The sequence below is a fragment of the Copidosoma floridanum genome, unplaced genomic scaffold (genome assembly GCF_036245765.1).
Source record: "Copidosoma floridanum isolate Cflo_tuat_1 unplaced genomic scaffold, Cflo_Japanese_pri ptg000046l, whole genome shotgun sequence".
In the NCBI taxonomy this organism is placed as follows: Eukaryota; Metazoa; Arthropoda; class Insecta; order Hymenoptera; family Encyrtidae; genus Copidosoma; species Copidosoma floridanum.
In genome coordinates, this window is record NW_028321923.1 from 13,553 (window position 1) to 74,500 (window position 60,948).

The window sequence follows — 60,948 nt, forward strand, 5'->3', positions numbered from 1 at the left end:
TTCTAAGATACTAAAATATTTAAAAACAAGTACAGATATTTTTAAAATTTCATCTAACAATCCAATTGACGAATTCCAGTGAGTTATAATTTAAATATACAAAAATAGTCTTATTTTAAAAAGATTACCATATTTTTCAGTCACACTCACCAACCCGAAACGTTTTAAACTACATTAGTTTCTCAAATCACATAGACAAAATCATATTAGACTAATGGTGTTGCTTATGAATGCTCTTTCTTACAAAAGTATTAAGAAATTAATTAAACAGCCTTAAACTAACGTACCCTACGCCGTCCTTAGCCCATCCTTATAGTACCTTCATTCCGCACTCGATCACACGACGACGCTGTTTACATCCAAGCCTCCGAGATTACTAACGCTCTTTCTACCATGAATCTTGCGGACTTTACATACCACTTTTAAATCCATGCTCCATGACACCCTATTTCAGCGTGTTCCACACGAGTGGAAAGAGTGTGTGTATTGAGAGGGCATAGTAATTACGCAGCACATCACTGAAGGCCCTGTGCTTTGCCACTTGGCGGCGCAGGCAGCTTGGTGATAAGGTTCTACCATTTAATCATTCTTATTACCACCATTCCGTCCCTCAGTAGCTATTCATACTGCACTTTCTGTATTCCATAAACTCTGTCAAGCGTCATCCACTTTCTCCTTCCCTTTATTTCCGACTTTCGTTCCAACTCACCAAACGTCATTACTAGCAGTATTCACCAACTTTGTCACGCGTCATTTCCAATCTCATAAGCACCTGTCCCACGCCTCTTTCTCTTTTTTTGACCTTTCCACCACCCTTTTCATCTCATCTTATTAGCCTCTAATTCTTTCTTAATCTTTTACCCAGCCCCTCTTTTTTAACTTATATTTTAGTATTATATTAGCCTTTCTTGTTTACATTTGCCTTATCATTACTGTTCTGGCATTTTCAATTTTATTTGTCAACTTTGTTTTAATTTTTGTACTCTTAGCATTAGATCTAAGTATTTTCATACAACCGTTAATCTTAAGCTTTAGTTATAAGTTTTCCACCAATTATGTACCAGATGAGGATCTTCCCCAAGGCATGCTAAAATTCTAAAGACTCTAAACACTCTGCCCTGCTTGCTCTTGCTCTCTACACTTCCGCCCACTGTCTCTCTCTCCCTCTCTCTCTCTCCCTCTCTGGTCTATTTGAAAAAGCTGCTCTCCCTCTCTTGCTCTTAATTCTGCTATCTACTCTCATACACAACAAAACGCGCGAATAATGGCGGCACTTCCAAGCATGCACCTCGTGGTCTTTCATTCACCTCATCGAAGCGGATCGTCCGTCCCACGGCTTCGCCTTTTTTCTTACCCTCTTTCTCTGATCTGAGCTGCTTCCGTAGTCCTCTACCTGGAGACCTCGTCATCCTGGGAGAACACAGCAGCTGCTAGACTTTCGCTCACACTTCTCTCTCTTCTCTCAACATTCTACGCGCCTTCTCGACAACTCTTTCTCTCAACTCTTGCTACAAGAACGCGTAAACCGCAAAAACTCTCGCTGCTCGCACCCAGGCGTATACAGCTCAAGAGTCTACTCTAGACTAACTCGCGATGTTTCGCTTAAGCAATGGCCATATCGTTGCTGCTGCTGCTGCCACTTACTTATCTCCCCTTGCAGTCACTCTCGTCATAGCAGGTGCTGTGTGTCCCAATAGTCGCGTTCGCATTTTTTTGTCCATTCCTGCTGGTGCTGCTGTGTTTTTGTATCTCAGTCTCAGCTCGTTGTCTGTTGGCAATGTTGGCATCCCAAAATCTTTATGAAAGCGTAGGGGTCATTATGATTATAAACTTTTTTTTTTTTTAATATTAAAGTGCTCTACGTCCGGCTCCTTTGTTAAGGGCACTACTATAGGCACTTAGAACTTGGAAGAGGGACAAAGAAAGGGATGGGAGGCCTCCCATTACAGGAGGGGAGTAGGAGGAAGTGAGGCAATCATGCTGCAAGGAAGTCGCCTAAGCCCTCCTCGAGGAGCATTGCGTGGTGAAAAAGAACGTGTGAAAAATCACAGAGGTACTTGCCCGAAAGTCGCACTGGCCGGGAATCGAACCACGGTCTTCCGCGTGTTAATCCACGACCTAACCGACTGAGCCACCGCGCGCTCCCGTACATATATATAGCTCCCCAAAAACCAACAAATTTGAAGAAGCTTTGACTTTCAGCTCCTTGTACGTACGTTGCATCAGCGAAAGCATTTCGAGAAGAATCGGACTCATCTTCCGAGATGTTAGCGCTTAACAGTGCAAGTGATCGTGCAAGTGCCAGTGCAAGTGCCAGTGCAAGTGACACAAGTGCACAGCTCCCCTCAATGTCAGCCCTGACACATAGCCGGCCAGTGGACCAGCAATCCCTCGAGCTTGGTAGCCGAGATCCCCGCGTCAACCGACGCAGCCTCCAGCGGAAGCGCAGCCCGCTCTCTCGGGCCACAACAATACCACCCGAAATCGCCAAGGAACTCGCGAGCCAAAAAGAATGGATCGAGTACTTGGAGAAAATAGTGAGTGAGTACTCAGTTCAGCTGGAAAATTCCATCCAGCTAATTAATTCTTTAAAACTCTCTAACGAGGAGAAAAACGCGACTATTGTAGCACTCTCTGCAAAGTCACCCTGCACAGAGAAAACCCCGCTACCAAAAGGCCCGGGTCTTGTTGTACCGTCACCTCTAAATCATGACCCCTTAAATCTTCTTAACTCTTTCTCTCTGAAAGCCCAGAAATTCCCCCCGCTACCAAATAAGGTAAAAAACAATTCGGTCGATTCTCCGAATGTAAAACCACCCCCCAAAAAACGGCGCACGCTCGACCTCAACGCGGACGATTCCGCAGCCAATTTCTCTGATATGGAGATAGAATCTTCCCCAACCCACGTTTTACTACTCAGCTTTTCCCAGGCAGGGAAAAACGCCTTCGACGGTCATCTTGAGGACCAAGCTCAACATGACTCGGAGGAAACCAACAGCGCCCCCAAAAAAAAGGCACCTCCACCGATCACAATCCTGGACCAAAAATTATGGCCCAGGATTATCAAAGCCCTCATAGCAGAGAACATCCCTGTCCGCCGCGCCATTACGACCTCTAAAGGCACTCGCGTATACCCCGAGAACGTTGACAGCTTTCGACGAATCGTCCACGACCTTGACGAGAAAAAGGTCGAGTTCACCACCCATCAACTTTACGAGGATCGTGAAATGATAGTTATCATCCGTGAAGTCAAAATCAGCTATATGGAAGCAGGAATCCTGGAGATGATCCAGGAAAAAGTACCATCCGCCCGTTGGGTCCATCGTATGACCAAGGGTGAACGGACCTGGTCCCTGGTTACCGTGTACCTGGATGCGTTGGATGCCAAATCCAACGACATCTATAACCACAGGTCATTCGGGGGCACTTCTGTCAGAGTGGAGCAGAAGCGAAAATCGAGTGATGTACCTCAATGCCGTCGCTGCCAAAAGTTCAACCACACGGCAGCCTACTGCCGCGCCGCCTTCGTCTGTGGTTTCTACAGTTTAAACCGCGCTACCGCAACCTGTCCAAAAAAGGACAAGGACCAAGTCACCCCTCGCTGTGCTAACTGCCATGGTGAGCACTGTACCTTCTACCGGGGTTGTCCGAAAATCCCCCAAAAATAAGTTCACGCTCCAAAAAAAGAACTACTCCACCTCCTCTTCCTTTTGGGAGAGGCACCCCTCGGACAACAGCCCAAGGCTCGAACATTATTCGCCCGGGGATGTCATACGTGGATGTGACATCCTCTCAACAACACTGAACAGGAGCTCCTCCCCCGACTCCTCTACTCAACACACCCCCGACCACCGAGACAATTCTCCACTCAATCATGACCCTGCTGACTTGCCTCGACCAAAGAGTGTCCGGTTTCGAGGGCAACAGAACAGCAGCACACTAGACAGAGACTTTACGCTACTCAACTAGAACGCGAACACCATCGCACACAAAACGACTAAACTCACACACATACTCCAGACAAAAGACATCGACATTGCATGCATCACTGAAACACACCTAGACAACACAAAAACACTTTACATACCAAACTACACGGTACAGAGACGTGACAGATGCGAAAAATCCCATGGCGGAGTGGCTATCCTTGTACGCAAGGGCATCCGCCATCGAGTCATAAGTACAGACGCTGCCAACTGCAAAGCATTGAATTACACACCACCTTATCTGCCTCCATCAGGATCATCTCCCTATATTCTCCTCTAACGGATGATCCAAACCTCCAATGCATAATCCCGCTGTTTGACTCCAACATACCTACGATAGTTGCTGGTGATCTAAACGCCAAGCACAAATCGTGGGGATGCAAACACGAAAATCCTAAGGGTCGTTCCCTCCTTAAACACTTGCGCAACCTCAACATCAACATTGAGATTCCGAGTGAACCGACTCACTATCCCAGCTCACCAGACCTAGACCCAGACATCTTAGACATATTCCTGACGAAAAACTTGACCATCCCTACGGAACCATGAACATCCCCAGACCTCCCTTGCAACCATAACCCAGTCTACCAAGAGATCCTAAGATCCCTTCTCACCATACCCGTCACCACCAGCCACATAGACTGGGTCCACCTTGCGTATAACCTCGAATCCTCCCCATTTAAATGTCGTCCCATAAAGTCCCAAACGGTACTCGACATAGCAGTAGACGAATTCACTGACAAACTCCACAGATGCACACAAGAAGCCACCACAACAACCACAGCTCCACCAACATACACTTAAACTCCCCCTCGACCTCCTGCACCTCATCAAGGAGAAGAAAAGAGTCCAGAAACTCTGGCAAAAAAGGAGAACCCCCGAACTTGAAGTTCACCTTAACTCCCTTGAAAGGGAAGTCAAATCCCAAGTCTTCGAATTCCGAAACAAGGAATTTAACAAGTTCATAGCCCAGGCAGAGTCCCACCCAAGAAATGATTGGAAGGTCGTTAAAAACTCCGTAACAAACGGCCTTCCCTCCCCCCCCCCCTTCAACAAGGGAACAAACTCTACTCGCTAGATTCGGACAAAGCAGAGATCTTTGCAGAGTCGCTGCAAAATCAATGCTCTCTCAACCTTAGCGCTAAAGAACTAGCGCAGAAACACGCGAGGATCACCCACACGGTTCAGCAACAGGTCCTTGACAATCCAGATTTCGAACACTGCACACCCTTCGAAATCAGAGGCATCATCCGCTCTCTAAAAACTCGAAAATGCAACATCACCAACGCCGTGATGCGCCTTCGTTATTTCCCAATTGCGTGGAAGGTGGCTACGGTCATCTGCCTCCCGAAGCCAGGAAAACCCCTCAGCAACCCCGCAAGCCACAGACCCATTAGCCTACTCTCATCGCCCAGTAAAATCACTGAAAGCGTCATTCTTACCCGCCTAAACAAGCACGCCACGGAAAATAACATCCTTCCAGACGGGCAGTATGGTTTCAGAGCCAGACATTCGGCAGTTCACCAGCTTCTGAGAGTCACCGAAGACCTCTCCGATAGCCTCATCCACAAAAACTTCACCATGATAGCTTTTCTAGATGTACAGCAGGCCTTTGACAGAGTTTGGCACGAAGGCCTCCTGTATAAGCTTATTTAGTTAGGTTTTCCGCACTACCTCATCGGCACCGTCGAATCTTACCTCTCGGACAGATTTATCCGCGTTAAAGTAGGCGACTCCCTCTCCAACCCCCGTCCAATAACCTCCGGAGTCCCTCAAGGCTCCAAACTTTCAACCACCCTTTTCAACATTTTTTGCCACGACCTGCCCCAGCGCAAAAATATCAACACGTACGTCTATGCAGACCAAGTCACGGTCAGCTGCACGTCAAAACAACACTCTCGGTGTACCACCTTTCTAAACGAGCACATCGTCACTCTCCATAACTGGTATAGTCTTTGTCTTCTAAGGGAGTGGTCCTCACGAACCTGTCCCATGCAGGGAGGTTATTTTTTAGTCGGTAGGCACACCGGGTGAATCCGAAACTACTACCAGATTAGCTGGGGTGTCTATGAAGATTTTTCCCTCCCCGCTCCATCAAAAAAAAAAAAAAAAAAAAAAAAAAAAATAAGCTTTTCGAAACATGGAGGCCATTTTTGTCTTGTTACAAAGTAAATAACTAATCTACAGAAGAAACATTTAATACACAAAAAGACGAATGGTACATTCTTAAATTCATTCACGCAAATGAATCAATTATTCTACAAACGACAAAATTTTATGTGGCCTAGTGAATTAATATATTTATGAAAATTTGGTTTCAAGAATCGTTTGATACAATAAAATCTTTTTTGCTGAATTTAGATCATTAACCGATATAGCTTTTGTTTAAATGAAAAATAAGGGCTGAATTGTCATTAAGTTTTAAAGAACTGTATAATAACTTTTACATTTGACGTTTCACTTACCTGTATATTCGACTTCATGACAAGTTTTGATCAAATGGGAAAAATTAGCATGGAAGCGTTTGATAAGCTGTACTTCATGAGTAAAAATTGACTATTTTTTGAATCCTCCTACCAATTTCGATTCAACAATGCTTATTAATTACTGTAAGAATAAAGCTTCCTACAGAAAATCTAGTTTTAAGGTAAATACACTTGAAATAAAAGTGTCTACTTGGCGTCTAAAGAGCTTGGACAAGAGTCGCTTGGTCTGACGAGGTAAAATACATGATCTTGTTTTCAATCTGATTACATAAACCGTAACATGATAAGTCTACCTATTGAGCTATTTTGATTTATATTTTTTTAAACTACTTAAAATCAAACTACTAAAAAATACTTAATAGTTATTAAGAACTATAAATTGACTTTTTCTATATTTTTTACAAAATTTTTAGATATTCCATTGAGCCCTCTTTCACTGAAGATTGCAAAACTGTCGTTGTATCTGACATCATTTATCATAATTTCAATGTATGCTGGTTGTTTCACTAGCTTTGTTACGGTGTCAATACCCACGATCCCATTCAATGATACGACTGGTCTCCTCAAAGATGGAACTTATGAGTTGATCGCTACAAAAGAATTTAACCTTTCAAAATATTAATTGCTAATTTTAGAACCTTAGCTAATTATTATTTATTTAGAAAATATAAGACAACTTTTTTTTATAAAATCTTAATAGGAGTCGAAGATGATGTACGCAAAAACTTGAGCTTGTTTGTACGAAAAGACGGTAATTTACCAAGAAATATGAAAGAAGCTTTACATCAGGTAACTATTTTATGGATTTTTTGTCTGATAATTAAAAAAAAAATGTATTAAACAGTACATTGTCGATAATACTCATATGTAAAACGTTTTCAACTACTGTATATTTTCAAAAGTTTTAGTTATTTTGTATCGTAGATAAAACTGTGGGACTAACAAACATTTTTAGCCCAGTCCTGCTGTAAAATAATTAGGTTTTGGCTTACTGTAATTAAGTTTGATACTAAAGTTATCCTGGAGTAACATTGAAAAAAAAAAACAACACAGTTTTGTGTAAAAAATTTGTTGGAATTGAGAAACTGCAAAATTTCCCACAAATGCCGTGTTTTTTGACATATTTTAACGAACATCTATTTGGAACTTGTAGGGAAGATATTGCATGGGATGTTTTTTTTAACGTTTAATCAGCTTTAAGATGAAATTTATAAAAATTAAAAAAACTTAATTTTTTATGCCAAAATAAGATAACTGCAAAAAAATACTAATGCTTTAACGTTCTTGGAAATATAAAAGATGTTCTTTATTTTTGAAATTAATAAAAGAATAAGTAACCCATGGTACGTTAAACTTACGACACTAACAAACTAATTCAATTTATTATGCAATTAACAAATTTAAAAAAATCAAATTTAACGTTATAGCTTTCAATGTAATATCTCCATGGTCCCAATTTCTTTTTATAAGTTACATAACCTGTGTAGTATTTTGATATAACTTAAATCATTTATTCAATTTTTAAATATTTCTTCTATTTTTTAAAATTAATGGCTTAGTTGGAAACTATATAACTTGATGTAATAAAGTAAAAATTTTATCTAATTTTACATGTGCGTAGAGCTTGAATTTTTATAGAATACTATTGATGATGTTGAAAAGTCAGATGTAGAATTTGAGACCATTTCACAACTTATTGCTCTTTATATATTTAATGTTGATAATACTTAAATTTATTAGGTAACCTTATGGAGGAGTCACATGAAAATGGAATTCATAAGAAAATGGTCTGAAGAATTTGTCCAATTTTTTTTGCAGTAGGTAATTGAAAATATGGATAATTTCTATATTTTGCAATACTATAAACACACACTCTTGGCAAAAACTTACAAACTTTGGAGGTCGATAACTTTGTTTGTAGTAAAGATATTTTTTTTTATTGTAACTGTGAGCGCTATGCTCAAACAAAATTTGGTAAAATTATTACTTAAATGCACTGAGTTATAAGTTTTGCAATGAAGCCATAAATAAAAAAAAAGATAAAACCAATGTCTGAAATTCAAATAAAAGTTTTCATTTATACAAAAAGATTACAAGGTTAGGGAAAAAATGTCAATCAGGACCTATGTAGAGATATGTTGAAAGCTGTAACGTTAAATAAAATTTGTATGAGAATGTTATTTACAGTTTTATCTTACTTTAGCATGGGTAGTTTTATTTTTTTTTATTTTCATGAGTATCACGTTAAAGCTTATTAAACGATGAAAACATACACAAACTCCTGTTTTAAACTTAGTTAAAGACTTATTATTATTACAAATCACTTTAAAAAGTACTACTGGTGTAATGCGAAAGATTTAAGCACTTGTTGGCCCGATTGTAAGGGTACTACATTTTTCTGAAACTCTTTTTTCTGCTGTTAGTCATTAACTCTTCTTTAAAATTTACTTTAGTCATATCTTAAATTTTGAGCTCATAAATAAATCTAATATCATATCTGTACGTTAATTTTGACGGTGGTTTGGGGGTGTGTGCTTTTGGTATAATGGCAAGGGTAATTCTATAGCAGTATTATTTTGGTAGACAATCATAAAATGGAAAAAAATTAGTTCAAAAAACATCTTTCCCCTCACTTGAAAACCAAATTTTTATTTTTCTACTCACCTCTGACTTCCACCATGTTTCTTTTATCAAGAAATTCATAGCCGAGATAGGGGAACAGGCTATCTCTACATAGTAGCAAAAAATAGTCGAAAATTTGAAGGCTCATCTTAATATGTTCTTTAAATCATGTTAAAATGAAAAGTGATATTGAACTGCTTATTGATTAACTGGCAATATAACAAACCATCAGTATACTATCCAGTCACGATGTACGATATATAGATGTCATTAAAATCATCGTAACGAGGACAACCGTTTGTAGTTTTCCTTCTCAAAAGATTTATGAGCTACGTTATCAAGACCGTTTATGCCAAGTTTTGCTTATGCTGCAGATAACGTGATTTGATACCAGTGGAAAAGTTCAGAAGTATAAATTTTCTTTACCATAGATAATAATTTTACCTTAAGATAGAGTTAAAACACAAATGATTTAATTTTCTAATCATATTTTTAAATATTACAATAATAATAATAATAATAATAATAATATTCAAGTAAACTCTATGGGAGTAGCACGTGGAGGCTCAAGAGACCCCTTTATTTCTATAAGGATAAAATGCATTGTCTATATTTTAGAGAAAATCAAGAGATTGAACAAAAAGAATGAAGTCGTTACTGTTGAAATTTTCATGTAATTGAACTATTTCCGGCTCACTTTAAAAAAATGTGAATTCCTCAACATTTCTCGTCTATGTATTTAACCTATTTGCTTCATGTTCTTACATTTTTCCATAAGCTTAAAAAAAATGCAACCAAAATACTTTTGAATCCACAATACTCAAAAATTTGCTCTTTACGGAATCACAAGGGTGAGAAAATCCTACTGTTAGAGCGAACTAGCCTTATCTGAAACATTATGCCCCAGTTCTGTCACTCATTGTTTTCAGTTTTAGTAAGAAAGTATAATGTTATAAGAGTACTTTTTATTAATACTAGAGAGATCAAGTTTATATTGACTAATTACGAGGTCGTGGGGTTATGGTTTACTCTTGTACACGTGCATACAACACTCTGCTTTGTTTAAAGCATAGTTTTGGACAATAATTTGCCACCCTTCTAATATCTCGCATAAATGTGACAAGGTAAAAAGTCATAAGAGGCTTGGGTGTATGTTATTACTAAATATTACGATTTATTCAAACGACCCAGGAAAAAGTTATGGGATTCCTTACCCTAAGTCTTGGAATTACCTCCTTAAAGCATAATAGCCGTAGTATCACAAAGGATGGCACCGTATTCATGAAGTAAATGAATTCATTGAATACATAAATAATACACATGGATGACAATTACATACTCTATTTTTTAATATACAAAAGAGCGCATGGGCTCGTAATCATAAAAACATCACGTAAGATGCTTGTTCGTATAAAGGTTTATAATAGAATACTTTAATAATCGTCGTGTTACGCGGTACAATTGTTAAAGTAACGACAGAAAATGATAATTACTAAATAATATTCACGAATAAATAACTTGAATTCTTATTAGTAATTTTACGAACAAAATACACGTCCTAGCATAATGCGTGCGTGAAAGGTTCTGACACAATGCTTTACAAAGCACGTCGCTATGGACCAGTAGTAAAAGTATAAGTATAGTCTACAGGTCTGAGAAGCAAGGTATCTTTGATGTGCTAGGCAAAAGATCTAGAGCTAGAATCTGTAGCGTTGCTGCTACTTGCCAGTACAGCAGACCTCGGTTTTTCGGCGGCTCGATAATTGCTTCGTGTGGAGGCGATTCGCAGATTATCATCATTGGTTAAAACCAATGGTAACACAGCCCCTTTGTATTTTGTGGAATAATAATAGAAAGATTTTGAAATAAAATAACTAAAAAAAAACATGAACAAAAAGAAAGGGAATGAACAATCTACTGAAAAATTTGTGGCTCTTACAATTGATACCATCGTTATGTGGACGAATGAGTAGAAAAATAATTAAAAAATTCAATAAGTTATAACTAAAGCCAACTTTATTTATGCCCCTTTTAGTACTAATCTAGTACTTTACTTAATGACTTAATTATAAATAAAGGGTTAATCCTTCCATGTTTGAATATGAAATAATGCCCGTTTTGGCTTTTCAGGCAATCTTTTCAAAAAATTATTAAAATCAAAACATTTTTAATCTTAAAAAATAGTTTATTAAAACTTTATGAAAATCTATTTCTTTCGTGTTTATATTAAATAATGTAGCCACGAAAGATGTTCCAGTGTACGATATTTCCAAACAAAAAAGGAAATAGATAAATTGATAAAGGTTATCGCCTATGATTAATATGTACAAACTTATAGTAACTTTAAAAATTCTTGCTGAATAGGACATTGTGTTTATTTTACTATTACTGTAAGTGTTGGGCTTTTTTCTGGAAAAATAGCATTCATAATGTACATAAATAAAAAAGAAAAAAAAAAAATTTATTTTTAGAGGAAATAAATAAAAAAATCAATTACTTTTTCTTGATATTGTACTTACGCAAAAAAACTAATATTTTTTTAGATTTATATAGAAAATTTCTTATGGCTGTTCTTAAAATATAAATAGTCCACAGTACTTGTGTAAAATTACTAATTGAAAGATAATTTGTAACAAGTCCAATAAATGATAAAAACCTCACTCACAACCATACAGATTTGATTATTCAACAAATTAGGACTATCCTGTCTATTTAACTTAAAATCAAAGTCGAAAATTGTACCTTGTTTTTGCTGTAATTCAAAGTTTAATTCGTCGATTTACTCATAATTTCTCTTTGTTTCGTTTTTATATTCGTTATTTTGCGCCGTTAACATTTGCATGCACACTTTATGCGAATCGAGTGTACGACGTACCAAATAAAGAGTAAAATCTCACGCTCTTCGTATTTTAGCATTCATTGCATATCTAATCTTTCACTCGATTATCGTTTTTACAAAATGTTATTATACGTAGTGTACAAGTATATGACTCATGCCCTGAAGTCAAGTCCCAGAAAATTTTGTAAAAGTTTGAAGCTCTGAATCGTCTGCCTAGCAAATCAAAGGTACCTTGCTCCTCAGCCCTCGATACTAAGTAATCGTGTATTTTTACTACTGGCCTGTAGCGACGTGTTTGGTGAAGCATTGTGTCTGGACTCTTCGCGCACGCATTACGCTAGTACGTATATTTTGTTCGTAGAATTGCTATTAAGAATTTAAGGAATTCATTAGTGAATATACTTTAATACTTATTATTTTTACCGTTTATTTTAGTAGTTTATAAAAACTTTTGAAGATACTACGTTATCTCTTCTGATAATACAGTTATGAATGTGCGATAAAGAGGTCATTTTCAAGTTTGGGTAAGAAATTGTCACCTTTTCTTGAGCCCCTTGATGTACTTGTAATATTAAGTACTGACAAATACCTAAACCTTTTATAGTCTCCTACCTGGGTCATCTTCACATTGGATATTTTTCTCGGTAATTAGCCGCATATAAATACAAGAAAACGTAACATACGAAATTTTCTGGCTGAATAGTTTTACAAATATTATATAAGAATCAAACATGAAATTTTCTCACCATGCAATGTATTTATTTTTATTTTGCTGAAAAAAACTGTGTAACAAATTTTACCTATACGTTGTAGCGTTACTAACATTTACACTTAACATGTTCTTTTTCGTCGAACAGTCTTAAATAACGACAGTTCACTTTAATTTTGTAGCAAAGTAATTTTATCACTGACAATGAAAGTACTTTTAAGATTTAGATTATAGACAATTGAGTGACATACCCTTATTACCAAAATTTCTTTTTCAAGTACTAATAAGCTATATCCACTTACACTGCTTTATAAAAATGCTTTTACCTATGCCACTAATTCAACGTCTTCACCATAATTTCACCTGTCACAAGTATTAAAATTTCTAAATCTATCTGGTAAACCTGTTGTCAACTTAATTTTTATTATATATTATCTTTATGAAATGTATTTGTGTTGAAAACAAATATGTATAATTTGTTGCGTATGAACCACTAAAAAATGTTTTCTGCTCCAGGTTTGCAACGAAAAAGTGGTTTTCTACACAACTGCTTTTATTAAGAAACCAATTACTTACCAATACCCCTGGTAACTCTTAGCATTTCCACTTGGTACATCCAGGAAAATGGTTTTCACTTTAAAAAAAGAAGATCCGCTCCTTAAATTTTTAAACAATCAGTAAGTATCTTTAAATAAAAATTGATTAATTAGAAGTCATACAAAATATATTTTTACCAGTATTCAGAAATACAGAGAAAGTGGTTTACTATCTTGAAAAAAAAAACTACATCTTGTAAAAAAAGAATCTATAAATGATATGCCATTGTGTATTACTGACGTCACCCCGATGCTGGAATTATTAATTAGTGGATTTGTCTTGAGCTTAATAATATTTGTATTCGAAAAGTATCATAAGCACTTAAAATTGTATTATGTAAGAAAACCGTGCAAGAAAATAAAAAAAATTAGAAAAACTAAAAAAACCAATACTTTATATAACAATGGAAAAAAATTTCTAGTTAACTCTCAATACAGGAATCAGCAATCACGCCGCCCTCCGTGACGTTATACCCCATAAGAACAGCATTTGCTCCAATGGTTAAAAGTACAAACTGCGTAAATAAGACATTAATCTGACACGCTTATTATTTATGGCAACAAAAGGAGTGTGATATTTATTGTATAATGATTGTCATATTTTATAAGGTAATTAATCTGGTCAAAACGTAGCTAATAAAAAGACAAATTTACTTAATAAATAGAAAAAGCTGAGAACCCAGAGGTTGTCTTATTGATGTACGATGATTTAATATATTTTGATTTTAAGTGTAAATGAAATAGTTGTGATTCTTAGTGTCAATTTTAATAAGAAATACTTTGTTCTAGAAATGTATTAGACTATTATGTCATCATAAAATAAAATTTTGAAGTATAAGTCAGACTTTCATTTATGACAATTAAGTCAGTATTTTTGTTTGTGGCAACTTTGTGTAGATTACGGAACTCCAGAACTTACATGAGCTCTTATAGCAAGAAAGAGTAATAAGATCCATGTTTCCTCTATACTATTCAACAAATCTGCCATTAACTTATATAAACATATAGACAGCTTACAAAGGCTTCTCACTGTCATTTGTTTATTTTTTATTCTCATGAATAAGGTCAGCATTACAAAGGCTCTAACATATTGTGCTCATACTTGTGGATAAAATAAGATTTTTAAATAAAGTGCAATCTCTTTATGCTTTTATTTTTTATTATTTTTTCATTTAGGTATAATATTATTAAAATTTTTTGACATTTTTAATTGTCTATACTTTAACATCCGGCTCATTCCTTAAAGAAAAACAAATATATAAGACGTCGTCGGAGTGAAATCCTGCCTCGATTCTTTCCAAATCACACTAATCTGGAATGTCATACGTCAAGATGGTTTCGTCTAGTTGATATTTTTTAGTACCCTGAACTTATATCGATTTACCTTGGATCTAAAAGATATTAACATTGTTTTAACTGACAAGTATAGATAGGTGGATGAAGAATAAGATTATTGGGTTTCTGTTAATTGCCATGAAACTTGTTAAAATTGCTTCGTATTATAATTAGATTATATAGAAAAATAGTTTTGGGGCATTATCATAATTATTCTTAAATCTTAATCATAATATTTTATAAAATAAATGTGCAACACAAGAAATTGTTCTAAATTTGACGCCGTACATTTTACTGTGTGGCAACGAACTTTTCTTGATTGAGTGTATTGTCACGTACGATATCATAGCTACACGTACGTGCGCCCCCTCTTTTTGTGGCCTACTACAGATGATTGTAGTGGAAGGGAGCAAAGCGATAAGCAGATAAGATGCTGAAAGGAGCGCTCTCTCTGGCTGGAACCATCAAGGACGAAGATCTTACACACGCGACGCGTTTTTTTCTCGTTTTTGCATTAATAAAGACGTTGATACTAGTTTCTCGACTATCTACTTCATGCGCACCCCAAGACCATAGAATTTTACGCAACAGTTTTGGTGTCAGAAGTGGGATTCGAACCCACGCCCTCATTGAGGACCATAACGCCCAGTAATACTCGGTACAAGAGCCGATAAGGAATACGTCCTTGAGTCTGGCGCCCTAATGAGGGCGTTGGTTTGAATCCTACTTCTGATTAAGGTAAATGTACTAATACTTGACCTCCAGAAAAAATTTGGTCCCAAGAATGACCACAATCACAATTTTACGATTCGCACAAATTTTTGCAGCGGCAAAAAAAAAAAAATCCTTATTAACATTCACGCTTAAAAATTATATCAATTTATATATGTATACGGGAAGACGCGGGGGAATGCAGAAAGGTAAAACAATACTCACGAGTCGTTTATTTTACTACAATTTTGTTTTATTTTTACATGTGTGAATACAAGAATTATTTTTATTATTGGGGTGATTTAAAAAAAAAAATTTTTTTTTCTCTCCTTCTCTGTCTTTTGTGGATCACGCCTTAAGTACGCTCCCTCCTGCGTTCCCGTTCTCGTCCCCAAAGAAGACGATCAACAGCCAAGTCCCGGAACCCATCCACCAGCGAGAATACATTCAGATTAGGCGGTGCGGGCCGATTGCTGGAAGTACAATTACAGCTTGTGCAAACCGCAGGCGGATTATGCGTTGCGATGGTAAACAGTCCGTTATTCCGCCGTTCGACCTGCAAAAGGAAAAAGAAAAATTAATACAATCATAAAATTTTTCTTACAAGTATAACTAATAAGAGAGGCCTTACACGTATAACGGGCCGCCCCTCCAGCGGAAAACCGTCTTGGTCGGAGGTCAGAGGTTGATATCTCAACCACCACCACGATAAACGTACCGTGGCACGTACAACCGACAGCTACGACATACGAGGCTCCAGGCTCCGAAACGTTGCAGTGGGTTCGCAGTACGGAACCCGTCGACGGAAAAGAAGCAGTCCAGCGGCAGTCCTGGAACAGGACAGTGAACGATCGTCTGGAAGGGCAGTAGACATCGCAGCATGCGACGCCACCCCGGTACTTATACCTTTGCACAGGCAAAGGCACGGCGCCTGTGGGCCAGTCCGGCTCGCAAAGAAGGAGGGGAAGAGAGAAGAACCTGTGAGGGTTCACGACCAATCTCGTTCCCAGCTAAAAAAAAAAAAAAAAAAAAAAAAAGGATAATACTCACATGCGAGCAGCTGCAGCACCTTAGAAGATCTTCCATCACAGAACCTTCGAGGATGGAACAGACACTACCGTTGACCGCTGTAAACCCGGTAACACGAGTGTTATCGTACGGTAGGTTTGCGAAATCACGCAGCCGGCGCACACAATCAACCGGATTCACAAAAGAAAACGCCATTTTGCGGGGTAGTACAATAATAACAAGGTAATAAAAAAAGTAGAGAAAATAACGCCAAATCCAACACGTATTGAGAACACAAGAGAAAAGGGCAAAAGTCACTGGAATTCAAGTAGCGAAGTTGACACTACAAAGTCAAAGTAATCACTGACGAAATATAGCCAAACTATCCAAAAATCCTTACTACCCGCTCCTCTCTATAAAATAGAAAAGGGGAAAATTAGCATGGAAATAATAAACGAGGGAAACTTGCAGGGGCAGCATGTATGACAATTGCCGATCTGTAGTACCACATGCGTCTTCCTGTTGTAAATGACTTACAGTGCCGAACGTGCCGATAGACAGACAGAATACAATAATTTTGTCGCATAGCGATAGGTTGTTATATATATACACATACGTACACCTCGGTCAAGCACACCTTAAATATAAGTTAAATGTAGAGAATAAGGAAATACAAAAAAAAACATGTACAAGTAGAGCCACATTCCTGACTTGACTTGCAAAAGTTCGATCTTATCCGTCCTTAAGAATCATTGTTTCGGGGATTAACATTGCTGGTACGAAATATTAGGATTTAGAAAGAGTTATTGGAAGCCGTACAATAGTGACATTCCGAGGAATTTTTTTAGAACGAAGTTCTTTATGTCGCGTTACTCGGGGGGCTGGAATTTTAAAACCGACAGATTTTTTTTTTTTGAATCAGAAATCTCTTCCTTTCAAGTTTTTCCCCTCACCCCGTCCCCCTCACCAAGTGTTCTCTACACACTTCCCCTCTCCTAACTATATATGTATATCTGTCAACCGTGCCGTGTTACTCTTCTGCACACCTTTGCCCACCATTCTCCCTCACACTCCCAATTTTATTTTCTCACAATAATTTTTATTTCACTTTGAATTTCTTTCTTTTACAATTCTAAAAAAAAAAAAAAAAAAAAAAAAAAAAACATTTTCCAATAAAGAGTTTTGAACCCTCGACCTCCTGCATGTGAGTCCAGTACCTTACCCACTCTGCTACAAGCGCTGCCGTATATAGGAATTTGATTTCTTGTACTTATCGTGTAATTCGTAACTATAACATTCCATTTTTAAATGTATTCACTGATAATACATTTAATTATGAATTCGTTTTATGAATTGTGTATTTGTTTTCTAAATAATACATCTAAAAATAAAATAATAAAAAATTTAATTAGCATAAATATGGTTATGTAGATTAAATATAATAAGGCGTGTTATTACGCATTAAATATTTGTATTTTCATTAAACCTGAGGTTTTTTTGGCATTGCAGTATTGCTAATAATTACTGTTATATATGAAAAAAGATAATGAATTAAAATATGAAAAAAAAAGAAACGAAATATGAAAAAATAAAATATGAAAAAAAAATAATAATGAAATTAAATAAAATTTGAACAAATAAAATAATATATTAAAAAATAATGAAATGAAATATGAAAAAAGAAATAAAATAAAGGAAATACAAAAGAATGAATATAAATAGAAAAATATAAAAAAAAGAAATAAAGGAAATACAAAAGAATGAAAAAAAAGTAATAAAGTTAAATATAAAAAAAAAGAATAATTCATGAAAAAAAAGAGAATAAAAAAAAAAGATTTAATATGAAAATAAGAAAGAAATTAAATAAAGGAAATACAAAAAAATGAAAAAAATGTAATAAAATGAAATATGAAAAAAAATAAAACAAGAAATGAAAAAAAAAATAAATAAAAACAGTAATAAAGACAAAAAAAAAAAAAAAAAAATTAAAAAAAAAAACAACAACAAACCAGGGGGGATAAATGGGTCATGGGACCCACGGTAAGAACGAAGTTCTTTGAACATGACGAGTATAAAAACACAATTTCTCAGGTAACAAGGAGGTCGCCAGACCCATTGAAAGAACAAAGCTCTATAAACGTTAATACTGCATTCATGTAGTTCACTAAACAAAAACTTGAAAAACAAATAAAAAAAAAAATAAAAAAAATAGTTCGGTACTCACGATGGTTGAACTTCGTGAGTACTGTATTCATGCACGACGTTCTCACGAAGTTCAACCATCGTGAGTACCGAACTATTTTTTTTATTTTTTTTTTTTTATTCGTTTTTCAAGTTTTTGTTTAGTGAACTACATGAATGCAGTATTAACGTTTATAGAGCTTCGTTCTTTCAATGGGTCTGGCGACCCCCTTGTTACCTGAGAAATTGTGTTTTTATACTCGTCATGTTCAAAGAACTTCGTTCTTACCGTGGGTCCCATGACCCATTTATCCCCCCTGGTTTTCTTTGTTCTACTCCTTTTCTCCTTTTCTCTCAAATAATCTGAGAATTAATTTACAAAAAGAGAAATGTAGGTATCAAAAAAAAAGTATCTATTCTATGTTTTAGGGGGAAAGCCACTCCGATAGGAAAGCAACAAGGAGAAGTAGAGCTATTCGAGAAGAATCCGGGGATATTAGTGGAAAATCTGGGGCAGGCCCAATCAGTTGCGTCTACTTGGAAAATAATATGGTATGTAGATTGGGATCAAAGAATCAGAGAAACGGATGCATTTGGGAGATCAAGCAATCAAGTGAAACGGAAATGCAGAGTAACAATAAGCAAAGAAGATGCCTGCAGAAATCGCATAAGAATAGCTACTCACAAGACCATAAAAGCGCTGCAAGGTGTCGAAACAGCGTACAGGGCAGGGCAGTAGTAGGACAAAACTTTAATAAGCTTATCAAACAACTCGTGGAAAGAATGTTACCGTACAGCGTTTCAGCTCTTTCCATCCATTGATTTGTGGTCTAGTATTTTTTCTACTCCCTATTAAATTTAAAGGGCTTTAAAATAAGATGGTGGCCAGTAAAGCTTTTGATTACTAGGATTGTGTGTTCACTTTCTGAAGGAGTCAGAAATACTGTAAAGGTGAATAACATTTTTTCGACGAATTGACAGTAATTTTTACAAAAAAAAAAAAAAAAAAAATACATGTACACTTTTGAATTTGATGTTTACATCAGGTAAATAATAATACTACAACTTTGATAAAGCTCAAAAATATAACTGAAAATGCTCGCCCTAAATTTAATTTTTAAGTTGAGCAATCACTATTACAAAGGTAGTAGCGATGTAAGGAAGAAAATAATGTACGATAGACTAATAAACAATTTTTTTTTGAATTCATAGAAAATTGTCTTTAATACTTTGATTGCCTCATTATTATTTTTAAAGTTTTACTAAAACGAAGTTTTAAACAATAGAAAGAGGTATCAAGAGAGACAGTGTATCAACTCGTTGATTACTTAATTGTACAATATAAATAAAAAATTCTCAAAATAATCGTAAAGCTTTAGTTAAACTATTTAATTTTTGTACAAATACGTGTTAACTGCAAAAAAAAGATATGACTCGCTTCTAATATTCTTATCATAGAAATCAGAAATATCAGTTCAATACATAGTTAGATAATGTAAGAATCTGAAAGTTATGTTATCAATCAGGTGCCGATTGCAGTTGTGTTACAGTGTTTTTAAACTATTTAATTATTTAGAAAACTTTAAGTATTTCTGATAGTTTAATAAGACAGTAGTTTGTGTACATGCAACTCTGTACACAATCACATTTTTACAGCACAAAAAGTTTAATAAACAATGTAATCGTAACAGAGAATATTTTTTCCAACTTTAGCCAATGTGTATCATGCATCAAGTACATGTGTTTTACTACTTATTTAAAGTTTGTAATAAATATAAAATTTTAATTTATGTTGTTTTTCGTTGCCCGAGAAACGGCCTCGTATTTGTTCAAACATGGCAATATTACTATCAAATAATAAAATGCATATACACCTCCAAATCACTTGTGATTTCTACTTTCCAATATAAACCCAAAAACTGCGTTCGATCAATAAAATGATATACTAACCAACGGGGCAGTGCCTGATTCAGAGGACAGATTATAGGGAAAATAAGGGTGAAACAAAAACACCTGCAGGACACGTACCTCGCACGTACCGATAATCGTAAATATATTATAAGCAGAGCTGCGTAGTAGAAGGTGGTAAAAGTAAATTGTCATGCTTCTTGTAAGCATCAGTACTGACACATGATATTTAAGGGGATCGAGTGTTTTTCCTTGGCTCAACAGCTAAGCAGCTACTTTGTCAAATGCCAGAAAATTGAGATGAGCTATCAAGAATTTTAGACAGAGAAAGGAAAAAGCTTTAGAAAACAGAAGAAGGGACGAATACAATTAGATACGTCCTTAACGATAGGAAAAATAAGGTGGGTGTATTGAAGGAAAGTCATGCATATTAAAATGTTGAATGAAGCCTTATTTTTGCATTTGTTAATATTTTTTAGAATCGGCTGCTAATGGCACGTTTTTCAAGTTCTAAGGTTGCAGCTTGAAAAATGTATGCAATAATTAAGTTCACATTAACAGATGTGTAAATATATTAGAAGTGACCACTTCATGCGGTTTACAGACACCGATTGAAAATCCTAATTTTGTACCTAAAAACTCCTACTAAAAAATTAAGCTCCTGTACCATGTCCTCGCACCAACATTTTAAAATATAGACGTCATCTGTCATATTCATAATATAATTATATTAATTTAAAACTTATAAGCAAAATCTTGTACTGAATGCCAAATATCTCAAACATATAAGAAAAAATTATTTTGGGGTACTACTTACTGACGACAGATGTTTTTTAAGCAACAAATCGTTTACATCAAGTCTACGAGCAGTAATAGTACTCCATATCTCAGAATGTCACTTCTGTACCTGTCACTTCAATACCCCTTAGTGATAAAAGAATCTATTTTTCTAGCTTTCGTGCATTGGAACTTTTTTTTTTGTTACGTTTGGCTAAAACATAAGACATGTGTTTTGGCGTTTGGTCTAATTCGCTCTTTTTAAGAGATATGTCGATAAATATCAATTAGGATTACAACACTAATAGCTAAGGAGAACACTTTTTTAGGTTGCCCAAAATAGGTTTAAATAGCTGCTGAAACAAAGTTTTATCGGTTAAAGAAAATTTTTTTTTAATTTAATGCCACGATTCAAACGTTCTCAGAGTACTCAATTGCATTTTTAGCGGTTTCTATCGCTTGTCCTTAAACAGCTATTACTTTGAATGGAGACACTAAATGGAACGAAAGTTTTTTTTCTACTGAAAAAATTTAGTCGTAGCTTTTATTTAATGTGAGTTAAAACGCTATAACTCCACAAGCAGCTTAGCTACGCGTTTCTAAAGCAGACGTATTTTTTTCAAAAATTGACTAAAATCGACTTACACAAAATACTGTACATCTTTCGACCTAAAAACTTTGTAGTAGAATTGTTTTAGATATTTGTAATAATTTATGAAACCAACTTATTTTTGTATGATTCTTTAATGCATTTTGAGCAACTAAGGGCAGAATCACCCTATGAATCACAGGAGAAAAATAAGAAATTCCTCAGATTACGGGCATTTGACACCTGAGGTGAAGCAAAAACCACGGGTAGCATAGAGAGCTACGCATTTGGATACGTAAAGTTTCTCATAATTTAATGTGGGCTCTTTAAGGCCACCTTTTAATAACCTTTTTGTTCAATAGTTTTTAGACCCAACATCTGATCAGAAAACACGTCCGCTAAACGGCGAGCATTTATATAAATGGTGGGAGGTGACGGTCAAGGAAAAAAAAAAATTAGTTTGTCAATTACGTTGAATACAACCATTTAATTTATATTTTCATGCTTGCTTTTAGTTCTCACTTTCTTCGATTTTAGTTAAAGATATTTGTCATTCAACATTATCACAGTCCTCGACAAAATTAACAAAACAATTTTTTTTGTCTCCTAGACGCTTCGGCGTGTGAAGCAGTCAGTCATGGCATCTGAGAAAAATCTCTGCTTCAATTTACTTTATCATTACGTGTACTATTTTTATCCTAGAAAGTCTAAGTGGGTCATCCAACAAAGGTACATAAAGCTCTGGACGTATTCAAATATTATTAATAAAAAAAATTCAGGAATTTCATGTAGGTGTTCATGAAATTGCTTCAAACAGTAAGTATCAGAACTAACATTGTCCTATTAAAGGATTTTTTTTACTAATAATATTGTAATACGTCCAGAGCTTCATATACCTTTTTTAGATGACCCACTTAATATATTCCTTAGGTCCATGTTTTTTTGGAAAATTTTAAATTAGTATAATATTTAAAATTTTCAAAATTAAAAAAAATTTAGTACTGTATAAATACAATAATTAATTTTTATTGCGTTTTTTTCTTTCACAATTTTTCCTTGTTGATTGAGGTGATTTTTTGACTTAAGGTAGTTCTTTCATCAGATGATCATAAATAGAATGGCATTAAATCTTGAGAAATCATTTATTAACATTTTGGAGTAGGCTGACAAAAATAAATGCAAGAAAATGAAAAATGGAAATTAAATTCTAAACATATACTCTTATGGCAACTGAGCATTGCTTCACTAAAAGTTTTAGCCTAGTAATTTAATTACTGAACGTTATTAAGTCAAAAACTAACGCAATAAAGCTTAAGTAATACAAAACATACTGTTACTTCAAAATACATATGTTCACCGACTTCATTAAAAAACATTAAATTAAACACAGTCATGTATCTTCGTTTTTTGTATTGAAAGCATAGGCAAGCATCAAGTGCTGATATTTCAAGGTTGATCTCAAATTTTACTTAACCAAACTTCAATAAGCAAAATATGAGAAAAACATACTTTTTACTAATTCTAGACCGACCAAGTTCGCTTCACACTTTTATTAAAAACATTCGTAACTTAATAGTTTTTTGAATGTAATAACAGTATTTACTAATTAAACATTAAACTTTTCTGCATTGCAATAAATTTACTGTTATTTAAAAAACTGTCTCACGTATATAACCTTGACACTCTAGCGTTACTAAAGTCATTTAAACTTTATATGTTATTTTTGTTCAAGCCGAGGATAAAAACTGACAGAAAACTTTTCTCTGTATGTAAAAAGTAATTATATTACTGACAATAAAAATACTTTCCAACTTTCGATACAAGACAATTAAAAGAAACACCATTAATACCGAATGTTTTTTTTTTTTTTTAATAACTCCGTCCTAATTTCATGAGTTACATACACTTATTTGATTTTTGAAGAATGCTTTTACCTCTGAGTTGCTTATAAATATGAAAATTAGTAAATCTATATGATAAATTGATTTTGAACTGAAATTTTATTCTATAAAATGTCTGTTAATTGTGTCTGGGTTGAATAATATATATTATTATTATTTTGGTATTAATTATGTTTCAGGTTTGCAACAAAAAAGTAGTTTTCTACACATCTGGCTTTATTAAAAAACCAACTACTCACGTGTTCCCTTGCAAACTCTTAGCTTTTCCACTTGGTGCATCCAGAAAAATAGCTATAAGTTTAATAAAAGATCCCCTTCTTCAATTTTTAAACCATTAGTAAGTATGTACCAACAAAAATTTGTTCATCAGAAGTCATAAGAGTATTTTTTTCAGCATTTAAAAATACAGAGAAAATGGTATACTATCTTGGAAAAAAAAATTAGATATTCCTAAAAAAGATGCTATTAAAGAAATTTTACATACATCATTAAGTATTACCAAAGCCACTCCATTCCGTAATGCTTCTGACGAAGAAACGTACTCTTAAAATTATCTGACGGAAACCCATACATGTTGTTATTTTCTGACGAAAAACCGTACGAGTTACTACTTTCCAACGAAGAACCGTACACATTACTACTGCCAGACGAATAATCGTACACTTAACTACTTTTTAAAGAAGAATTGTACATGCTACTACTTTTAGATGAAGAATCGTACATTCGACTACTTCCCAACGAATAATCGTATACCCAACTACTTTCCAACGAAGAATCATACACTTAATTATTTTCCGACGAAGAATGGTACACTTAACTACTTTTAGATGAAAAATCGTGCACTTGACTACTTCCCTACGAATAATCGTATACCCAACTACTTTTCCACGAAGAATCGTACACTCGACTACTTTCTGACGAAGAATTGTACACTCAACTACTGTCCGACGAAGAACCGTACACTCAACTACTTTCCAATCGTACACTCACCTACTGTCCGACGAAGAACCGTACACTCAACTACTTTCCAATCGTACACTCACCTACTGTCCGACGAAGAACCGTACACTCAACTACTTTCCGACGGAGAATCGTACACTCAACTACGTTCTGATGATTGATAATAATAACAAAATTAATAAAGTTACATTACTAGGCTTCATTTTTTACTGAGAAGTATGAAGTGTTTTTTTCAAGAGCAGAAAAGACAGGCGTAAAAAACTACGAGTTTTCCGCCGACTCGGGTATACAAGTAATTGAAAAAATTGATAAACTCATTTCTTTTAAAATCTGAATTGTGCCAGCTTCAAAATAATAAGGCTCAGTTTCTACAACTTTTACATAATTATAAAGTCAATGTTTGGAAAGAAATGAATTTTTTATCGATTTTCTTAGTTTCTCGTATACCTAAATCAGCGGAAAACTTGTGGTTTTTCACGCCTGGCGGGTTTTTTTGCGATTGTAAAGACAATGACTCATTTCTCTATTTGCTCGTACATTATAATCGGCGGAAAACTTTTGATGTTTCATGCTTGAGGATGCTTTAAATAAGTCTTAAAGACTTTAAGAGACTTTTAACAATTGTGAATACAAATAACGTTTATTAAATTTTTTTAGGGAGGCCCTGGAGGAGCGGTTCTCCTCTGGTTAGACTGATTTGGCGTGAGATTAATTTTTGCTTCATTCTTTACTTCGTGCCTTATAATAAAATACAAAACCATTTTGTAAGAATAATAAATCATGAAGTATATTTGTATGAACAAAATTTTATTCTTTATTGATTTTCATTCAAACCTTAAATCATTAAATTACAAAAATACTTTTTTTTAAAATAAATTTTAGAGCGAAATACATAACATTTTTAAACAATAATGGTTTTAATAATATTTATCGAATATACTTAATATCAATTAAAAATAGTGGCAAATACGTTTACCATACAATCCATCGCAAAATAACGTTTGAGTACGTGAGGTTTTATTTTTCGAATCGTATAAGATATTCGACATATGATTGGTACTTCATAACGTTATTACATAGGAAACTTTTGTTGATATACCTTCATTGGTATAACTAATTTAGGACATATACCATATTATATTAAAACATATGTATTATTATTTGGTTTTTGATTGGGGTGTTTGAGGGAGGGAAGGCAATTGACATCCTACATCCACTCGGTTACTTGAAATATAGTAAAAAACGTTTAACAAATGATCGTAATACTTATAAGATAATGTAAAATAGATTATTATGTAATTTATAAAAAGAAAATAACATTTTCCTGCAACAAACTATCCACGATTAGTGTTGTCATTCAAAAGGATTTTTTCAAAGTCTGAAATACATATGGGTGGGACTATTTTTTTTTTAACATTAAATTTAAATCAGTCATTTTTTTTACTGATAATGGTAATTTTGTTTTATAAGCAACCTTTCAGCAGTGATTTTTTACGTCTTCAACAAGTGTTTTGGTTTTAAAAACGTTGACTTTCTTAGGTGCATCAAATAAATCATACTTCACCTGAATTAAAGTTGTCCCTGGAGCAACTGAAATTTCACGAAGGCGAGAAATCTTTACATTTTTCCAAATGAATTTTTCGGATAAGTCCTCAAACGAGTAAATACTACTTTGTTGGACTTGATTTAATGCGTACTTGGGATCATGGACTTTACATTCTTCTATATGTTATGCCCACTCATTTTGAGTAAATATGGTTTTATATTCACAATATTTCTCAACTTGAGCATGAATCGAGTCATTTTCATTTTGGGTATGCCTAACCTCCAAGTACCTGCGTTAGAAAATGAATTTTTCATTAACAAATTTTAAACGCTTTAACGAATCAAAAATGAAAAAAAAAAGATTTCATGCATGCACAATACAAGACTGCTATTCATCATTATAGGTAAATGGATGATACTTAAAGCTTGCTTGGTCAAAAAAAAAAAAAAAAAAAAATACCGTATTTAACTTTTGCTAACTGCAAAATAGATCTTTTTTTATCAATATAATACATTGATTGTACTTTTTATACTGCAATAATTTTAATACTTATGTTAGATAAAAAAAAAATACAATAAATTAAATGTAAGGAATGTGTCATCTTGTACGATACATTAAAATATTACATCATTCCACACGTTACTGCACACTTTAAAATTAGTAAATAAAAAACGTTTTGTGAGAACGCTTTCTAAAATGTGATCAGGGCACTTATAAGTTTTTATTTATTTTATTAATATGAATTCTCCAAAAACATTTATAATCCTTAGACGCAATAATAAATGAAAAAGTTTTTGAGTATAGCACATCTCTAAGACACGAAAATCTGTGTGCCGCGGGTAGTCATTTACATATTTTTTTCCAAATCACGTATATTGTTTTTCTTACCGAGGGCGTAAGGAGCCAAAACTTTTCTGCCCGCGGAAAAAAGAAAAGTAACCAGAGCTCTTAACTTATGGTTTGAAATAATTGAAAATTAAGTTTTTGTACATGAGTTTTGTAGCGGTATTAAAGTAGTCACAACCAAACATATCTTAATCTAGAGCTGTTCTACAACAAATTAAGTGAAACAATATTTTTTTCGAAATATCGTGCTACTTAAGTATTTCATCACCGTTGGGCTAAAAATATAGTAGCAGTATTTGTATCTACTATTATCTAAAGAGCTTCAACAGAGCTGCTGCAGTGAAGTCTTAAATGATATTCAGGTCAACAGTCTTAAACTTTTTAAAATTACGATTGAAAAAATACAATTTCATCAATTGCGAGGTTTTGTATACAAAAATTGTATTGCCCGTAATTTGAGCAACCATTGAATAGTATTTAAACTCAAAGAGTGTTTTTATTTAAGTTTTTTTAAAGCACGATCAGGTAGTTTTGAAAAAAATATTGTAACTACATGTTTAGCAAAGTTATGGCCACAAGAGTACAGTTAAGTTTTAAGACAATTTTGACTATTTGAATTCCTTTACTATGTATGGTGTAGCTCTTTCCACGATACAAACAAGAGTGTCTCAGTTGGCTAAATGATTACCAGGATCAAGATGAAGACAATGACTACCCGCGGCGCACAAATAATTATTTTTTGTTAATTTAAACACAATCTATATACATAACCAGTATACGAGAAATTTTACAAAAAATCTTCTATTTTCGGTATCAAAAAATTAAGTAAAATTTTAAGTAAGTAGGCCTCTGGAAATACGTTTTTTTGTCCCAGGTATTTCTCAGAACAAAAAATACTCCAAACAAGCGATCCAGGTCCCGGCACATACTATTTTTTCACTTTTTTTTATTTTTCCATACTCAATTGTTATTTGAATTTCACAAATTTTTTGACTTCTTAAATCATATAACTCTGTCCCGAAAGGTCGGAGAAAATTGCTTGAAAAAAGAAAATAAAAAGCTTCAAAAAAGCATTAATTTTCACTCTTGAAAAGTCGTTAACAGTGACGAACATCAATAGTTATTGACACTCAAAGCTCGATAGGAGAAAAACAATTTTACGAATTTTATTCAATTTGTCATTTTGTAAGCTTATTCTATTTGTAACTTTTAACGCTAATCACATTTCTCAATGATTCAAAAATAAATTCAGAGCTTATCTTACAAGCTTGATTTTAATTTTTTAAAAGACTGTACGACCTTCTGGAGCGGAGTTACGATCAGAAACGTGAAAATTATTTTAACACACTACCACAGCTGTGAGCAATTAAAGTAAAAAATCGAAAAACTAAGTCTTCCAAAAAAAATAAAATAAAGCTTTCAAGATAAGCTTTGATTTTTTTTTTTTTAATTATTGAGAAATATGATTAGCGTCAGAAGTTACAAACAAAATGAGTTTACAAAATGATATATTCAATAAAATTGGTAAAATTGTTTTTCTCCTATCGAGCTTTAAGTGTTAATTACTATTGATGTTGGTCACTATTTACGACTTTTCAAGAGTGAAAATCAAAGCTTTTTTCAAACTCTTTATTTTCCTTCTTTAAGGAACTCTCTCCGACCTTTGGGGACAGAATTATGATTTAAAAAGTCAAAAAAATCGTGAAATTCAAACAATAATTGAGTATCAAATAACGAAAAAAGTGAAAAAATAGTATGTGCTGAGACTTGGATCGCTTGTTCAGAGAATTTTTTGTTCTAAAAAATACCTGAGATAAAAAAAACGTATTTCCAAAGGCATGCTTATTAAAAAATTGTACCTTATTTTTTGATACCGAAAATGGCAGATTTTTCGTAGAATTCTTGATAAATACATCTTGATAAACAGAATAACTTTCGAAAAGATGCTAGAAAATAGTTGTTTAGAATACATTTGTCCTATACATTTGTTTATATATATTTATATATTTTTGATGAGTAATAAGAAATGGAGACAGGTTTTTAACGCACTCACAAGATTCCATTCAGGATTCAGAAAAACCAAATTCATTTGTTATACGGAGTTTACGAAATAAATTTTTACCTGTGAGTTATTGCTATGTTATAATCGTTAGTAGCCTTAACGTACATTGAAAACATGTTCTGAATCCTATTTTGGCCTCCGCAATTATCAGTGAAAAACGAAAATTCTTTAGTTCCAGTTGCGACCTTTCCTTTTACAAATTGCAATACATTTGATGCTATTTCATTTGATCCACACCCAGCAACCGTTTCATTCCATAAATAGCACCGTCCGATTTTGGTACCCAGATCAAAAACAGTAAAATTATATACATTCAGTTTTGAATAATAGTACATAACTGAGATATCTGAGCGTGATGTCGATACAACTTTTTGCAGATCAAAGTTAGCGCAACAAACAGTTGAATTACTTAAAGACCTTTGTTTTTCAGACTCTATTAGTCTGCGAGCTTCTGATTTATTGCGCATGTGAAAGTCAAAGGACGGTTTTTTTCTGACCTGCTCTTCTTGTGATAGCAAATTAAAGGATTCGCACTCAGCGCATCTGAAACAATGCAGTAGATCATAGTATTCAAAGTTTTTTAATACAAATATTCATTGGCCAATCGTACATGATTATAATACTAAGAGACTTTATTCACAGTGTTATTATTCAGCACACCGTGTCAGAGAAAATAATAGTAAATATAGTTCTACTTTTAAGTGAAATTCCATGCAACAATTGCGTTTCAAGTGTTTCCTCCTTCTTTTGGCGAATTCAGTTACAATTGTTTTTTATTTCTTCGATTATTGTATTAACTAATATATTGTATTTTCAAGAATTACAACAATAATTATCGTAATAAGGTAAAAGACAAAATGGAGTGTTTTTAATGAATATTGTGATCGTATTTAAAAATATGTAAATACATCGTTTCTTTCTGTAATTGTTTTGAGTACTTGCTATCCGCATGATTCAGTAGAATGATTTATTCACTGGCGGAATTTTTTTCTCAAGCCGAAAATATTAGATTTTTAATGTAAGGTAGAAAGATTGTTGATAAAGTTACTGTAACGGGTATAATACGTCTTTTTTCGCACTTTAACAATCATCTAGGTTATTAATGTGTGCCTTTTTAATAAGAAAAATTTTAATCAATACCATAAATTTTTTTCCGACCTCGAGGTGATTTTCGTGACATTTGGCTGTTCACTGCACCCTCGGTAGGAAAAACAGTGTTCAGCACATAAGTGCCATTCTACCAAGGCTATCTTAGGGTCTTTTGAGCCGAAAAATAGCCCTAGTGGTGATGACACTTTTATGACGAATTGAAAACTAATCTTTTGTAATTTGTTTCAGAAAGTGTATAATTGAAACTCTCACCATAATTTAAATGAAGATCAAATAACCCTCAAATTACTATTTAGTGGAGTTGAATGACACAAGTATGAAAAATCTGTATTAATACTAGACACAAGTTGAAATAAATATGGCAAACAAAATTCTTTGGCAAGAAACAGCTAATAATTAGCAAAAGTAACATAGTGTAAGTTTTATTACGGCCCTATGACTTGGCTACGCTAGTTTGATAGACACGTTGACTTCAGAGATGTAGCCTAACCATAAACGGAATGTATACTTTGTATATATTAGACAATTATTTCCCGATCAATTTTATTAATTTTTACGTCGTAAGAAAAAGATTGAGTTAACGTCTCACAATCAGTCTCAATTTCGGTCTCAGAAACTACTCAACATTGATTGAATTGTATTTAATTATTGCTTAGCTATTTTCACGTAAGATTATAAGTGGATACAGAAATATTTTAGTGTGAGGAATTTATCAATCGTAAATGTATTGTAATTATTTGTAAAGTAAGGGTCTACATTATCGAAAAAAACAAAATTTCTCTAAAACAAACTACGGTACATGTACAGTCTTTTTAAAATATACAACCGATCAATAAGGGATTAAAGATCGACCGATAATGAGATTAAAGTAACTTTACCGAGTATGTTCTAATTCTACGACAGCGATTGTTAGATACTCGAAAAAAAAATTTCCCAATTATCAATTTTAGACAATATAGCTATAACAATAATGTAAATGTAATACAGATTACTTAGTGAATCTAACAGTTTTGTTCGTTCCACGTTTTATAAAAGGAATCAAATGTTTTATTTTGTAAATTGAAAAAAAAAAAAAAATTTAGTATCATAAGAGCTTATTGTTTGATTTTTTGTCTTAAATCATAAATATAAATTCGTATCAAATATTAAGGGTATTTACGGTAAACGTCTAGGGGTTACAGCCCCCCAGTCTTATTTTTATAAAGTAGCAGAATTTAAAATAAATCAATGTATCCAATTTGTTACTACCGCAAGATGGTGACATTTTTATTATTTTAGAGAAACCCGCAAATGAAAAAATAATGTCTAAAACGCTATATTCTTTTCTGTACAGTTTCTTCAAATAACGTGGTTTAAGAATATACTATGCAGAATATTACTCTCCTAAGGACAATTCAAAAATGCCTTAGAGCACAGGCATTTAATTAGTAGCAATACTCCAGAAATTTTGTTGTATGAAATTAATCACGACCCGAAAAATTGATTATCCTCAGCTCACAACGGTTATACTAGCAAATATAGAAAACTTACCAAATATTAATTTTTAACGTAAACAAAATACAGATATTTTAACGTACCACTTAATGACCGGATGAACGAAGTCTGATAGTAATATAATATACAATGCATACACAGTTCGATAATTGAAATAGTAACTTACAAATCTTTTTTTGGTTTGATAAATCCGTAGTTAAAGTGAGTGCTGAAAATTTCCTCATATTTTTGCTTACTCACGAGATTATCCGAACCAACTTTGTCTCCAACATCCTTTGCATACATACGATACATTTTGGATAGAGAAAGACCTTGTTCTAGGTATTGCCTTTGATTGTTAGCTCTACAATAATGAGAGTCAACAGCATTAAAACTTTTAATGTGCTCTTGTGCATAATTCAGCATTTCCTTTGAATACGTGAATGGTCGGTTCTCATGTTTTCCTCTCTGATCATCTTCAATAACCCCTGTCGCATCAGCATTCGACTTTTTTTTTAAAGCGGCTTGTACTGTTGAAATCTTGATATTTACAACAAAATGTGTATTGTATTTCATCGATAAACAATAGCATTCGTAAAAAACACTACGAAAGCTACCCCCAAAACAATGCATTTAAAATGGTATGAAAAAATAGTTCATAATTGATATTTTTTTTAAATGCTGCGATAGAAAGGGATGTATTGAAGTAATATTATTTGTGTTTGTAAAGTGTTTTAAATAAGCTGTAAAAATAATGAATTTTGTAGAATATTTTTTAAAAATGTTTGTACATGCCAATCTAACAGATTGCTAACAGCACAGTATAGGGACTTAAACAACATAATGAAATTACAAATTAACGATATGGGCCAAAAATGCACCAAATGCTATTTTAACGTTCTCTGAGATATCAAGGTAAAAGATTTCTGTTGCATGTGTACTTATTCTTGATTTTTAAGGAAAATTGAAAGTCTGAAAATTGCAAAATAATTATTTAAGGCAAAACTTAAAAATTCATGATAATACTATTAGTGATATCAAGTATGACGATTTTTCTAAATTGGTACAACTCTAATATCTTAAAAATTAACAAATCTACAAATGGTACGATTACAGTTAAACGTTAGAAAATATTTAACTTACTAATAGTATTTAAAAACATTTCACGGCTAACCGAAACCATTCCCGTAAAAGATGGTAACTGATATTGATAAAAAAACCTTTGCTGCGATAGCCTTTTTTATTTCAGCCTTTTCTTCACTCAAATAGTTACTCTTCAGAGACATCCAGTTACTCAGGCACATTCTTTGTTTAGTTTTATCACATAAATTCCAATATTGATTAAATGCATTCAATCAATCAGGTTCGGTTATTTTTTCGTTACATTTAAGACGACAGTTACAAGATAATTGCATCTCCTTTGCCGTTATTGGCCCTTTTCGTCCGATTCCAGCTACACCTTCAGTATGTGCTTTTTTTACTGTGCATCAATCCAAGTGTTTTGGTTCCTTTGTCGTTTTCTAGAAATATTTTTTACAAAATGTCTCCTTTTCACTTTTCTCCTTATAAATTTTGATGTTGCTGTCTGTGGTTCTGATGAAAGTTGTTCAACGCCAACTTGTAGAGCTGTTTACAAAAAAAATGTATGTAAGTATGTATATAAGATAATAAATACGATTCAGAATATGATGAAATACAGGCAAATAACAACACTTTTCTTATCTGCAAATTGGGAAAAAAAAATTTTAAAGTACGCTATCAAAGTAGAAAACTAAACTTTTTTATTTTTTTTGTAAACTAAACAAGAAATTAAAAAAAAAAACTTCAATACACTTTTTCCATCATACCTTTACATCGAAAGATCGTACAGGATTTATTAAGAATAGACAATAAAGTAGTGGAAAAGGACTTTCATTTTTTTTTGCTTAGTGTCCCGAAAAATTTAAGGCATTAAACGTTGAGAGCATTATTTTAAAGCTCGAGATTAAAGCGTGAATTTCAAGAATTTTTTATTACAGAGCTGTTTTTGGCGGTTACTTCTAAATTAATTTGAAAATTTTAAACAAAAACTTTAAATTCAGTGCTTCCACATGTTCGTACAATCAGGGATTTAGCAACAAAAGTTAGTGGAAAATTCATCATAGTTGTAGAATACAGTAAGTACATGATACGAGGTTTGATTTCCTTTTTGAAATGTCCGAAAAGATGGTTCAGGTCAAGTGTTACGTGAATTTATAACAAGCAATGTAGGTGTCACTGCCCCTTTTTTAAAGCTTTATTTGAATTTTTAAAGTGAAACTGTAAGACAAATTCTACTAATTTTATCACTCTTGTAATCATAATTTTACTTCAAAAGGTCATTTTAGATGGCATTTTAATACGTCATAACTGAAGTTACGTAATTCTAGAGCTAAAAATACCGGAAAATCGTCCCAATTAATATAGGTTTTTAGAAGCAATATTGCTATTTTTAATGCACGTAACTTTTAACCTGAGACATCTTTTCGGGCAATAAAACAAAACTTAAGCTAGATGTCTAGAAAAGATGTCTCAGGTCAAAAGATACGTGCATTAAAAATAGCAATATTGCTTCTATATTACTATAAAAAATTTTCCACAAAAGCTCGTAACAACTCTTTCAAACATATAAATAAAGCTCTTAGAGTAAGATTGAATTAAATTCCTAGAACCTTAACATGTAAGATGTGGTCCAACTTATCAGTAGGAAAAAAGCTTAAAAATAAATAAATTTATAAAATTCACGCTCTAACTTCAAATTTCGAGTACTCACATTTTTCTGACACTGAACAAAATGAATTGGAGCCCGTGTTTAGCACTTTGTTTTATTCTCAAGAAGCTCTGCACGATCTTTTAAAGTAAAAGTATGACGAAAAAAGTTTGAAATGTATAAAAATATTTTTTTAAAAATTTAAAATTTGATTGAATGAAAACGGTTGAAAAAGTATATATTAAATCAACTTAATCGATTGCTGAAAGTATTTTTCTTGTGATGTAAAATATGGGGAATGAAAAAAAAAGGTTTTCAAAATGTGCATTAAAAAAATGTATTACATTTTTTGATACCAAAAGTGTCATTCTTTCCCTGTACTTCATTACAATACGTGTAAGTATATGTATACGTATAGACTACATTTTTTACTTGACAGTTATTCTTGGCTCGCTACAATAATAACTTTTCATGAAAAACTCAGTTTTGTTCGTAGGGTAAAGGTTTGTAGGTTACCAAAATATTTATCACGTTTTTTTTCCAGCATAAGAGAAAATGATGCACAATAATTTAAACTATTGGAGAAGAAGGCAAGTAAAGACAACGGCACATACTAATATAATGGCACCACGACAAAGGTTGATATTCTGTATTCTGTTAATGCGTCCACCACGGGAGGTGTTAAGTGTTTGCTGTGCATTTAATTAGAAAAACAAAGTATGCCCATCAATGTTCACTAAAGTAGGACAATCACTGTAACCTGTGAAAAACGTTGTAATCCCTGTGTTTAGAAGCGCGTCGATGATAAATATCTTTTGTACCGAAGTCACAGTAAAACTTTAAAACGCTTAAGGTATGAAAACAGTATTATGAATGGTCTTTGTTGTGTAAATGATAATTAGAATCTAATCTACAATTAGCATGTTCAAGTATCAGTCCCAGTAGATATATACACTCATGACGCCGAGGTCCACGATCCCAATTTTTTTTTACCAAAATATTTTTTATACAGAAACAATAAGTTTCGAGGGTACTGACACTTTTTGCTCTGGAAAAACTTTAAGGCACTCCTGAGTATCAGTCGTGCCTAATAAATAATAGTAAAGGCATGTGCTATTCTTCGTCAAAGAATAATCGAGTGTACGATTTTTGTCTGAAAGTAGTTGAGTGTATGATTCTTCGTTGGAAAGAAGTTGAGTAAACGATTATTCGTAGGGAAGTAGTCAAGTGCACGATTCTTCATCTAGAAGTAGTTGAGTGTACCATTCTTCGTCGGAAAATAATTAAGTGTATGATTTTTCTATGGAAAGTTATTAAGTGTATAATTCTTCGTCGGAAAGTAGTCGAGTTATACGATTATTCGTTGGAAATTAGTTAAGTGTACGATTCTTCGTCAGAAAGTAGTTGAGCGCACGAGTTTTCGTCGGAAAGTAGTTGAGTGTACGATTTTTCGTCTAAAAGTAGTAGTGTGTATGTTTCTTGGTTGGGAAGTAGTAGCTTGTACGATTCTTTGTTGGAAACCTCCAGCTGTACGATTCTTCGTTAGAACCTCTGGTGTACGGTTCTTCGTCAGAAGCATGTTGCTTGTTTTTTAAATAAGTGCATTTATCATGAGCTTAATAATATTTTTATTCGAAAAGTATCACACGCACTTAGTATTACATTTAGTAAGAAAACCATGCAAGAAAATCAAGATAATCAGGAAATCCAAGCAAAGCAATAAATTATACAATAATGGAAAAAACTTTTTAGTTTACTCTCAATACAGAAATGCGCAAATATGCCCTACGTGGCCTCATACCCCATAAGAAAGCATTGGCTGTGATGGTGAAAAATACAAACTGCGTGAATAAGCCATTAATCTAACGCAGGTACCATTTATCGCAAAAAAATCAGTGTGTCATTACTTTGAGAATTTTGTAATATTTCAAAATGTGACTAATTTGGTAAAAACATTGCAAATGAAAAAAAACGACCTTACGACTTTATTTAATTAAAAAGGAAAAGCTGAGAACCCAGAAATTTTCTTATTGGTGTACATTGATTAAATATACTTTGATGTTGATTGCAAATAAAATAATTGTGATACTTAGTGTAAATTTAGAAATAACATGTTTTTCATGCTAGAAATGTATGAGGATATGCTTTAATAATAAAACGATAAAAAAAATTTAGATATAAATAAGACTTTTATTTATGACAATTGACTTAGCATCTTTTTAATCGCAGCACCTTGTTTCGATCATTGAATTCCAAAAATTATATTATCTCTCGAAGCAAGGTAGAGTAATGGTATCCGTATTTTCTTTATATTTTTTTACGAATTTTTCATCAACTTATATAAACTCATGGACAGCTAACAACGATTTCTTTTTATTAATTGTATTTTTTTTTTTCTTTTCTTTTTTTTTTTTTTTTTTCTATTGATGAGCTTGGAACTACAAAAATTGCTAAAAATGTTATTTATACTTTTCGACCAAGGAACATTAAATAAAAAAATGACATCGTTATATTCTTTTATTTTCTGCATATTCTTTTTTTTCGATTAGAAAATAAATTATTTAAAATTTTAAAGTTCTTAATTGTCTATACTTTAACATCTGGCTCATTCCTTGAAGGAAAACGAATATACAAGACGTCATCGGAGTGAAATCCTGCCTTAATTCTTTCCAAATCACACTGATCTGGAATGTCAAACGTCATAGAGGCTTCGCTTAGTTGATTTTTCCTGGTAGCCTGAACTAATATCGATTTCCCTCTGACCTGAAAGATGACATCATTGTTCTAATTAACAGGTTAACTACGACGAAATTTGTTGGAATAGCTTTTTGTTATGATCAGATTATATATAAAAATAGTGTTGGGGCATAAACGCACCGGCTTTGTTTGTTATTGAAAAGACAGTTAAAACTGATAGATTATTTTGTCTAATTTTGCTTGTAACTTTCTTTAGGAGCATTGTATTGCAGAAGTATCAGAAGATAATTTGTTTTTTTTCGATAATCTACCAAAAAGTGGTGCTAAGGTTGTCTCACACCTATTTTTTACAAAGTGATAGCGAAAGACGCTATTCAAAATTATATATTAAAATTATATTTATCTTTTCATTCTTGCATATCATTACTTCAAAGTTAAGAATTCCGTATTTTTTTAAGAAATCGTAAGCCATGCTCAATAATTTTTATGTAACATTAAAAATGATTTCAAAAAACAATTTATTATTTTACAATTTATTTGCCTTAAACCTTATAGTATTGCTGCATCAAAGTTTTCAGATGAATTTTATTAAGGATAGCGAAAAGCTTCAATGTTGAGACAAACTTTTTTTTTAATTTTGACCTTAATCTTTTATAAAACTAAATTTGTAATAAAAAAAAAATATTATCATTTTGACGACTCACATTTGAATGTGTGGAAACCAATTTCACTTTATAGGATATATTTTTACATGAAGAAAAAAAAAAATTCAACGACATAATTCCAGCAACAGTAATTAAAAACTCATTTTTACAGTTACACAGTTAGTAATTTTTACATAAATTAACAGCATAAAACCAACTGTTATACTTGAATACTTTGACTTATTGTACTGTTTTTCGAACAAAAGGTTGCATGCATTTAGTCGTTAATGCATAAAAAAAATTAGATTTTTTTTTCCACGTACGAAAATTTAAGGTTCCCTACCAATTACTTTGGACCACGTTCCTGTAAAAAAACCCTTATTTAAGGTGCTGTCTCTTACGGTGTATCTTTTTAATCAGCTTTTTCTTCAGTTACCAGTTTGCATCCGCTTTTTTGTGAAACATATTTCTTGTAAATATAAGAAACGATGAGGAAAAAAGTGCAGTTGCATAAAAATAGTAATCAAGGATTATCGTTTAAATATCGTAGCAAGAAAAATCGTGCAAGTAAAAAAATATGGCTAAATTCATTAAAAATACTTTGTCTTGCATGCACGGCACGACCAATCTACAAAGCACCAGCGAAAAAAAAGTATTACTTGAACAAAAGGACTGACTTTTAATAGTACTCCGTAACTTACTCCGTACTTAAAAAAAAAACGGTATCTTAAAACCCAGAAAATAGAGCATAAGACAGTTAAAATCGTTAATAGTAACATTATGAAAAATAATTTCAAAAATTTTCTGTACACAGACGAGAATCATATTAGTGAAAGCAACAGTGATGATTTTCCCAAATCAAAAAAACGAAAAATGTAGAATATCGTTTGTTATTTGTACATGTATTTCACATAATATGACGAAATTTCAGATGTATTGGTTTTAAATGTATGTAATTAAATGAAAAATCTTTTTTAAAAAAAGTAGCGAATGATCATAATATGGTTTTGTGTAACGATATGAGTTTTGTATTTAGCAAGCAGACGACCAAATGCATAGTACGTCGAAGTTTTCAGGTATTTTTATATATATATATATATATATATATATATGTATATATATATTTTTTTTTATAGTAATCGTTAATGAACGTAACAAATACTAACTCAAATCAATAACAAGAATTATTCTACAGAAATGAAACAAATTGTTTCAGGTTGGAAGACAGTTGGAGATAAACCATTATTACCACAAACTCTTAATAGTTAACATTAAAAACACGTTATAGCAGTTACATATTTTTCAATTCGTATGAAAATTTACTCCATTAAGTGCAATGTGTTGCATACCAGTAAAATGAACTATGTATTTGAAAATATCTACAATTTATTTATGTTGCAAAATTGAATCTTCTCAAAAATTGGGGTTGAAATTAGAAAGAAAAAATTGCTTTTTCCACCACATTAAAATTCTTAGCGTTCTTCATGACTTTTCGTTCTTAGATTTGTTTCAGCCTTTCTGTAGGAGAAAAAAATTCATACCAAAGGTATTTAATTATTAATTTTAAAGAATTTTTGATTGTAAAATCTTAAAATTAATAATTTTGCAAAATTAAAACTTTGAATAGCAATTTTCGAACTTTTTTGCTCTATAACTGCGCGAAAAATAGGTTTTCTATTGTCTGACTAGCAGCAATCAAAAGATAATCAAATAAAGATCAAATTATTTTGAGCTATTTTGACACTGTGATGAAAACATAGAATTATAAATAAAATTCAGCATATAATTTAGTCAATTTTTACTACTTGTTAAATACGAAAAGAAGCTGGTGTATTTATGCCCCAAAAAAAAATTTTTATGTGTCATAATTATAGTACAAAATTTTTTTAATTACTCTTGCTGTAGTAAAAAATTTCTTATTTATCATTTTTCGTGGCTTTATCTACCTGCTTAATAGCTTATTCAAGAGATTTACTGCATACATTTTAATTACACTTTGTTACAAGAATTGCAAAAGTTAAACATTTTCTCTACTCCCGGATTATACAAAAATCTTAATAGACTTTTTTCCTTAATTCGAGGACAACCCTTGCAAAACATAAAACGTTTGAAAAATAAATAAAGAGAAGAACAAAGAAAATTTTTTTGATACTTACCATGACCTTAATTGTGTCTTTGTCATATTTAGCGCGACCAAACTCCTTCTGGAGGACCTTTTTTTATAAAACCACAATTTTGTTCAGTTTTGAGAAAGAATCTTAGAAAAAATTAAGTATGGAAATGCAATTTTAAAATCCCCATACCTTTTTGCTATCAGGTAAAAGGCGATGATCTTTGCTGCGTTTCAGGTCCAATTGCCTCGTCTCTTCAGTGGCGTTGCTGGTACAGGTTATTGGATGAACCTCACGGCCACAGAAAGAGACGCCAAACTTCTGAGACTCTTCATCATTCCGCATAATAAAATCCATCTTCTCATTTTCCTCATTATCGGACATTTTTCTTCAAATATTATGATACAAATACGTTGCTGCTGGTTGAGGAAAGTCTTTCAAGCGACTGATAAACAACGATGTGGCTCCTAATGTTGCTACTGTATGTGTCACGTTCGTGATATCACTATCGTTTATAATTAATACCTGTTATATCACGTACTCAATATTTTCGTGGCTAACTTTGTTAATGATACATGCTAGTGTGCGCTTAGGTACGGTCTTTGTTCTAGAAAAATGTCTAGTAAACTATTGTCTTGAACTTTAATGTTTGATGAAACTGTGCGTATCTGACATTACTTGATTTTATACCTTCAATAATTACTGTTGGAGGATCTGTATAAAAAGAGTTACCATGGAATATCTCAGGTGCGGGTGAGTGTTGAAAACAAAGGAAATATAACTCGTTCAAATCGTCAACTTTACAAAAAGCCACCTCAGTGTAGTAATAACGGATGTTCATTGCTATCAAATTTATGTACAAAATTTCTTGACACTACTTTGACAACGAGAAATGTCGTATTTTGTAGAGAAACATTTTCGATGGACGTACATTGTCACAATTCTTTAAAGATAAAATTGCAAGAGACGAGAAGAAAGTCTGTCTTCTTTGAAAAAGAAAACGATGTCAAGGTGTTTTTATAATACGTGAAAAAAAAGGAAGGAAAAAGATGTTAAGCCATACTTAGTCGAGTGAAGCTTGGTGAGGAATTTCTTCGATTGCTTTAGGTTATCTCTTTGTAGTAGAATCCTTTGTTCTTTATAAATACTAGGACTTAAACAATGCAGATTTTTACAAATGAGAGAGAATTAGAAACTTTGTTGCATTATTCCCATGATGTATCCTGGTAAAAAAATAATTTTCCTCCTTTCGGGCGGAAAGTGAGGGCCGAAAGTACTTTCAGTGCCTATTTCACGGGCGGAAAGTGGAACCTCCCGCCCTAGGGCGGAAAGTACATTCCTGCCCTAGGGCGGAAAGTACATTCCCGCCCGCAAATAAGAAAAATTAGTAAATTTTGTAGTTGGTGCTGTACATTATCAATATGTTATATGCGACATCTATCAAATATCTTTCTTTATACATCTTCAAAACAAGACTTGATTATTTTATGAAATTCTATTATAAGTATATTTTGTGTATAATTTCTTAAGAAAAAATATAATATTACGATAAGGGAGTATTATATCTCTGATTGCCATTTTTTGATACTCATACTCTCATTCCACCAAGTTTTTTTTTTTTTCGGGAGATTAGATTAATTTAATTTATTTTTTTTTTTCCGGGAAATGGTTGTAAATTTTTTTTAATCGAACGATCAATTGATTTTTTGGACGAGGGGGGGGGCTTTGCCCCCCCTACCCCCCACCGGGGGCTCCGCCCCCTGGACCCCCGCCGGGGGCTTTGCCCCCTGGTCCCCCACCAGGGGCTGCCGCCCCTGGACCCCGCACAACCTTTGATGCGAACTTTCGTTTATTAACAATTAACTCTTACTTATTTTAAAAAATTCCCTACCTTACCGACTACTTTTTTAGACTTATTATTTTATAAAAATAAAATCATACTCAATTTTAAATAATTGATGCAAAATACGAGTTACCGTTCTTCTTCATGACATCTCAATCAATAAACATAGTTTTATATATACAACACAATTTATAAATAGGGAAGTTCACTAATATCTACACTGCAGTCAAGATATTCTAGCATACCAGCTTTAAGTTTTTGTTCGTACTCAACTATTCTAGTCAATACACTATTCGAAACACCTCCGTTATTTTTTAACAGAGGTTGCAATATCTTAGAATTCACCGTAAATATTTTTCATTTTTAATCCTGTAGTTAAATTTCTATTGAAGTGATCATTAACCAGACAAAATACGTTCTCACTTTGCGCCCTTAAGGAGAAAAATAGGATACGCGACTCGGGCGGAGGCCTTCCCGCCCTTGAGCGCACTTTCCGCCCTTCGAGTACTTTCGGCCCTCGGGCGGAAAGTACTCGGCGGGCGGAAAGTGCGCCCGCGGGCGGGAAGAAGCACTTTCCGCCCTAGTGGCGTAATATACTATTGTTTACATAAGACAAAAGAAAAAAAGAAGAATCTACAAAAATCAAGTCTTCATTCCAATACAACTTACTCGCTGTGGTACACAATCTTTAAAGACTTTAAGCTAGCAAAGTCTTGGAGCTAGCAAATTCTTTTACAATAGAGCAGGAAATATAACTTTCTTCCAGCTAAACGATTAAGCTTATCAAGTCACTTTTTGAAACTTTCTAAAACTATTTCTAAGACTAAAAGTATTTCTAAAACCTTAGGTAAGAAACTACATGCGAAAAATTCAACTATTCTGGCTGTATACTAAGGAAAGAAAATAGTTCACAATATGCAGTCAATCAAGGAACTTCGAAACAAGTAACTCGTCTACTAAAAATAATTAACATCATTAAAAATGAAAAGTCAAGGAGTTGTCTCAACTGAACGCTTAGAGTAAATTGAACAAAGCTGTGTTTTCCCAAATACTGAGGCATAACTTTTTTCTTTTTTTTTTTTTTTTTTTTTTTTTGTTTGTACACTACATTAGGTCTCCAATGTATGGCATACATGGCTTTCATTCTGGATATGCCTCATTGTAGAGAAAACACAGTAAAAGCAATAAAACGCATATATATAGAGGATTTACGAAACGAGTGTAGTAAATTGCAGTTGTTATAGCTTCTGTTTTTATATCGGGACGTTGGTAAGGCATATCTCATGTTAGTAAAAAGAATTAAAAGACCTCTTGATTTTCTGTTCTGTTTACATTTTTTTTTGCAGGTGGGCTTTCGTATAACAATTGGGTGATACAATATGGCATAAATTAATTTTTGTACATATAGGATTCCCAATTCTCTTTGGAAAGGAGAAGATGATTATGTACCACTGAAACCCATCGTGTACGTAAAATTGCTGCATCAAATCTCTCGTTATCAACGCTAATATCGTACCTTCATTTGTATATCCAGTCGAATAAGGCAGGATGTTCCAGCTCGACATATAAAATTAACAAACAGTTTATAATCATCTTTACATAAATATTGACATTAAATATTAACATGGAGAATACTTTAAAAGGCTTTTGCGACCTGCTAATTAAAACCTATATATTTGAAACTTTGTTCAATAAGATTGGAATCATCAAGTAGGAGACGATAACATATTTTCTACATGCATTTAATACAAAGACTTTGAAAGCTACTTACATCTAACACGAGTTTCTTAACTTTTTCACGATAACCAACATTTTTTCTAAATTACAATTAAAAGATTTATTTTGAAAGTATTTTTATTTTCATTTAGAGAACATGCTGTTACAGTTTTATTACAGCCGATATAATGTGACGTCTCAAATTACGGCTCCGTAAAACTAATCTGACTTTAAGCAAACTTTGGCATCGAATATTTTGAGAGTTTCCTAGATGGCAGATAAAAATGTTAATGCTATCTGAGTAATAACTTTTTTTTTTTCGAAAAAAATTACTTTTCAGTTGTACAAAGCTTGTGAACGAAATCAATTCAAATTTCTGGCTTTTTGAAAAAAAGGCCCACCCTTTTCATAGAATTTAAAAGTGTAAGTGTAAAAAAATTGTTAAAGTCCATCAAATGACGTGGTTCTCCTTAAAAATAATATCACCATAAAAAATCATTCAACGACTCCTTACCATTTCAAAAAGCTTCGAAGTCCTAATGAAAATTCAAAACTTTTTATTTTTCCCAAAGAGTTGTTATCCCTTAGAATTTACACTTTGTTAAAGTAAGTAACGTTAGGTTTTCTATCATTTTTCACATACCACCTCTTTTGTAACTCAACGAGTCCTTTCAAGCGCGAAGTAAATCGAATCTGATTTCATATCACGTAGGTATTAATTTACATGTCTTTACCAAACGCTCATTTTCTATAAACCATCTGCGAGAAAATCTCTCTATTGTAAACATATTGATATACGACACACACAAAATCAATACATAGTTTGAACACTCGTACATAAAATATTAGAAGAAGCCAAAAATATCGAAAACTTGTTGGTGGTGGGGGAAAAAAGCACTTGGTCGAGCTTGCGTTAACCCAAGTGGGGTAGGAGAAAAAAAGCTCGAGAGTCGAAGTTGATTGGCCGTCAAATTTGGAGAGTAGGAGCTAAGGTAGACGGTATTGGCTGCGAGTAAATACGTGGCCTCACAAAACATTGTAATTGGTAGGAGCAGTGGGTTCTTTCCATGATTGATTAGTTTGGTGTTGTGGTGGTGGTGGTAGTCACGATTCTGGGGATGGCTCAATGTATAATTTGTTTCATACTGTGGTATTGATATTGAAAATCTGTGACTTACATGATGGTTTATTTTATAGAATATTCTTCGTGGTACGCAAAGAATCATACAGAAGTTTGAATAGGAACAGAAAAATACAATAATTTTTTAAAATTTTATTTTAAATAATCTTGAATAATGCTCATATTTTTGTCTGATAGAATTGGTTCGACTTCGATTCTATAGTTATTTATGATTTTAAAAGAATCCTTTGAATAATGGTATTTGGTACATGATATTTTTTAATGTAACTGCAAATAACATTTTATAAAGAATTTAAAAATACAAATATTAAATCGGCTTTTGTACGTGTTACTGGTTATTCTAAGATTATCTACAATCTGTACTCCCCGTACTCATAATTTAATTCAAAAAATTATAGGAGTGTTATCTTTATCTGCAAAAAAAATCAAAATGAAAACTGGTACTTCAAAACATAGGCTATAGTAAATTATCTATTGTTATAATATTTGTTGATTTTATATAAAAATACAGCTCATTAAAATAAAAAACTAACATATTACCAAGAAGTAATCGATTGAAGTATACTCGGTACTTATAAAACTGTCACATTTATCATAACAACTAAGATAATATCAAAGTTTTAACTTTAATATTTTATACTTTATTGACGATGTAATAAAAATAAGCTTTAGGTAAATTTTTATGTTAGTTAATTAGATAAGCTTTTAATAAGCTTATCAAACAATTCGTGAAAAGTATGTTATCGTACAGCGATTCGGCTCTTCCCATTCATTGATTTGTGGTTATGTATTTTTTCTATTTCCTAATGAATTTGAAGGGCTTTAAAATAAGATGGTGGCCAGTAAAGCTTTTGATTACTACGATTGTGTGTTCACTTTCTAAAGGAGTCAGAAATACTGTAAAGATGAATAACATTTTTTCAACAAATTGACAGTAATTTTGACAAAGAAAAAAAAAAAAAAAAAACAAATACATGTATACTTTTTAATCTGATGTTTACGTCAGGTAAGTAATAATACTACAACTTCGATAAAGCTCGACAATATAACTGAAAATGCACTCCCTAAATTTAATTTTCAAGTTTAGCAATCGCTATTACAGAGGTAGTAGCGATGTAAGGAAGAAAATTATGTACGATAGTCTAATAAACAGTTTTATTTAATTTAAAGTAAATTGTCATTAATACTTTAATTACGTCATTATTATTTTTAAAATTTAACTAAAACAAAGTTTTAATTAATAGAAAGAAGTATTAAGTAAGAGAGTGTATCAACTTTTTGATTACTTAATTGTACAAAATTAATAAAAATTTTCTAAAATTATTTTTAAGCTCCTAGTTAAACTACTAAATTCTTGTACAAATACGTGTTATCGGAAAGAAAAGATAATACCCGCTTCTCATATTCTTATTGTAGAAATCAGAATTTCAGTTCAATACACAGTTAGACAATGTAAGAATCTGAAAGTTATGTTATCAATCTGGTGCAGATTGAAATTGTATTACAGTGTTCTTAAACTATTTAATTATTTAGAGAACTTCAAGTGTTTCTGATAGTTAAATAATACAATAATTTGTGTACATGTAACTCTGTACACAATCAGATCTGTACCTCACAAAAAGTGTAATAAGCATTGTAATCGTAACAGAGAATATTTTTTCCAACTTTAATCAGTGTCTATCGTGCATCACGTACGTGTGTTTTACGACTTATTTAAAGCTTGTGGTGAATATAAAATATCAATTCATGTTGTTTTTCGTTGCCCAAGAAACGGCCTCGTATTTGTTCAAACATGCCATCGCTACCGTTAAATATTAAAATGCATACACACCCACAAATTACATGTGACTTTTAATTTCCAATATAAACCCAAAAACTGCGTTTGATCAATAAAATGATGTTCTTACCAACGGGACGGTGCCTGATTCAAAGGACAGATTAGAGAAAAGGGAAGGGTGAAACAAAAACACCTGCAGGACACGTACCTCGCACGTACCGATAATCGTAAATATATTATAAGCAGAGCTGCGTAGTAGATGTTGGTAAAAGTGAATTGTCATGCTTGTTGTAAGCATCAGTACTGACACATGATATTTAAGAGGATCGAGTTTTTTATTCTCAGCTCAACAGCTTAGCTACTTTGTCGTATGTCAGGAAATCGAGATGAGTTATCAAGGATTTTGGATATAGGAAGGAAAAAGCTCCTGAAAACATCAGAAGGGGCGTATATAATTATATACGTCCTTAACCACAGGAAAAAAGGGTGGGTATATTGGAGGAAAGTTTTGCATGTTAATATGTAGAATAAAGCTTTATTTTTGCATTTGGTACTATTTTTTAGAACCGACTTCTAATGGCACGTTTTTTTAAGTTGTAAGGTTGTAGCTTTAAAAGCGTATGCAACAATTAAGTTCACATCAACAGATGTGTAAATATATGTAAATTGACCAATAATAACAGACAGGTTAAATAGTACATGGTATATATTGAAGTAAATCGTATCTTAAAGTCATGAAAAATAATGGGTCGAATTATTATGTAACATTTTTCTGTCCTTCAGCAACATTTACTTTTCATGTTCATAGACGTACTATGTATAGATTAACATTACTGTATGAAATTCAATATTATAGAGCTTTCTTTCTTCGATTTCAAAGTACCTAGTATAGTCTCGGTTTACTTAAGAGCATGAATCTGTATGTGATTATTGACTTGTTCTCAACACATAATATATGTATACCAATCATCATACTAGGCAGTACGGAGTTCAACATAAAAGCACCAACTTCTTCATAAATACCTTATTTTATCAATCACCAAAGTTACATTTGATACGAATTTTCAAAAAGTGCATCTCAAAATACAAAATAAAGAAAAATTACGGTAAAACTTATAATATGTAAAGAAAGAGGCTGTGACTTCAATAATATTTAAACAAATTTTTGACTAGTATTTATTATTTATTCATTCAAGATAGTTGAAGATGTTGTTAATCTTCTTTTACACAATAGGTTTTTTTTTATACTTTGGAGATATTTTTAGCCATCAGTCTAAAATAAAATGCAATTTTTAAATTCATATCAAAACATCTTAGACTTAAGGTTTTGTCAGGACTGCACCTTTCGTATCAAAACTAAAAAAAAAGTTTTTATAAAAGAACTTTGTAGAAATTGCGGTTTTTAATATGTCAACAAAATTTTGGTACAAAAAATAAATAAAGAAATAAAATAATGCATTAAATATTAATGTGGATAAAAGTAGGCACGTCTGTTTGGCTTAAGAGTTTTGAATCTGAAATCCGAAAGCAAGTTAAAAATGGTCATACTTACGATTATTAAGAGGAATAAAAAATCTTAGAGGCAGAGAGTAATCAACTGTAATTGTATGGTAAATAAGATTATCTGCTATTGAAGTATTGATTCGTTTTTTCATCGTTTTTAATTCGGTTGGCCGTGAATTTTTAATTACTTATTTTATAACACATTTTCTTGAACGATAAATATTTCACGTGTAATGTGTGCACAAAAGTGTGTGCTGATTGACAAAATGACAAAGAAGCTTAATAAATTTTTTGAGATCTTAATGCTTTGTAAAGAGATATTTTTCCATTCGACAAGAGCCAACTGACAGTGCTTTAACTTTCAGCAAATAATAAACTAATACCAAGGAAAAATATAAAATAATTCGAGCTTGTACTCAATGCTCATTTTTCATGAGTGTAAATTTTGCATTTTCCTAATAAGCAAAAAAATTTTAGTTACAACCTGAGGCCTAGATTCCTTTAGTACCAAGTTCATTATATATAATAATAGTTGAACGAAGGGGCAGTATCTTATTTTACTAGAATGTAATTCAAACTGTATTAATAAGTAACGAGTAATACAATATACCATCGTATTTACTAACAACAATATCAGTACATGTTGCAATAATGTAAATGCAATATAGTGCCAATTACATGGACATTTGTTTGAAAACTACTTAAATATACGAATAATGGTAAGGCAAATAAAAAAGGCAACATTTTTACATTCATTACTAAAAAATTTTAGCTTTTTCATTTATATGAAAATATAAAAACGTAACAGCTGTTTCATTACACTGTACCTTTCTTCGTGATAGAGGGTTACATACTAAACGTATTCTCAAACTCCAAGTTCTTGTCTCTATTATTTTCTTTACCACCATTTTAAAAAAGGTTTTTTATTAAATAAAGACCACCACAATCGATTACTAAAATAAATGGTTGACATTGTTTGGTTTTTTTTAAGATATATGACTATAGCGGTGTTTAAAATCATTTGATGAATAAATTACTCTTACAGGGCTTTAAACTTCTTATAAAAAAAAATACAAACAAATAAACGTTTAGTCAATAAACTGGTGTAAATCATCTAGTGAACTGTTTTATAAGTAATTTTAGTCACTGGCTAATTTTTTTCATTACTAACATACCTTAGTGATCAAATAGATTGAAAAATTAAAAAGTTTGTTATAAAAAATTTAATAATAGTGAATAATAAATCAAAAATAAAAAGTAGCTTTATCCAGATACCTTTTTCCAGAAGATCTGCGGAAACTTTTTTGGCAGCATCCAGTCGTTCTTCAGATAGGCGGAAAGGGCGCTTAAAGGTTGGGCGTCCTGTGGTGCTGATTGAGTGCTTCACTGGTAGTCCTGGGGGCTGGACAGAAGTGCTGCTTGGCTTGAACAGGTCTGCGAATTCTTTGCACAGCTCAGCATACTTTTGTACGAAGGTGCTACTGTTTTCGTAGAAATGAGTGACTGTTGAAACCGATTACAGAGGCATCCTGTCAAGGACTCCCTACAAGGCGAGGCCGCTGAGGGGATCTGTAAGCCTGGCGGCTTCAAGATCGAGTAAGAGCCCGTAATTCATCAGAAAATCCGCACCAATAATACCGTGTAGCACGTTGGCAATGGTGAAGGTGCAATTGAAATCTCTTCGGAGACCTAGGTTGAGCGACAGCTTGTGTGTGCCGAAGGTCTGGATAGTCGACTGGTTGGCGGCGTATAGCATGATTGGCTGCTGTGGTAGCTTTTCTCGGACTGTTGACATTAGCAAGAGCAGTAGGACCGAGCCAGTGTCCACGAGAAAGCGTAGGTTAATGCGCTTGTCGCACATGTGTAGGCGGTTTTCAGTGGTGCGTATGCTCACCTCTGCCACCTGATCCAAAGGTGGCATTAAGCGTTTCCCTGTCCCAGTGCGATGGGTGCACGGTAGGAGCAGGGCTTCATGCAGCGTATGGCTGCTGCTCCATGCTTGTTGTGGTACCAGCACCGGGAAGGCGAGGTTGGCGTGGCTGCGGGTGACTGAGAACGGCCTCGGCTGTGGGAGCGGAAATTCCGTCCATGACAGTTGTTGTTGTTATTGTTGTTGTTGTTGTCGTTGTTGTTGTTGTTGTTGGTGTTGTTGTTGTTGTTGTTGTTTACCGTGGGCTGCTCGAGTTGCTGGCGTGTAAGCGCGGTGAAGTGCGCTTTTGCGAGCCTAAAGGCGGCGACTTCCTGAGTGAGGTCCGGATGTCCGGCTTGACCTGTAGGGAAACTAATGGAACGTGGTGCGTGACTCACAGGCATTACAGAGGTTCCGGTTTTCAGCAGTTTATCAGCGGCCTCTGCGAGCTTGGGCATGTCAGCGTGTTCAAGCACTCGAAGCAGCATGGCAGCGTTAGGCGGTAAAAGGTCTAGCCACCTGACCTTGAGGGCTTCGTCTGTAAAGTTGGCACTAGCGTGGCTTTTGAGGTTGCGCCATAGTTGAGATGGTTTCATGTCACCAAGCTGTAGACCTGAGAGCACCATTTGTAGCTGCTTCTCGCGCGAATCGGACGTCCTAGAGAGAATTGCTTCTTTGATTGTCGTGTATTTGTCAGTCTCAGGCAGGTCGCTGATGATGTCTGCAAGCTGATCAATGGCGTCGCTGTCAAGTAAGCTGACGATGAGGTTGTACTTCGCTGCATCGTTGACGACATTGTGCAAAAGTCTCACATATTTTTTCAAGTTTAACAGGCATGGATTCAAAATTTTCGGTAGGGCCAGAGTGCATGAGCTTAGCGTAAAATTTAACTCTCAAAATTTTTAATGGTACAACTTCGACGCAGTAAAAAGAGAACGACATTAACAGGAATCTTTTAGCCTTTGAAAATCATAGTATTTCATGGCTGCAAAGTGAAAAATAAAACGAGCTTTGAATGCCCAGGAAATCAAGATGCCCCTGAAGAAAACCACCAATGCGCAGTTTTTAAAAAATAAATTAAGTTGGGCCAGCCTATTTGCTTGCTTATTAAAAATAAACGTGTAATTAACATTATTGAGAGAAATAAGGAAAGAAATGCTATATTCTAAAAGCTTGAGGGAATTTTAATAAAGCTGATGTCAAGTGGAACTCTGCCACGAGTTAAATTGACGAAAATACCTGTAAAATAAGGTGGTCTTTCGAGCATATTTAATTTAATACATCCCTTTAAAGTCTCTTAAAATTTTTTGGGTACGTCTTTGCATGAACTTGTGGCAATAAGCGTAAAAATCTAAGCCTTCGGCACTTTTGAGATTAAGAATTAAAGTGTGTTCAAACAGATGTAACCACATCTTATAAGTGATAATTTTTTCGATGGCCATAGCTGCAACGATGAAGTTACCCCCACATTTGATACAGCCAGATTTGTAAAATACAACATCAGTAGAGTCTAACTACTTCCAGAAAAATTTTTTTACGAACTACCACAGAAAAAGTAGGTTTCCACACAAAAATACACTCTCAAGTATTATGAATAAGTCACCAGCATATAGGGAAAACATAAACACATCTTGTATTACAACGCTATACGTAGAATCAGCGTTAAATTGAAGCTGCCGCTGACGTTGCTTTTTGTTGTTGCTTTTATTCCTTATTATATCACCACAATGTTGTTTTTAACCATATTAAATCTTAAATTATAGTTGTACATGAATTCAGGAACGATCTTGAAGAAAATTCGTAGGATTTATACGCTTGTACTCGTATTATTTTAGTAGACAGTAAAAGATTCTAATACGCTTATCTAACAATGGATGCCAAGTGCGTAACTACATTATTTTGGTTCTGTCTGTTCATTGCTTTGCTGTTATGTATTTTTTCTACCCCAAATTAAATGTTTATTACTTGAAAATTAAGTGGTAGCTAGTGAATTATTTGATTCTTATTTTGTGATGCAATTTTTTTCAATGTTTCGAAAAATGTTTAAAGTGCAAATAAGCTTTTTTCAAAAAAATTACAGTATTTTTACAAAATAAAAAAAGAAAAGTAGATTTATTTAATTTAATATACACATAAGATGAGTGACAAAATTACTACCTTAGTTTAGCTTTAGAATATAACCTATAACTAATACTTAAATTCAACTCTCAGTTTTAGCAATTACTATTATAGAAGTATCAGCAATCTAAGAAAGAAAATAATGTACGATAGTATAAAAACAATATTTTTTTAATTTTAAGTAGAAGGTTGTGAAATCGTAGTAATGATTTTAAATATATATATATATATATATATATATATATATATATATATATATATATATATATATATATATTCACACATACACACACATACATAAATATATATATATATATATATATATATATATATATATATATATATATATATATATATATATATATATATGCACTTCTTTAAGGGGGCTCCTACGACTACTGCTGAGGTCAAAGACTAACAAAAAATAAAGTTTTGTTTTTTAATAAACAAATGTGTCTGAAAATCATTATAATATTTTTAATAACGCATGAAGTGGGAAAAATAATATTTATGTGTGTAGTTTAACTTTGTACGAAAAATTAATTATTGTTTTGACCAGTCTAGTGCATACGAGGGTACGCCACCCATAGAGGTATAAGAATAGAGGGGAAAAGCGCTATACTAACCCATTAGCGGCAGCGACAGCATAACTAAGTCAAACGGGGCATCTGTCCTTGTTGCCAAAGCCACGTTATTGGCTACTTCTTCGTTCTGGATCCTACAGTTGATTCAATCTCATGTATGACTCGACCAATAACACAACTGCCAGACAAAGACAGATGCCCCGTTACGTAGCGAATTCTGCTGTCGCATATCACGTCCCCTTTTCTCCTCTATTCTTATACCTCTATGACGCCACCAGACCAGACCACCTGTGTTGGTGTAGTATAGCGATGTAATATATAGGAATATGGTATATATATGTCGTGAACAAGTACGTCTGCTACCCACGTGACCTCCTGACCTCCCGGACATTATTTATTTATTTCCATCACAAATATCTCGCTAAAATGGTCCTTTATCCACAATTTTTAATACAGCATATTACAGAGGAAGACTTCATCTACAAAACGTATATATTCAGTCTGCTGGGACATTCAATTTAGGTTTATTATAAACGAAAACAAATTGTTTTTCACGTTGCCCCATAGGAACACGTGCTAATAGTTACAACTTTGAGCTCAGATTTCTCAAAATTTCGACCCATTCGAAATATAATTTAGACCACCATTAAATTCAGTAGACTTTTATTTACAAGAAATAATATATCTCTGTTTAAGGACTTTCGTGAAGGAGCCCCCTTGAAGCAAGTAACATCGATTATTTCACTTAATTTGATGAGTTGCAAAACATACAGTTTCCAACGATATTTTTTTTTTTTTTATTAATTTTACCGTGTAAAACTAAATATTATGCTAAAGTGCTTTAGAACTACAATGTTATTTAGAGAACATAATATGTTTGAAACTTCTTAATATTATAGTAAATTGCGTAAATGCATTTCTGTACACAGTCAAATTAAAAAAAATTATTATCTTACCTTACAAAAATTTATCTAATAAACGTTTTATTGTAAAAAAAATGTTTTTTTTCCAACTTCAATCAACATGAGTCACGTATCATGTGCATCAGGTGTTTTAGTACTCATTTTTAGATTGTGGTTAATATGGAGTTTCGATTTTTGTTGTTTTTTTTTTTTCAGAAAAATGGTCTCGTAATTATCAAAACATCATTACTTTACAGTAAAATATTGAAACTTATACAAATCTACAAATCGCTGGCTTGTAATTTCTAATAGGAACCCAAAAAAGTGCGTTCGATCGATAAAATGATGTACCTACCAATGGGGCAGTGACTAATTCAAAGGGAAGATTATAGGGAAGATAAGTGTGAAACAAAAACACCTGCAGGACACGTACCTCGCACGTACCGATAATCGTTAATATATTATAAGCAGCGCTGTGCAGCAGGAGGTCGTAAAACTGAATTGTCATACTCATTGAACGCGTCAGTACTGACACATGATATTTAAGGGGTGCGAGTATTTTCTCGATTCAACAGCGTAGCTACTTTGTCGTATGCCAGAAAATACAGATGATCTATTGAAAGTAAAGGGAGTGGAAAGGGGGAGCTTAGGAAAAACCTCAAAAGCATTGGGCTGCTATAATTAAATGTCTTTAATCGCAGTTGCAAAGGGGGTGGGTTTATTGAGTGAGGGTCTTTTGCATCTACGTACAAAATAAAGCCTCATTTTGGTATTTATTACTGTTTTTGGGACCACCTGCTATTCGCACATTTTCTTAACTTTTGAGATTATGGCTTGAAAAACGTATGTAATATATACTTTGAAATAAACACACTGAGGAAAATAGTGTTGAAAAAAGTATTATAACTGTACTAAAAACCATCATATTTTTTAGAAGAGCTTATACATACCCACCTAATAATGCAAATTATTACGTTTAAAGTAATTTTTATTATATTTTAAGCAATTTTTATTATGTAGCAGCCCTCAAAAAAATTATTACGCGGCTTAATAAAAATTATCATGTCTAACATAGTAAAGAATGTGATAGTAAGATTTTTGTTATTTTCCATAGTAAATTTTTTTGTCATCGTTTTCAAATGTCCCACATTTAGAAGTAGAATATGCGATGTGGCATAATTAAATTTTTTATTCCACTGAATTGCTAGGAACGTTCATACTTACGATTATTAAGAGGAACAAAGAAATTTTCAGGAAGAAAGTAATCTAGTGTGATTATGTTGTGAATAAGATCTGCTTTCATTAATGTGTCAGTTTGTTTTTTTTTGGTGTATTTAATTTGATTAAATGTTAATTTCCACTTACTCATTTCAAGACACATTTTCTTTGACGATAAAAGTTTTATGTATAATAGCTCTCATATACAAAAATATGTATTGATTGACAGAAAAAGAGTAAAGCTTAAAAAATTGTTTAGAATGTTGATTCTGTGTAAGGAAACATTTTTAAACGTGACATTAACCCACTTATAATATGTTCACTTACAGTAAATATCAAAATCATACTGAAGTAAAACATAAAAACTACTCAAGCTAGAATTTCATTTTAAATTTTCTTAAATATGAGTTATGACACTTTTTTGTAAGAAAAAGATTTTTAGTTATAACTATAATGCTATAGCTTAACACCCAGATTCCTCTAATCCTTAGTATATTATATATAATAATAATTAAACAATGAGACAGCGTCTAATTTTACTACAAAGTTACTCATAGTGTAATAATTAGTTAATAAATAATTATATATTATATGATATCAAGTTACATTTATATTAGTACCTGCTGCATAAATATAAGGTCAAATTTATAAAGTGCATGAAAAATTTCGAAATTACCGTACTTTTAAGACTTCAGCATTTCTTAAATTTCACTTTTGTCGAAAAAGTATTACTTCAAGCATGAAAAGTGTACGGTTAAGGAAATAATGAAGACAACTTGACATTTATCACTCTAAAATTTTCACACTTTTATTTATGTTGAAACATAAGGAGTAACAGCTGTTTCAGTACACGGTTTCCGTCTGTCTGAACGTTTTACAAACTAAACATTTTTTTAAACGTTCGGTTGTGATATTTCTTATTCCCTAAAGTATTATTTAAAAATAGGTCTTCATTAAGTAAAGACCGCAACAATTAATAATTTAAAGAGCGTGAATACTAGCTTTTCAATCAAGTGCACACAGACTATCTTGTTTTACAACATCTACATCAGAGTAGAACTAACAACTCACCGCATTGACAAAAGAACAAATTTGGACAGCTTTTTGACCAAACACACAACAATGCAGCTGTCGAAAAGGATGCTAAAACTAGATAGAAAGATCACGTGCCGAAAAAGATTTATTTAAAGTTTTTACTTAAAAGTGATACACTCAGAACTTTTTTTTTAAATAAATAAAATTTAATTTCATACCATGAATTAAAATACAGGACCAAAAGTAAATAAGTTAGTCAATAAAAAATAGAATATCAAGAAAAAACTCTAGAAATTTAGAATACAATAGATTTTTAATGTCAGAGACACTTAAAAGATAACAGCAATTATCATAATAACAACAGTGTATGTGAGAGCCGAGATAACCATACATACAGACGCGAATACTTTAATCAGTTTTTTTTTTTTATTATGGTGGAAAAAAATTTTGAAATTGAGTTTTTTTGGATTAATTTACAATGCTAAAGAGCTTATGACAACAAATTGTGTGGAAAAGGATGCTTTTACAAGAAAAGCTGATGATTAATACTATTATGAAAAAAATTTAGTTTTAATTCTATGAGTTTACGAACAAACCGAATAATACCCAATAGTTTATATCGAAGTCTAGCTTTAAGCATAAAAAAGAATTAAGGAGAAACATCATTATTATAACGAGAGCAAAAAAACCGACTATAGTAGCTAAATAAAGAAATGTACAGATATTTTTCACATTTTATCTAACAATCCAATTGACGAATTTCAGTAAGTCATAATTCAAGTATACAAAAATAGTCTTATTTTTAAAAGACTGCCATATTTTTCAGTCATACTCGTCAATTCGCAACGTTCTAAACTATATTAGTTTATCAAATCCCATGGACTTATATCATATTAGACCAATAGTGTTGCTTATTAACGCTCCTTCTTAAAAAAGTCCCAAATTAATTCATATTGTAAGCAACAGCACGAAATTTTTATGTACATACAGTATTTAAAGTTTATAAGCTTAAATTTAAAAAATTTCAAACATTCAAATCAGTGAGAATAGTAACATGATTTTTTTCCGAAGTTAAGAATTCGTTGTCTAGTTTTTTCAATCTACAAGAAACATAGAATTATTAAAGAGTTTTAAGTAAAAAAAAAACTGACGAATGTATGAGAAATGACACTACGAAGAATTTATTGTGCTACTTAAGCAAAACTATTTTGGATAAAATAATAGTATATCGTTTCAAAAAACGATTTAAAGATGTCTAACCTACTTAGCTTACTTTTAGCAGAAGATTTTACATAAACTTTCATAATAACATATTGGATCATCAATCAAGCCACAATCTATCATGCTGACACGAATATTTAGACAATTTTTAAAAATATTTTTTAAGGCTTACAAAGACAATTGCCAATATTGGTCAAAATTATCAACAGCCTCCATTATAATATTGAATTCACAGTCAATAAGGAAGAAAACAACAGTTAGAGGTTTCGAGATATTACTAATACTGGGGTACGAGTTTGCTTCAATTTTTGCATTTATCATAAACCAAAATACAAAGATATCACAGTTCACATTAGATAGAGGTCGAGCAAAAAGAAATATTTCTGTCATATATTTTGGAATGCCCTAAGATATTATTTAAAAAAGACTTAAGTTACACAACACAAAAGTAGTATTCAATGTATCAATAACATTTGAATTTTTGCTTTAAAAATATTAAAAGAAAAACTCAAAAGTTACAACATCTGGTGTAACTTGTTTCAATAGCGGTTTATGCAAAAAAACTATATTTTTGACAAATAGGTTAAAATTTTGATGTACGAATTATTGAGCATTATAACGCTTTCATAAAAAAAGTAATAATTACACAACACTGTCCATTTATTTCAATGCAATCACAATTTTAATCTTGAATAAAAAATTTAACGTTGAGCCACGACTAGCAAGCTAATAGACACCTTAGAAGCAGTTCAATTTATTTGCTAGCTTAGTAATACGTGTTGGCATCATATTGATGACATGTTACGCTGAATACGATGAGTTTGTAATACTCTTTGTCTGAGAAAGTACGGTGTTCTGGAACAGCTGTTACATGTTTAAGTCTCACATGAATGTAAAAGTGACAATTTTTGTATGATAATAAACTTTAAGTTGGTGTGTACTAGATTCTGCACTATTAATTAAAACATAAATCTTGATTAAGTAAATACCACAATAATCAACTACTAAGATGTATGTTTGACATTATTTTGTTTTTTCAAAAACAGTTGTGTAATAAGGCGTTATGAATAACTTAATAAATTAGATACGCTCATAAGACTTTAATTTAAAAAAAAATCATAAATCTATGCCGCTATAAATAAACAAGTGAATTGTTCGATAATTAATTTTAGTTAGTAACTTTTTTTTGCGTTATTAAATAATTTTATACATTAAAAAATAATAAAGTTTATTATAAAAAACTAAATTGTTGTGAGTATTAAGTCAAAAACAAAAAGTAGCTTTAAGAAAAATATAGATTGCTTTAAAATTTTGTCATAATTTTGATTCTTTGCAACTTGGCCTACGTGGACTCGCTCCTCCTCTGCTTAAAAATAAAGACGAAAGGAGGGGAAGTTAGGAAGGGGTTGACTGTTTTCATGGGCGTGACTTTTTTCCTATTCGATGGCCGAAAAATTTTGGTGGTGGGGAACATAACTCCGAAACCTTAGCCCTTAAATGTCCAGCGCTAGCACGACACTGTCTCACAGTGCGTCAGCTAGACAACACCTCAACCCAAAGTGACCACTTCAATAAGATATTATCTCTCTAGTTTGACATAGGAGCCCAGTGTTTAATCAGTGTTTATTAGTGAAAAGTGACCCGTAAAGTTTATAGTATCCAAACCTCCAGCTTTCAAAGAAAGTCAATTTCAGCTGTGCTGAGCTGAATAAAAGGAACTCTTGAAAGTCACTTCTTACGTCACAAGAGCCAACTTATTAAGTGAGTACTTGCTTAAGTCCTGTCTCTAACGAAAATAGATTCATTTTACTCTTGGCGAAATCATACTTGGTTTTTTATCATGGAGCGTACTTGTTTTATCAAAATAATTACAGAGTGGCAAATTTTTTAATTAAAAACTTTTATTAGCTTTATAATGCAAAGTAAGTAGATCATTTATTAAATTTTGTATTTTTATTTCATTTTTTTATCTTTCTTCTTTTTATTAATTTTTTTTAGTAAATTCAAATTAAACTTTGTCCTGTCTTTATTAAAGGAGTGAAGAATTTGTATAAAAACAGCGATGTCTTGATGTAACGTAACGTAATACTTGCAACCAAACTTTCCTGTAATAAGGATGACATTAAAAATGCACTCTTTTTAAATTAGTAATTTTTCAACTTTTAAACGTTTATTGCGACTTCAGCAGACCAAGTAGAGTTTTCCCCTGGTTACGAGTTTCATTACAGCAATTACGAAACGTCTCTTATGCCTGGTGCTTGCCTTGACAATATTCTCTATCAATTATCAAAGACTCTATTTTTTTGCGATCCTTCTTACATAAAATTTTCTGAAAATATTATTGTCTTGCTATTTCGTTCATTTTATTATTTAGACACCTTAAATCTTTTTATTTATTTTTTAAAAAAAATCAAATTAAAAAATGCAAAAAAAAAAATAATTGTTCAAAACAGCTCTTAAAATTAGGAATAGAATTCATAAGCATTTGATTTCAAAATAATCTAAAAATTTAGCTTTATTATTAATGGTTGTTAAATTTCAGAGTTCAAAGTGCATATAAATTTTTACACTAATATTTTTTATTATTTACCATCAAGTTAAAACTTTTTTAATGCACTTTGTTTTATATCCGGTAAAAACTCACTATAACCCTTTTGTTTAATCAAAAAAACTTGTATCGAATACCACTACCTGTCTGAAAAAGTCTCTAAGATCGAAGCACGTTGGTACTCAACAACATATTTAATTCACAGTTAAAACTGTATTTTTTCATACTTTACCATGCAATATCGTGACAAATGTTTAAAAAAAGAAATAATAAAAAAGCGTCTTTTACAGGTATTATGACCACTCTGTTCAAGACTTAAAAACAAAATCAGTACTGTTGTACAAATTTTAAATCCTAGTTAAAAACATATTGAGATAAACATGTCATAGTCTTATTTTCAGAACTCCACGTAAAATACATTATTAAAATCATTTATTTAACTATGTGAATAATATATACACATACACATATATATATATATATATATTTTCTTTATTTTTTTAGCTTAGAATGATTAAGTTATACTGTCTCGTGTTTTTTTTTGCCATTGTTCCATTTATACTGTCTTGTTCAACTAAAAGTATAGAAAATCATGTGCCTTTAATGATTGACGTACAAAAGCTGTATAAAACTACTAGTATAGGGATTGTATATAAAGGAAACGAAGGTGAGAAGCGTAAAGTCACTAATTGGAAAGGTGAATATTAAAAATTAATAATTTTCTTTTGAAACTACAGATATACATTCAGTAGTGAAAATTGTGCGAGAACTTTCACGTGAATTCATTTACTCGGTGGCCGTTGCCATCCCAGACCTTCCGGCAAAGTACCCAAAAATAAAAAATTACTCCAAAACGCTTTTCGTCGCGTTTATTAATACTGACGAGGATTTCAAGAAGTTCTCAAATTTCTCGAAAGGTAATAATTTATCACCTCACGTGTGGCTGCTTATATTGCAGCCACCTACTACTGAAGAGATTCATAGTATCTGTTTACACCCGAAAAAAAATTATCTACACTTGAATCTTGCAAGCGAAGTACTTGTCAAATGTGGTAATAGTTACAAGATTAAAGAATGGTACGCCGTCAGTCCCGAGGCTGGGATACGAGTTGAGGAGTTTCTGGAGTGGAAGAAAGGGACTGGGCTAATTGCAAAAGAAAGTCTAAATTTATTAGAGAGACGGAAAAACTTTACAGGTGCTTCGATTACAATATACACGAAGGTAAAAAATATGTTTGATTTAAATTTTGTTAAAAAAAAAAAAGAAAAATAATAATAATAATAATAATAATAATAACAACAACTACACTTCAAAAGATAATTTATTTTATGGTATTATTCGTAGCCTTCCACTTTTCATGCTCGAATGATTGAAGACCTAAAATCAAAGACAGGAATATCTGTCACGTATAAAGATGTCTCTCATATTACTAAGGACGACGATGAAACATCAAGTGATTCTACTAAATCATTAAATGACAGTAGCATCCTTGAAGGCACATTTGTATCACAAAAAAAACTAGATAAGAGGGATATTACGATTGAACTATCAGATGAACAAGATTTGTTTGTTTATAAATTACCAGATACCATGGACATCCCATGGCA

At 32.6% G+C, this 60,948-nt stretch overlaps 2 protein-coding genes across 2 annotated transcripts; both read right to left on the reverse strand.

Moving 5' to 3' along the window:
- Positions 1 to 36,855: 36,855 nt before the first annotated feature.
- On the reverse strand, positions 36,856 to 40,284 carry LOC149373063 (uncharacterized). Its single transcript, XM_089597984.1, has 3 exons — positions 40,018 to 40,284; positions 39,871 to 39,927; positions 36,856 to 37,136 (listed from the first exon to the last, which is right to left on the reverse strand). Exons 1-3 carry the CDS (start codon positions 40,207 to 40,209, stop codon positions 36,960 to 36,962), a joined length of 426 nt encoding a protein of 141 aa, XP_089454110.1. The 5' UTR covers positions 40,210 to 40,284; the 3' UTR covers positions 36,856 to 36,959.
- Positions 40,285 to 49,348: 9,064 nt separating this feature from the next.
- LOC149373064 (uncharacterized) lies at positions 49,349 to 50,981 on the reverse strand. Its single transcript, XM_089597974.1, has 3 exons — positions 50,954 to 50,981; positions 49,975 to 50,492; positions 49,349 to 49,870 (listed from the first exon to the last, which is right to left on the reverse strand). The coding sequence occupies exons 1-3, from the start codon at positions 50,979 to 50,981 to the stop codon at positions 49,349 to 49,351; spliced, it is 1,068 nt and encodes a 355-aa protein (XP_089454100.1).
- Between the last annotated feature and the right edge of the window lie 9,967 nt (positions 50,982 to 60,948).

Excerpts from the sequence above, each read along its gene's own strand:
- LOC149373063 (XM_089597984.1), bottom strand. The coding sequence starts at position 40,209 with ATGTCCGATAATGAGGAAAATGAGAAGATGGATTTTATTATGCGGAAT. Across the intron at positions 39,928-40,017 it reads TTTTACCTGATAGCAAAAAG|GTCCTCCAGAAGGAGTTTGG; the intron begins GTATGGGGATTT and ends TTATAAAAAAAG. Across the intron at positions 37,137-39,870 it reads AAGACACAATTAAGGTCATG|GTCAGAGGGAAATCGATATT; the intron begins GTAAGTATCAAA and ends GTCATCTTTCAG.
- LOC149373064 (XM_089597974.1), bottom strand. The coding sequence starts at position 50,981 with ATGCTCGAAAGACCACCTTATTTTACAG. Across the intron at positions 50,493-50,953 it reads AAGACCACCTTATTTTACAG|CGAAGTACAACCTCATCGTC; the intron begins GTATTTTCGTCA and ends TCAACGATGCAG. Across the intron at positions 49,871-49,974 it reads AGCAACTCGAGCAGCCCACG|CCGAGGCCGTTCTCAGTCAC; the intron begins GTAAACAACAAC and ends CCGCTCCCACAG.